This window comes from Lactuca sativa, chromosome 7 (assembly GCF_002870075.4).
Source record: "Lactuca sativa cultivar Salinas chromosome 7, Lsat_Salinas_v11, whole genome shotgun sequence".
Lineage (NCBI taxonomy): Eukaryota > Viridiplantae > Streptophyta > Magnoliopsida > Asterales > Asteraceae > Lactuca > Lactuca sativa.
This window is the reverse complement of record NC_056629.2, coordinates 149,156,590-149,228,678: the sequence shown is the minus strand read 5'-3', so window position 1 is coordinate 149,228,678 and position 72,089 is coordinate 149,156,590. Positions and strand designations below refer to the sequence as shown.

Here is a 72,089-nt window from a genome sequence, read left to right as displayed (position 1 = left end):
CATAACCATCGGGGAAACACAATATCTCCACCCATTGGCATATGGCCTTCTTTTGATTTTGCTCCAGAGTGTAGTATGCTCTTTCATTATCTTCGACTCCTTTTCTCTTCCTACAATAGAGCTTCAGATCTCTTCTGGCTGCTACATTGTTCTTCATCTTCCCTTTGACATCCATTATAGTGTAAAAAAAGTTTCAAATAAAATTTTCACAATATGTGTAACATCAAAATTATGTCTAATGAGATTTTTTTTCCAATATGGTAAATCCCAAAATATGCTTTTCTTTTTCCAACCATGAGCGCCACATATTATGTTTACATCATCAACATTTAGTTCAGCCACTTTTAACAAACATAATTGTTCAATCTTCCTTAAATTTTGTTCACCATTCTTACTTGGAGGAGGACCTTCTATCATTTCACGATTCTTCTTGAACTTATTTTTATCCTTTCTATATGGGTGATTCACCTGTAGAAATCTTCTATGGCAGTCAAACCATGACATCTTATTACCATTCTCTAGTCTGAATGCTTGTGTATGTTTCCCACAATGAGGACATGCTAGCTTACCTACTGTAGCCATCCGGACAACATTGCATATGCTAGAAAATCACTTATTGTCCATATCAAAGCTGCTCTTAGATGGAAATTTTGTTTTAAGGATATATCATATGTTACTACGCCTTCTTCCCATAATTGCTCCAACTCTGCAACAATTGGTTGCAAAAATACATCTATTTTATGCTTAGGGTTTGACGGTCCTGTCACAAGGGCAGTCAAAAACATGTAAGGCTCTTTCATGCATATAGAAGTTGGCAAGTTATAAGGTGTTATAATAATATGCTAAGATGAATATTGCTTTCCAAATGCTCCTTGTGGTGCAAACCCATCTGTACTTAGGCTTGATCTTACATTACGTACTTCTGCTGCAAATGAAGGATGACTTTTGTCAAAGTGCTTCTAAGCTTTTGAACCGGATGGATGACACATTACTCCAGCATCATGTCCATGATTCTCAGAGTGCCATCGCATGGAAGTGGCTGTGGCTTCTGAAGCATACAGTCTCTTCAACCTTGGAGTCAAAGGAAAGTAATGGATTTTCTTGAAGGATACGCGAGAACATCTGGCCAAATTTTTTGACCGTTGTACCTATCTGCATTGCAGAATTTGCACCGACAAAGATCTTTGTCTTGACTCCAATATATCATACATCCAGACCTGCATCAGTCAATCATCTCCATGAGCAAACCTAGTGCTTGTATTAACTTTTTGCTCTCGTATAAACTACCTACCATATTATTCTCCTCTGGTAACACATCATTTATCAACTGGAAGATAGTGTCATAACTATGCTCAGGTATGAGATACTCTGATTTTAAATTTAATAGTCTAGCTACAGCAGATAGTTGTGTCACTTTTTTTTACATCCAGGCCATAATTCTTTATCGGCTGCATCTAGCATATTAAAGAATTTTTTTTATCTAGTGCATTTGGCTCCTCTTCAGGATCAATATTATTTAAATCAGGAGCCATTGTATCTATGACCATTTCTCTATAAGAACATGCACCTTCTCTAAAATTTGTGTTTGAATCATCAACCCCTAAAAACGTATTGTCATCATCAATTGATGTTTCGCCATGTTTATCCCAAAACCAATATTCGTCAACAAAACCAAACTTGTACAAATGATGTTTAACAATATCAACTTATGTATATGGTATGTTACGACATTTTATGCATGGGCATTTGATTTATCTTCATCCATGAACCTATGTTGAGTGGTAGCAAAATCTATAAATATTTTCACTCCTTGTATGAAAACAAGCGATATACAACTACTATTATCTTTTCTTTCATACATCCATTTTCTACTTGAATTGTTCTTTGTCTTAAATTTGTAAAGTATAAATTTCAATAACACAATATTAATTTTATGTTCATTAATGTTGATTTGAATTCATATATGACATTTGAAGTAAATATATAGTTACCATAAAAACATCGCAAAGGTACCTTAACAACGACTTGTTTCACAAAGCTAATGACCAAATGCTGAACAAATCCTCAAAGTTTTCTAATTTGAATGGTTGAATAACTTTTATTATTGGATAAAGTCTTAGAAAATTAGTAGAATGGTTTAATTGAGATCGACACTTGCAGAACACATATTCAAACAAAGTGTGTATCGATTAAAGAACCTTCGACAACCCTTGATTTCAATGTGTTGGATGGATACTAGGTCATATTAGTGGGTCGATATTATTCAGTACCAGGTTAAAACCCATGTAGTATACGGGTAATTATAAATTTAAATAACATTCATAATAAATATAGATATAGATCTACTTATAATATAAATTCTATATATACAATATTTTCCTTTTAATAACGACTTGATTAAATTTTTTTTATTTCCATAGCAAAAATGGCGCCTTCACTTTAGAGATTGCAAATAGACCAAAGTGCCCTTGAAATCTATATCAAAACTAGGTCACAATGAACTTTTAGTTAGTAAAATGAAAAAGACAAAAATAACATACATATAAAAACTAACATATATATATATATATATATATATATATATATATATATATATATATATATATATATTTATATTAACATTTAACGAAGTTAAAAATATGTATTCCCATTACACCAAAATAAACATAAAATATGCATCACTAATTGTGTGAATCAAACAACAATCATATATGTAACTACTCCAAACTAATGTCAAACATCCTAGCAAACTTAACAAAACATCCATCCCACAAACAACCAACTACATTGATACATAAAAGCTGAATCATAACTGCTCACATAAGGATGCTTTGCACAGCTTCTATGTAAGCCATGGAATTTTATCTGCTTTGATCTCCTTGCCAAGTGGTTTTGAACCTTGTTACAGGTATGCCTTAGATTCCAACTTCTTCTAGTATTAACGTAGGCATTATTTAACACGATCAGAGCTTCTTGCTTCCTTTCAATACCTTCGGCCATCAACATCATTCCCAGAATGAAGATAGCATCCAACTGCCCATGATCAACTGCATCTTGAAGCAACTGTTTCCCTGCTAGTTCTTCCCCTACCGTAAAATACTTCGCCTGACATACAATAATTAATCATACAATTATAAAAATACAAATATAAAAAACTAATTGAATTCTTAATTATCCGATTGCTTAAAAGAAGAGTACCATTCCATCGTTGAAGAGTATGTGTGGGTTGTTCAACTTTTTGCATTTGCTTATGACTTCATATTGTTGAATACTTAATGGACGAAACCTTAATCGATTTGTGTCTATGATTTTATATATTGCGTCTGATGTTATAGAATCCCTAAAGAGTTTGCAACTATAATTCACAAATCAACAAAATTAATCTATTAAACACTAAATTAAATATGTATATAAGTATAATATAAGTAATGCACATCATAGTTACACTAACTGGCACTTAAAAGCATCGATTGGTGAATTTCCTCCAACCGTAGTTACTATTTTTTCGATCAAGTACGACAGCAAAGCAGTAATTCTTTTTCATTGTTGTCTTGTTTGCATTCTTTCTGATGAACATCTCGCTGCCATTATGTTGAAATGCATCTAGTGTAATTCAAATTATATAACAACAACGATTTTAGGGTTTATTGATCAACGTGCCAGAATTTTGATTGTTGGGAATGGAATGTAGATGATCAATTGCCGATAAACTTAAATGACGGGATAAGTCTGACTACAAATTATGGTGCCTAAGTGTTTAGACTATGAATTAACATAATTGCCCTTTAACATACAAAGGTTACTACGTAAATGGTTAGGGTATTTTTGTCAATACCTACTGGCATTTTTGTAAATAAATTGACATTTTAAATTTAAAAAGATGAAGCTAAATAAAATTATTGATTAAATTTAGAGGGACGAATTTAAATAAAATTACTGACATAAGTAGGATTTGAACCTGCTACTTCAGGTAGGAAGTAAGACGTGTGTGCGAGCTAAACTAAATTAACTTATGTTTCTTCTAATTAAAAAACCATAATATTATGCTCATTAATATTGCAACCCATATGTTATCCATGGACACCATAAGCCACTACTATGTTGACCAATGACCCATATGTCATCCATGGACACCATAAGCCACTACTATGTTGACCAATGAACCAAATGTCATCCATACGTCATCCATGGACACCATAAGCCACTACCATGTTGACCAATGGCCCATATGTCATACATGGACACCATACGCCACTACCATGTTGACCAATGGCCCATCTGTCATCCATATACACCATAAGCTACTACCATGGTGACTAATGACCCATATGTCATCCATATACACCATAAGCCACTACCATGTTGACCAATGTCCCAAATGTCATCCATATGTCATCCATGGACACCATAAGCCACTGCCATGTTGATCAATGGACCATATGTCATCCATATACACCATAAGCCGCTACCATGTTGACTAATGACCGATATGTCATCCATATACACCATAAGCCATTACCATGTTGACCAATGACCCAAATGTCATCCATGGACACCATAAGCCACTACCATGTTGACCAATGGCCCATATGTCATCCATATACACCATAAGACACTAACATGTTGACTAATAACCTAAATGTCATCCATGGACACCATAAGCCACTTCCATGTTGACTAATGGCCCATATGTCATCCATATATATCATAAGCCAATACCATGTTCACCAATGACCCATATGTCATCCATATACACCATAAGCCACTACCATGTTGACCAATGACCCATATGTCATCCATATACACCATTAGCCACTACAATGTTGACCAATGGCCCATATGTCATCGATGGACACCATAAGCCACTACCATGTTGACCAATGGCCCATATGTCATACATATACACCATAAGCCACTACCACGGTGACCAATGACCCATATGTCATCCATATACACCATAAGCCACTACTATGTTGACCAATGACCCAAGTGTCATCCATGAACACCATAAGCCACTACCATGTTCAACAATGGCCCATCTATCATCCATGGACACCATAAGCCACTACCATGTTGACCAATGACCCATATATCATCCATATACACCACAAGCCACTACTATGTTGACCAATGATCTATATGTCATTCATATACACCATAAGGCACTACCATGTTCACCAATGGCTCATATGTCATCCATATGTCATCCATGGACACCATAAGCCACTACCATGTTGACCAATGGCCCATATGTCATCCATATACACCATAAGCTACTACTATGATGACCAATGACCAATGACCAATATGTCATCCATATACACCATAAGCCACTACCATGTTGACCAATGACCCATATGTCATCCATATACACCATAAGCCACTACCATGTTGACCAATATCCCATATGTCATCCATGGACACCATAAAGCCACTACCATGTTGACCAATGGCCCATATGTCATCCATATACACGATAAGCCTCTACCATGTTGACTAATGTCCCATATGTCATCCATATACACCATAAGCCACTACCATGTTGACCAATGACCCATATGTCAGCCATAGACACCATAAGACACTACCATGTTGACCAATGACCCATATGTCATCCATGGACACCATAAGCCACTTCCATGTTTACCGGTTGACCAATGGCCCATATGTCATCCATGGACACCATAAGCCACTTCTACGTTGACTACAGTTTTTTGTTAATTTTTAAGCAAGAAAGATGTTGAACTCGAAAGCAAAAGGAGCATCCGGTGTGAAGCCAACTAAATTCATTGCACCACAGGTTATGAAACACAACAGGATATCAGCTGCAAAATCTGTAAACAGACAATTACAAGATGAAGAAATCGACTTCCCAATACCAACAACCACATCCAAAGCACCTATAACATCTACCATCAAAAGCCCTAAACCTATATCATTAACATAAACAATGACTACCACTTACTCGACATCACTTACAACTTCCACTTCGCCCTTAGAAAATACATCTAAAACTTTAGTAACTGGAACAATACAATCCTTAATACTTACATCAATAACCAAAACTTCAACACCTATATCATCTAAGCCGTCATCAACACCGACACCCCCTACCACATCATCAACACCTATATCTACTACCACAACCTCAAAACCTGCATCTACACTACCATCCTCTCTACAACTACAGTAACTACCACACCCTACTCAAGTAAAGGAACTACCACAGCCTCAACATATACATCTATCCCAACACCTACCCGAAAATATACCCCATCAACAACACCTATCCCAGAATCTACCCCATCACCAACACAACCAACCATGAATGAATATGTAGTGGAAAGTGTAGAAGGTGAAACAATTCTTCTGAAGATTGTGGACCAGATAGATGTTTAACAGTTCATGTTTGGAAAAATATGTGAGTTACCAATCAAATCTTAATTACAATTTTTTCTATGTATAACCTTTTGGTTTACACGGACATATCAATTCATAACTAAACACATCACATGATTACTTGCAGGCTAATGCCACCGGGTGCTTGTGCACACTTTATTAGTCAGTCATTTAAACAAAGGATAAATCCAAAAGGGTACGTTTGGGGACAAGTAAGCAAAGAAATGCGCAAATTATATTGGGAGAAGTTTCATGTAATTAGCTATATGTGATAAAATTTTGTTTGGTAAACATTTACACTTAAGTTATGTTTGTATTGTTAATGTGTAGAAAAAATGTTGTTGGGATGAAACAATAGACTCGCTAGTGACGCATGCTTGGGCAAGGAAAGAGGCACAAAGTTATGGCCAATATCTCTTCAGCATGCGGAGCCAAAAAAGAAACAAACATGTATTTAAACCTACTCATATTCCATAGGAATTCTGGGACTCCTGGCAATTAAAATGGAATACAAAAGAATATAAGCTAAAATATGAGCAGAACAAGAAGAATAGGCGTAAAGGTGTGGCTGATGGAGTAGCAAAACCAGCACATAACGTTGGATCCGCAAGTCATTTAAAGATAGCTTCTGATTTTGGTAATTTTTTTAATGGTACATCGTATCAATGTTTATATATGTTTATTTGTATATTTGATATTTTATATGGTATTTATGCAGAAGAGGAAATTAGTACATAATCCACCCCATGGTGAATTGTTCCTGTATACACACACGAAGAATCACGATGGAGTCACTTTCACAAATGAAAAAGATAGACAAATTCATGTAATATTCATTTCAGTGTTAAACTTTTATATTGTAGCTACTCCATAATATCATTCATAAATTTGATATCTTTTAACTTATAATATTTTTATTTTGTAGATGGCCTATACAGAAAAATGGGAAGAGTTGGAAGCTGAAGGTGTTGAATTTGAGGAAAGCTATTTTATGCTGTTGTTGGTGGTCATGATAAAAAAAAAGAAAGACTTTATGGATTAGGCTCTTTTGCAAAGGCGGTTCCCAATAGGAACGGTAAAACAGATGTATGTTACATTCCGGAAAAAATGATAAAATAGAAGAAACGAGGGAGCTTGTTGCTAAACAAAAACAGGAAAATGAAGAGCTAAAAGAAATGATGAACGCCCAACAAGAGGAAAGCAAAGCAAGGGTCGGGCATCTTGAAAAACAACTTCAAATGACATTGGATCTTATTAATGTCTTTACACAACAACAACAATAGTAGGTTGATATATGTTTATTTGCAGATTATGTATTTTAGAGTAACAACTTTCTTAATTTTTTCCATGTAATAAATAATTATTGTATTATTTTATGACATAATGGTTTTGATTTTTTTGTTTTTCATATATTACTACAAAATAATTTGGATATAATTTATAAATCAGTTATCTATCGGTCCATATGGAATATGGTATATAATATACACCACAAAAATTGCTAGGGATTCATGACCACAAAATTTTCTAGGAAGTCATCAAACGGAATTTACTAGGGATTCATGACCACGAAATTTGCTAGGGATTCAGCACGACGAAATTTGCTACGGAATCACCACCATAGAATTTACTAGGGAATGGCCACCATGGATTTTTCTAGGGAATGACCACCACGAAATTACTAGGGAATCACCACCACCGAATTTGCTAGGGATTCATCACCACATAATTTGCTAGGGAATCACCACCACGGAATTTGCTAGGGAGTCACCACCACGGAATTTGCTAGGGAATCGCCACCACAGAATTTGTGATGGAATAACTACCACGGATTGTGCGATGGAATCCTACTACGGAATAAACGACGGAATACCACCTACCACGAATTTCATTATGTTGTCACATTTGTGACGGAATTATCTTTTCTGTTGCAAACCCTCACTACGACGTTTTTAGGGACGAAAATAGGTCATTGCAAATTCCGTCGCTATTCGTCTTTTGCAACGGAATTGCAACTTTTCACGACGGATTCCTTCCGTAGCAAAAATGTGTTTTTCTTGTATTGTGATACGTAAAAGTGTTTCCCCTAAAAATAATGTCAACTCTCCCAAAATATGAAGGATTTAGGACACACATTTTTGCATGCCCTAAAATTAGTGTCCAAAAAGAAAAACACGGAGGGCACGTAATCAAAAAAGCATGTCGTACAAGCCTGTCATTTTATAATTTTTCACGAAAGAAAGAAGTGCGTTTTCCATCCTTTAATAACTAGCACGGGGGGGGGGGGGGGGATGAAATCCCCAAAAATTAAAAACCCCGCCGCCTTTTAATTAACATTAATTAACATTAAGAACCCTTGCCAAATTCAAAAACTCAATCAAGATCCCAACCTTTTCTTTTTATGACAACTTTTAATTAACATTAAGAATGTGATTGTTAAAAATATAATTTTAAATAATATAATAATGAATAGAGTATAATGAATTAAGAATAAATAATCTCAAAAAAACAGATTGTACGTTTCCTTCCTATATTTCTTTCTTCAATGCACGTATTTGACCATTTCTTGTAAATCTCTTATTTATACAAGTGATGCTTTCATTTAAAGGGAAAACTGAGGAAGGAGAGGGAAATCACAATTTTAGATTAATTGGTCGAATTTGGTAATGAAACTTAAAGAAAAGGAAGATGTTTGGGGAATTTGCATCCGGTTTTATCATCATTAAGTGTTAACACCGAAATAGTAAAAAAAGTTGCAAATTTAGTGAGATTTCATATGTGTTTGTCGATGAGATTGTTAGTTGAGGAGTCTGGTCTTCGTTTTGACCTCATGGCTGATCGCTATAGAGACAAAGCGTGGGCTCATGTTGCAGAGTGTCTACAAGGAAAGAATTCACATTAACTTTAGGTGTAACTTGTACTAAAAAGATAAACAAGTACTATTTGTGTTAAAACTATAGTCTAGAACTTTAACTTTGTTATAGAAGATGCGAGCAAATCTGAAAACTAAAACAAAATACAATAAATGCATATTAGGCTCAAATAGACATCAACATATAAGTGTTAACACCTAAACTTATAAGTGCTAACACCTAAACAGGTACAAATTTGCTATGTTAGCAAGATTTTATATATCTTTGTTTATGATCTTTACTAAATCGTTGATCAGTTAGAAGTCTATCATTATTGGTTCCCTTCACCAATGGATATATAGGTATATATTTATAGATTTGAGACATATATATATGTAACTACTAGATGTCGGTTTGACACTAAATATCATGTTGTTTTCAAACTTATGTAATAAACTTTAACAATGTGATAGTTAAGAAATATAATTGTACACAATATAATAATAGAGTTCTGAATGAACCAAGAATAAATAATCTCAAAGAACATATTGTAGCTATCCTTCCCATATTTCTCTATTCAATGTACATAGAGTTGAGTATGATCCATTTCATATAAATCTCTCATTCCGTACAAGTGATGCTTTCATTTAAAGGGGAAGCTGAACAGGAAGAGGGAAACAAATATTTTGGATAAATTGGACGAATTTGGTAATAAAACTAAATGAAAAGGAAGATGTTAGGGGAATTTGCGTACAATTGTATCATCAATAAGTGTTAACACCGAAATGAGCAAAACGTTGATAATTTAGCGAGATTTCATATGTTTATCGACGATATGTATATGTATTAAATCGTTAATTAGTTGGTAATCCGTAGGTGCTGATGGTTCCCTTTACCAACATATATATAACTAGGTGTGAGACCCGTGTAGTACACGGGTTGATTTAAAAAAAACATAAACATTATATTAAAATGTGAATAGAAAATATTTTTTAATGTACAACTTTAAACTAAGAAAGGAACAAACATATTTATTGCAATTTAATATCATATATATATATATATACATATATATATATATATACATATATATATATATATATATATATATATATATATGATATTTAATACTTTACATATATAAGTATATCACTTTAATTTTAAAAAATAAAACAAACCAAAAATTGACTATTGAATAATATTTATTTCAAAAATACCACAAAATGACAAGTGCCAAAACTTATGAGAGATTGACATGTGACAAAAAAATAACCTTTATTTATTAAGGAGGATTAGTTTTAATAGTGTTAAATGCGATTGATAAATGTTTTAAATGCGTTTTTAAAGATTTGATTTTCCCAACTTATTAACAATAGAAACAATTTTATTTTACGTATGATGTCAACCACCGGTCCAAATATGACAAATTTGCAAATTTTGAGTTGCCAGGCGTATAGAAAAAAAAAACCCACCGCTCCTGCCCATGTCCAGAAGAATAATGTGAGTCGGCACAAGTTAATAGATGTTGATGCATCCATTAGCCACCATGACATCCTTCAGTAAGAAGGATGGTTCCTGTTGAAAATTGTCAACGTAGCCACACCTACATATATAAACGATATCAGTACTACTTCCCACAAACATAACATATCTCTCTCTCTCTCTCTCTCTCTCTCTCTCTCTCTCTCCATACAAACAATAATGGCAAAGTCGAACTCTAATCTTTGTGCAGTTGTTCTTTTAATATCAATTCTAATAGTAGCAGCATCAGCAGGGAGTTTTTACGATGACATGGACATCAGTTTTGGGGGTGAACGTGCTAAAATTCTGAATGGAGGTCAGGATCTTTCACTTTCACTCGACCAATACTCTGGATCGGGTTTCCAGTCGAAGCACGAGTACCTGTTTGGAAGGTTCGACATGCAACTCAAACTAGTACCAGGCAATTCTGCTGGCACCGTCACCACATTCTACGTGAGTACCATCGATCGGTTCCAATCTTGAATTTCATATCTGAATTATATATATATTGTGATCACTCATTTGTATTAATCTTTTAAAGGCTGATAATAACCATGTCTTTGTATTAAATCACATTAGTTGTCATCACAAGGTGCGGGTCACGATGAGATCGACTTCGAGTTCTTGGGCAACTCCACGGGAAACCCTTACACAATTCACACCAATGTGTATTCACAAGGGAAAGGAAACAAAGAACAGCAGTTCCACCTTTGGTTTGACCCTACCGCAGCCTTCCACACCTATACCATCGTATGGAACAGTCTAAGAATTATGTAAGTCACGCATCCAACATAAACATTAATTGGTTCTCTTCCTTTCTCATGTTTTTCTGCTGTTCCTATATAAAGCTCTTTGTCTCTGCAGTTTCTTAATCGATAACATACCAGTAAGGGTGTTCAATAACAATGATGCTGCTGGAGTCCCATTTCCCAAGAGCCAACCCATGAGGGTTTATGCCAGCCTGTGGAACGCGGATGACTGGGCAACCCAAGGTGGGCGTGTGAAGACCGACTGGACTAATGCGCCTTTCACCGCGTTATACAGGAAATTCAATGCCAATGCCAAAAAAGTTGGTCCCAATTCAGTATCTACAAGCTCAATAAATGATAACCAGTCATGGAGTACCCAAGGACTTGATGCAGCTGGCCGAAATAGGATCCGATGGGTGCAAACCAAGCACATGATCTACAACTACTGCAACGACCACAAACGGTTTCCCAATGGTATTTCAGCGGAATGTAGGACCTCTAGATTCCTTTAAGCCTGCTTACTAACTTGATATCCATATTTTTTATTCTTTATTGATCGATTTCTGATCTTCATGATTATTTATTCTTTGATTCATTGTAAACATTCAAATTGAAATTACAAATAAATACACAAGTATAAGATTCCATGTACACTTTAAAAACGCATTGTCTAACAGCACACTACAATAATTGAAATATCTTTTTCGTTCATATCTAATTATATAGTTTAGTTGGTCAAAATCGAAAGTTATTAGTAAAAACATTATATTTTCTAAAATCCTTTTTTTTCGACACTACATACAAACTTCATTATGTGCAGAATTAACAACAAAAAATGATCCTAGTGGTCTATCATTGTTTTCCATAGGAAACATTGTATGTGGAAGAAATGACTAAAGTCTCGTACGCCTTAGTTAATTGTAACTTCATGTATGATACGTTATGCACTAGATCTTAAATTGTAATGTAGTGGGAGGCAGTAGCAGGTTTTTGTCAAATACAAGAAAAAAAATTAGGAAGGGATGAAGTGGTCGTTATGCTATTTGAAAAGCACTTATGTGGTTACCTTACCTTTCAGAAGAAAGAAACTAGTCTTAGAAGGCTTCAATGATGTAGATAAGAGAGGTTCTAGATATTTAGGGAAAACCATAACAGGGTTTTTGTATACCATTGCGGGTATAACCATCAGTTGGATATCCACACTTTGGAAAGAGTATTCATCTATTAACCATAGAAGCATAATGAATGGAAATTGAAAAAATTATTCTTAGAACTTATTTGGTTGAAAATTTTCATATATTTGGGCAAAAAAAAGACTGTGTCCTACTTTATTAAAACCACAATGCATTTCACCTTTCAAAGAATCTAATCATTCATGATAGAACAAAATATGTGTAGATGAAGTAACGGTTTATCAAACAATCAATAAGCCATTGGACTCGGAACCCGAAGAAGATCCTTGGTACTAAGAATCTAGTAGACATGTTTTCCAAGGCAATCATGCTACAGAAGTTGAATCTATGTAAAGCTTCAATTGGTTTCCAAATACTTGGAAAGATAGTAGGAAAGAAGGAAGGCCTATAGAGAGATGTGGTTAACAAAGATTAAGTTTAGGTGGCAGAAGATTGGTTGATTATTTTCCACCTGGGATATTGTGAGTTGAGGAGCCTGATCTTTCTTTCAACCACATTGTCGCTATGAAGACAAAGGAAAGGGCTCCTATTACGGAGTTGCTACAACGAAAGACTTCTCGGTAACTTTAGGTGTAAGTTGTACTAAAAAGATTAAAAAGTACTATCACTACTAAAGAAACAGCCCTTTAATGTCACGCGAACCATAACACACACTGATTTATGATACATAAAAGTCCCCATGATACTCCAACCACCCCATAAATTGGTTATTCCTAAACGAGTCATGAAGGGTATAACGAACATACGCTGTCTCCACATTGGATCAAGAACAGGGTCAGAAGGATCAAAAACTGCTAATTCATACTGGGCCATAGAACCGGCCCAACCAGCGACCAAAGCTGTATGCATTATATGAACAGAAAGCAAGCGTCCGAATCATTCAATACAACGGTATGGACACAATACGAAGGCAAACCCATGGAAATACCCCTTTATGAAAGAAAAATGACACTACGTAACTTTATTGCATTGGAAATATACTATGGCTATGTTATGGACCCCCTCTTTAGTGGATTATTTTAATGCAAGGGTTCAGCTCTCCCAAAATTTGAAGCATTTAGGAGACACATTTTTGCGTGCCCTAAAATTAATGTCACAAAAAAACATGGAGGGTACCTATAAAAAAAAGCATGTCGTATAAGCATGTCATTTTGTAAGTTTTCATGAAGAATGACACACATTTCCCATCCTTTAATAATTAGTAAGGGGGGGGGGGGGGGTTGAAATCCCGAAAATATTAAAAAACCTCGGCGCCTTGTTCTCTAATCATCTCCCATTCGTCATTTTGATGTCTATGATGCGTCTCCTCCTTCTTCTATACAATCATCTACCGAAGAAACCTAATGACATTTCGCGGTTGTGCATCTCTCTTTCATCTTTTTGCAGCTCTACAAAATGTTTAGGTTTATAGGGTTCATTAAATCTCGTCCTTTACACACATCATTTCTTATTCTCTCTTTCTTATTCATTAACACTCGTTCTCTCATGACTCCTCTGACTTGGCCGCCTAAAATCTTCCCTCCATTGTGCAGTTGTCTTTGCCAGAGTACATGTCGTTACTAGAGACTAGAGTGAACATTGATGTCGCCTAAGCCTCAGCAAGCCTCCAATGTACCCGATCTCTCTCTCTCTCTCTCTCTCTCTCTAACTTGGTAATAACTTATTCGCTTTATAAGTATATTATTTTTTGAATCTTTTTAGGTTTGAAATATTGATTATGATTGGAAATTGTTTTCATTTGTTACAAAATCCGATTGTTACTTTGTAATTAGTTTGACGATTTTTTTTGATGATTTAGTGTTAGCGTTCTTAATTTTCCTTTAGGTTTGTGCTTTCTAATACGAAAAAGACTATAGATAGTTTATTTTCATGGAATGTTTGCTTTTGCTTGCTAAATTTTCTGTAGGGGAGTTTGTAAATGTATGGTATTACTATGCATTTAGCAAATCGATTCTCCATTTTATTACCATCCTGAAATAGAAGATAAAACTATGTAGGTTGTTATACATGTTATTTGTATTAATAACAGTTGTGATAACTTAGAAGATGAATCCATGAAAGCTAAAATGGTGACTTTTATGTAACCCATTAAAGAAATAAGAAACCTTTTTTTTTTAATAATCTTGTTTTATTTAATTTGCAACCATTTGGATTCTTGGTAAATTAAATGAAAGTGGAAACGAATCTTGGAGCAATGAAGGAGAAACACACGTGACTGTCATTGATGGAATCTCTAGTCGAATCAAACATTTATTCATTTAGTATTATATCACTTGCTATTAGTTTTTGAGTATTGTTTTTTTTATAGAGAGGAGGCAACTGGCGTAACTGGATCTCTTGCAATAGGTGTAGCATACTTTGGTGTCATAGAATCGACCAAAAAATGGATTGAAGAAACACATGTGAATCTTAGAGGTCCCTGGGCTAATATGGAAAGATAAAGGACCAAAGGGACTATATAAAGGATCGGTTGGGTCTCATGTTTCAATTGTTGCGTTTGAGGTAGGTGAATTGGTCTGAATACAAGTCTTAATCGGAGATGGTGTATTGTTAGGGGAATTGATAAGATATGATGAAATAGTTTTTGTATTACATTTATTTAAACATTGGAATGATTATTATTATTTGACATACTATATATTTTTAAATGGATTGTCTTTTTTTTTTTTTTTTTTAATGATATGCTATTTTATATTTTGAGACAATAATTGTCATCTAATTTGGAAATTATTAAATACATTTAAAAAAATATTTTTGTAAAACCTTTAAAATTGTCTTTCTTTATGACACGAGCTTTAATGATACGCATTGTGTGTTGTAAATGCACGTCGTAAGGTTACGACACATAAATGCGTGCGGTCTTCTTTTATGATAGGCCCTTCACTGACACGCATTTGCGTGTCATATGTATCCTTCTATGACACGCAATTCTTGTCATTAAAGGATATTTTTCTATTAGTGTATTTATCTAAAAAATAAGGTCCAGAATTTTAACATTGTTACAGAAGATGCAAGCACAAATGAAAACTTAATAAAAATACAATAATTGCATATTAGGCTCAAATAGACTGCAACATATAAGTTTTAACACCAAAATGGGTAAAAATGTGCTAAATCAGGAAGATTTCATATATATTTGTCGATGATTTGTATTAAATCCTTAATGAACTGGAAGCCAACGTTGAATAGCTAATAATGCTTGTATGTATTTATACATTTGAGACATGCATAACTATTAGATGTCGGTTTGAAACTAAATATCATGTTGTTTTGAGACAAATCTAATGTTTTGTTACTATAGTTTCAATCTCTCGTGTAAATATGTGTTATGTTCACTGGTAGATACATGTTCATCCCATTCATGATACCATTTTTTTCTTGGTTTTTTTCAATAAATCCGTTAAATTTAAGAAAAAAACTATAACAAATATAAATATTCAGTTATCACCATTAAATGGTAATTTCTTATGTAGCCTCTTTAAAGAGGTTCCTCGTCCTCAAACGACATCTTCAATTTCACACCTATAGTAAATTGCAGTCACAACATTAATCCTATGATGAATTTACTTTCCCTTCCAAATTTCAAGAAATCAGTCAAGATCCCAACCTTTTCTTTTTATGATAACTTTTAATTAACATTAAGAATGTGATTGCTAAAAATATAATTGTACATAATATAATAATGGATAAAGTATAACGAATTAAGAATAAATAATCTTGAAAAACAAATTGTAGGTTTCCTTCCTATATTTCTTTATTTAATACAAGTAGAGTTGCATTTGATCCATTTCTTATAAATCTCTTATTCGTACAAGTGATGCTTTCATTTAAAGGGAAAACCGAGGAAGGAGAGGGAAATCACAATTTTAGATTAATTGATTGAATTTAGTAATGAAACTTAATGAAAAGAAGATCTTTGGGGGAATTTGCATCCGGTTTTATCATCATTAAGTGTTACCACCGAAATAGGTAAAAAAGTTGGAAATTTAGTGAGATTTCATATGTGTTTGTCGATGAGATTGTTACTTGAGGAGTCTGGTGTTCCTTTCCATTTCATGGTCGCTATAGAGACAAAGCATGGACTCCTGTTGCGGAGTGGCTACAAGGAAAGACTTCACAATAACTTTAGGTGTAAGTTGTACTAAAAAGATAAACAAGTACTATTTGTGTTAAAACTATAGTCTAGAATTTTAACGTTGTTATAGAACATGCGAGCAAATATGAAAACTAAAACGAAATACAATAATTGCATATTGGGCTCAAATAGACATCAACATATAAGTGTTAACACCTAAACAGGTACAAATTTGCTATATTAGCGGGATTTTATATATCTTTGTTTATGATCTTTACTAAATCGTTGATCAATTAGAAGTCTATCATTATTGGTTCCCTTCACTGATGGATATATAGGTATATATTTATAGATATAAGACATATGTAACTACTAGATTTCGGTTTGACACTAAATATCATGTTGTTTTCAGACTAATGTAATGGTTTGTTACGATAATTTCAATCCTCGTTTATATATCCATTATGTTCGCATGGTAGATAAATGTTCATCCCATTCATGATACCATTTTTTTCTTGATTTCTTTCAATGAATCCATTAAATTAAGAAAAAAAATCTATAACATATATAAATATTCAATTATCAACATTACAAGGTTATGACTAAGACAAATTGTTTTAACTGCTGTTATTTCCCTATAAACATGCATTTTAGATTGCAACACATTTGAGAACTCAAAAAAACAAATAATGGTAAATTTCTTAGTTACCCTCTTTAAGGAGTGTCCTCGTCCTCAAACGTCATCTTCGGTTTCACACGCTACAGTAAATTATAACATCTATGTACTTGTTCAAGCCTATCACAAATTTACTTTCCCTATTAAATTTCAAGAACTCAATCAAGATCCCAACCACTCCAAAGAAATCAATATTTGCCGACTTTTAATCAACTTTAAGATTGTGATAGTTAAGAAATATAATTGAACATGATATAATAATAATGTTCTGAATGAACCAAAAATAAATAATCTCAAACAACATATTGTAGCTATCCTTCCCATATTTTTCTATTCAATGTACATAGAGTTGAGTTTGATCCATTTCATATAAATCTCCATTCCGTACAAGTGATGTTTTCATTTAAAGGGGAAGCCGAGGAGGGAGAGGGAAACAAATCTTTTGGATAAATTGGACGAATTTGGTAATAAAACTAAATGAAAAGGAAGATGTTAGGGGAATTTGCGTACAGTTGTATCATCAATAAGTTTTAACACCGAAATGGGCAAAATATTGATAATTTAGCGAGATTTCATATATATTTGTCGACGATATGTATTAAATCGTTAATCAGTTGGTAGTCCGCCGTGCTGATGGTTCCCTTTACCTGACAGATATATAATTAGTTTTAGTTTTAATTAGTTTTATGGATTTTATTTTCCCTTATTAACAATTAAAACAATTTTATTTTAGGTATGATGTCAACCACCGGTCCAAATATGACAAATTTGCTACTTTTGATTTGCCAGACGTATAGAAAAAAAAACCCACCGCTCCTGCCCTTGTCCAGAAGAATAATGTGAGTTGGCACGCGTCAATAGATATTGGTGCATCCATTTGCCATTATGACATCCTTCAGTAACAAGGATGGTTCCAATTGAAAACTGTCAACGGAGCCACACCTCTCTATATAAACGATATCAGTACTACTTCTCACAAACATAACATCTCTCTCTCTCTCTCTCTCTCTCTCTCTCTCTCTCTCTCTCCATACAAACAATAATGGCAAAGTCGAACTCTAATCTTTGTGCAGTTGTTCTTTTAATATCAATTCTAATAGTAGCAGCATCAGCAGGGAGTTTTTACGATGAGATGGACATCAGTTTTGGGGGTGAACGTGCTAAAATTCTGAATGGAGGTCAGGATCTTTCACTTTCACTCGACCAATACTCTGGATCGGGTTTCCAGTCGAAGCACGAGTACCTGTTTGGAAGGTTCGACATGCAACTCAAACTAGTACCAGGCAATTCTGCTGGCACCGTCACCACATTCTACGTGAGCACCATCGATCGGTTCCAATCTTGAATTTCATATCTGAATTATATATATATTGTGATCACTCATTTGTATTAATCTTTTAAAGGCTGATAATAACCATGTCTTTGTATTAAATCACATTAGTTGTCATCACAAGGTGCGGGTCACGATGAGATCGACTTCGAGTTCTTGGGCAACTCCACGGGAAACCCTTACACAATTCACACCAATGTGTATTCACAAGGGAAAGGAAACAAAGAACAGCAGTTCCACCTTTGGTTTGACCCTACCGCAGCCTTCCACACCTATACCATCGTATGGAACAGTCTAAGAATTATGTAAGTCACGCATCCAACATAAACATTAATTGGTTCTCTTCCTTTCTCATGTTTTTCTGCTGTTCCTATATAAAGCTCTTTGTCTCTTCAGTTTCTTGATAGATAACATACCAGTAAGGGTGTTCAATAACAATGATGCTGCTGGAGTCCCATTTCCCAAGAGCCAACCCATGAGGGTTTATGCCAGCCTGTGGAACGCGGATGACTGGGCAACCCAAGGTGGGCGTGTGAAGACTGACTGGACTAATGCGCCTTTCACCGCGTTATACAGGAAATTCAATGCCAATGCCAAAAAAGTTGGTCCCAATTCAGTATCTACAAGCTCAATAAATGATCACCAGTCATGGAGTACCCAAGGACTTGATGCAGCTGGCCGAAATAGGATCCGATGGGTGCAAACCAAGCACATGATCTACAACTACTGCAACGACCGCAAACGGTTTCCCAATGGTATTTCAGTGGAATGCAAGACCTCTAGATTCCTTTAAGCCTGCTTACTAACTTGATATCCATATTTTTTATTCTTTATTGATCGATTTCTGATCTTCATGATTATTTATTCTTTGATTCATTGTAAACATTCAAATTGAAAATACAAATAAATACACAAGTATAAGATTCCATTTACACTTTAAAAACGCATTGTCTAACAGCACATTACAATAATTGAAATATCTTTTTCGTTCATATCTAATTATATAGTTTAGTTGGTCAAAATCGAAAGTCATTAGTAAAAACATTATAATATCTAAAATCCTTTTTTTTCGACACTACATACAAACTTCATTATGTGTAGAATTAACAACAAAAAATGATCCTAGTGGTCTATCATTGTTTTCGATAGGAAACATTGTATGTGGAAGAAATGGCTAAAGTCTCGTATGCCTTAGTTAACTGTAACTTCATTTATGATACGTTATGCACTAGATCTTAAATTGTAATGTAGTGGGAGGCAGTAGCAGGTTTATGTCAAATACAAGAAAAAAATTAGGAAGGGATGAAGTGGTCGTTATGCTATTTGAAAAGCACTTATGTGGTTACCTTACCTTTCAGAAGAAAGAAACTAGTCTTAGAAGGCTTCTGTGATGTAGATAAGAGATGTTCTAGATATTGAGGGAAAACCATAACAGTGATGTAGATAAGAGATGTTCTAGATATTTAGGGAAAACCATAACAGGGTTTTTGTATACCATTGCGGGTATAACCATCAGTTGGATATCCACACTTTGGAAAGAGTATTCATCTATTAACCATAGAAGCATAATGAATGGAAATTGAAAAAATTATCCTTAGAACTTATTTGCTTGAAAATATTCATATATTTGGGCAAAAAAAAGATTGTGTCCTACTTTATTAAAACCATAGTGCATTTCAACTTTCAAAGAATCTAATCATTCATGATAGAACAAAATATGTGTAGATGAAGTAACAGTTTATCAAACAATCAATAAGCCATTGGACTCGGAACCCGAAGAAGATCCTTGGTACTAAGAATCTAGTAGACATGTTTTCCAAGGCAATCATGTTACAGAAGTTGAATCTATGTAAAGCTTCAATTGGTTTCCAAATACTTGGAAAGATAGTTGGAAAGAAGGAAGGCCTATAGAGAGATGTGGTTAACAAAGATTAAGTTTAGGTGGCAGAAGATTGGTTGATTATTTTCCACCTGGGATATTGTGAGTTGAGGAGCCTGATCTTTCTTTCAACCACATTGTCGCTATGAAGACAAAGGAAAGGGCTCCTATTACGGAGTTGCTACAACGAAAGACTTCTCGGTAACTTTAGGTGTAAGTTGTACTAAAAAGATTAAAAAGTACTATCACTACTAAAAAACAGCCCTTTAATGGCATGCGAACCATGACACACACTGATTTATGATACATAAAACTCACCGTGATACTCCAACCACCCCATGAATTGGTTATTCCTAAACGAGTCATGAAGAATGTAACGAACATCTGCTGTCTCCACATTATTGGATCAAGAACAGGGTCAGAAGGATCAAAAACTGCTAATTCATACAGGGCCATAGAAACCGCCCAACCAGCAACCAAAGCTGTATGCATTATATGAACAGAAAGCAAGCGTCCAGGACCATTCAATACAACGGTATGAACACGATACGAAGGGAAACCCATGAAAATACCCCTTTATGAAAGAAAAAAGACACTACGTAACTTTATTGCATTGGAAATATACTATGGCTATGTTATGGACCCCCTCTTTAGTGGATTATTTCAACGCAAGGGTTCAGCTCTCCCAAAATTTGAAGCATTTAGGAGACACATTTTTGTGTGCCCTAAAATTAATGTCACAAAACAACATTGAGGGTACCTATCAAAAAAAGTATGTCGTATAAGCGTGTCATTTTGTAAGTTTTCATGAGGAATGACACACGTTTCCCATCCTTTTATAACTAGCGGGGGGGGGGGGGGGTTGAAATCCCGAAAATATTAAAAAACCTCGGCGCCTTGTTCTCTAATCATCTCCCATTCGTCATTTTGATGTCTATGATGCGTCTCCTCCTTCTTCTGTACAATCATCTACCGAAGAAAACCTAATGACATTTCGCGGTTGTGCATCTCCCTTTCATCTTTTTGCAGCTCTACAAAATGTTTAGGTTTATAGGGTTCATTAAATCTCGTCCTTTACACACCTCATTTCTTATTCTCACTTTCTTATTCATTAACACTCGTTCTCTCATTACTCCTCTGACTTGGCCGCCTAAAATCTTCCCTCCATTGTGCAGCTGTCTTTGCCGGAGTACAGGTCGTTACTGGAGACTAGAGTGAGTATTGATGTCGCCTAAGCCTCAACGAGTCTCCAATGTACCCGATCTCTCTCTCTCTCTCTCTCTCTATATATATATATATATATATATATATATATATATATATATATATATATATATCTTGGTAATAACTTATTCGCTTTATAAGTATATTATTTTTTAAAACTTTTTAGGTTTGAAATATTGATTATGATTGGAAATTGTTTTCATTTGTTACAAAATCCGATTGTTACTTTGTAATTAGTTTGACGATTTTTTTGATGATTTAGTGTTAGTGTTCTTAATTTTCCTTTAGGTTTGTGCTTTCTAATACGAAAAAGACTATAGATAGTTTATTTTCATGGAATGTTTGCTTTTGCTTGCTAAATCTTCTGTAGGGGAGTTTGTAAATGTATGGTATTACTATGCATTTAGCAAATCGATTCTCCATTTTATTACCATCCTGAAATAGAAGATAAAACTATCTAGGTTGTTATACATGTTATTTGTATTAATAACAGTTGTGATAACTTAGAAGATGAATCCATGAAAGCTAAAATGGTGACTTTTATGTAACCCATTAAAGAAATAGGAAACCTTTTTTTTTTAATAATCTTGTTTTATTTAATTTGCAACCATTTGGATTCTTGGTAAATTAAATGAAAGTGGAAACGAATCTTGGAGCAATGAAGGAGAAACACACGTGACTGTCATTGATGGAATCTCTAGTCGAATCAAACATTTATTCATTTAATATTATATCACTTGCTATTAGTTTTTGAGTATTGTTTTTTTTATAGAGAGGAGGCAACTGGCGTAACTGGATCTCTTGCAATAGGTGTAGCATACTTTGGTGTCATAGAATCGACCAAAAAATGGATTGAAGAAACACATGTGAATCTTAGAGGTCCCTGGGCTAATATGGAAAGATAAAGGACCAAAGGGACTATATAAAGGATCGGTTGGGTCTCATGTTTCAATTGTTGCGTTTGAGGTAGGTGAATTGGTCTGAATACAAGTCTTAATCGGAGATGGTGTATTGTTAGGGGAATTGATAAGATATGATGAAATAGTTTTTGTATTACATTTATTTAAACATTGGAATGATTATTATTATTTGACATACTATATATTTTTAAATGGATTGTCTTTTTTTTTTTTTTTTAATGATATGCTATTTTATATTTTGAGACAATAATTGTCATCTAATTTGGAAATTATTAAATACATTTAAAAAAATATTTTTGTAAAACCTTTAAAATTGTCTTTCTTTATGACACGAGCTTTAATGATACGCATTGTGTGTTGTAAATGCACGTCGTAAGGTTACGACACATAAATGCGTGCGGTCTTCTTTTATGATAGGCCCTTCACTGACACGCATTTGCGTGTCATATGTATCCTTCTATGACACGCAATTCTTGTCATTAAAGGATATTTTTCTATTAGTGTATTCATCTAAAAATTAAGGTCCAGAATTTTAACTTTGTTACAGAAGATGCAAGCACAAATGAAAACTTAATAAAAATACAATAATTGCATATTAGGCTCAAATAGACTGCAACATATAAGTTTTAACACCAAAATGGGTAAAAATGTGCTAAATCAGGAAGATTTCATATATATTTGTCGATGATTTGTATTAAATCCTTAATGAACTGGAAGCCAACGTTGAATAGCTAATATATGCTTGTATGTATTTATACATTTGAGACATGCATAACTATTAGATGTCGGTTTTAAACTAAATATCATGTTGTTTTGAGACTAATCTAATGTTTTGTTACTATAGTTTCAATCTCTCTTGTAAATATCTATTATGTTCACCGGTAGATACATGTTCATCCCATTCATGATACCATTTTTTTCTTGGTTTTTTTCAATAAATTCGTTAAATTTAAGAAAAAAACTATAACAAATATAAATATTCAGTTATCACCATTAAATGGTAATTTCTTATGTAGCCTCTTTAATGCGGTTCCTCGTCCTCAAACGACATCTTCAATTTCACACCTATAGTAAATTGCAGTCACAACATCAATCCTATGAGGAATTTACTTTCCCTTCCAAATTTCAAGAACTCAATCAAGATCCCAACCTTTTATTTTTATGATAACTTTTAATTAACATTAAGAATGTGATTGCTAAAAATATAATTGTACATAATATAATAATGGATAAAGTATAATGAATTAAGAATAAATAATCTTGAAAAACAAATTGTAGGTTTCCTTCCTATATTTCTTTCTTTAATACAAGTAGAGTTGCATTTGATCCATTTCTTATAAATCTGTTATTCGTACAAGTGATGCTTTCATTTAAAGGGAAAACCGAGGAAGGAGAGGGAAATCACAATTTTAGATTAATTGATTGAATTTAGTAATGAAACTTAATGAAAAGAAGATCTTTGGGGGAATTTGCATCCGGTTTTTTCATCATTAAGTGTTACCACCAAAATTGGTAAAAAAGTTGGAAATTTAGTGAGATTTCATATGTGTTTGTCGATGAGATTGTTACTTGAGGAGTCTGGTGTTCCTTTCCATTTCATGGTCGCTATAGAGACAAAGCATGGACTCCTGTTGCGGAGTGGCTACAAGGAAAGACTTCACAATAACCTTAGGTGTAAGTTGTACTAAAAAGATAAACAAGTACTATTTGTGTTAAAACTATAGTCTAGAATTTTAACTTTGTTATAGAACATGCGAGCAAATATGAAAACTAAAACGAAATACAATAATTGCATATTGGGCTCAAATAGACATCAACATATAAGTGTTAACACCTAAACAGGTACAAATTTGCTATATTAGCGAGATTTTATATATCTTTGTTTATAATCTTTACTAAATCGTTGATCAATTAGAAGTCTATCATTATTGGTTCTCTTCAATGATGGATATATAGGTATATATTTATAGATATAAGACATATGTAACTACTAGATTTCGGTTTGACACTAAATATCATGTTGTTTTCAGACTAATGTAATGTTTTGTTACGATAATTTCAATCCTCGTTTAGATATCCATTATGTTCGCATGGTGGATAAATGGATACATCCACCGATATTAGACATGACCGACTATCTTTGCTTCGTATGGAAAATGTACTGGTAAATGTTTCATGGAGTAAAAAATACCAGGGACAAAGATGGTCTCTAATTTACATAGTATTATTGGGATCTCGGTTTCAATCATTTCCATGTCTTTTGCTGTGATTGTTGTTGCTGTTAATGTGTTGAAGAAAATATTCAACTCTGTTAATGCTTCCCACACTTGTTTTGGCAACATCTCACGGAATGCAATTGGCATCAATCTTTGCATAAAAACATGACAATCGTGGCTTTTCATTCCGAATAGTCTACACCCTGTTAAAGCAACACACCTCCCCAAATTAGAAACATAACCATCGGGGAAACACAATTTCTCCACCCATTGGCATATGGCCTTCTTTTGATTTTGCTCCAGAGTGTAGTATGCTCTTTCATTATCTTCGACTCCTTTTCTCTTCCTACAATAGAGCTTCAGATCTCTTCTGGCTGCTACATTGTTCTTCATCTTCCCTTTGACATCCATTATAGTGTAAAAAAAGTTTCAAATAAAATTTTCACAATATGTGTAACATCAAAATTATGTCTAATGAGATTTTTTTTCCAATATGGTAAATCCCAAAATATGCTTTTCTTTTTCCAACCATGAGCGCCACATATTATGTTTACATCATCAACATTTAGTTCAGCCACTTTTAACAAACATAATTGTTCAATCTGCCTTAAATTTTGTTCACCATTCTTACTTGGAGGAGGACCTTCTATCATTTCACGATTCTTCTTGAACTTATTTTTATCCTTTCTATATGGGTGATTCACCTGTAGAAATCTTCTATGGCAGTCAAACCATGACATCTTATTACCATTCTCTAGTCTGAATGCTTGTGTATGTTTCCCACAATGAGGACATGCTAGCTTACCTACTGTAGCCATCCGGACAACATTGCATATGCTAGAAAATCACTTATTGTCCATATCAAAGCTGCTCTTAGATGGAAATTTTGTTTTAAGGATATATCATATGTTACTACGCCTTCTTCCCATAATTGCTCCAACTCTGCAACAATTGGTTGCAAAAATACATCTATTTTATGCTTAGGGTTTGACGGTCCTGTCACAAGGGCAGTCAAAAACATGTAAGGCTCTTTCATGCATATAGAAGTTGGCAAGTTATAAGGTGTTATAATAATATGCTAAGATGAATATTGCTTTCCAAATGCTCCTTGTGGTGCAAACCCATCTGTACTTAGGCTTGATCTTACATTACGTACTTCTGCTGCAAATGAAGGATGACTTTTGTCAAAGTGCTTCTAAGCTTTTGAACCGGATGGATGACACATTACTCCAGCATCATGTCCATGATTCTCAGAGTGCCATCGCATGGAAGTGGCTGTGGCTTCTGAAGCATACAGTCTCTTCAACCTTGGAGTCAAAGGAAAGTAATGGATTTTCTTGAAGGATACGCGAGAACATCTGGCCAAATTTTTTGACCGTTGTACCTATCTGCATTGCAGAATTTGCACCGACAAAGATCTTTGTCTTGACTCCAATATATCATACATCCAGACCTGCATCAGTCAATCATCTCCATGAGCAAACCTAGTGCTTGTATTAACTTTTTGCTCTCGTATAAACTACCTACCATATTATTCTCCTCTGGTAACACATCATTTATCAACTGGAAGATAGTGTCATAACTATGCTCAGGTATGAGATACTCTGATTTTAAATTTAATAGTCTAGCTACAGCAGATAGTTGTGTCACTTTTTTTTACATCCAGGCCATAATTCTTTATCGGCTGCATCTAGCATATTAAAGAATTTTTTTTATCTAGTGCATTTGGCTCCTCTTCAGGATCAATATTATTTAAATCAGGAGCCATTGTATCTATGACCATTTCTCTATAAGAACATGCACCTTCTCTAAAATTTGTGTTTGAATCATCAACCCCTAAAAACGTATTGTCATCATCAATTGATGTTTCGCCATGTTTATCCCAAAACCAATATTCGTCAACAAAACCAAACTTGTACAAATGATGTTTAACAATATCAACTTATGTATATGGTATGTTACGACATTTTATGCATGGGCATTTGATTTATCTTCATCCATGAACCTATGTTGAGTGGTAGCAAAATCTATAAATATTTTCACTCCTTGTATGAAGACAAGCGATATACAAATACTATTATCTTTTCTTTCATACATCCATTTTCTACTTGAATTGTTCTTTGTCTTAAATTTGTAAAGTATAAATTTCAATAACACAATATTAATTTTATGTTCATTAATGTTGATTTGAATTCATATATGACATTTGAAGTAAATATATAGTTACCATACAAACATCGCAAAGGTACCTTAACAACGACTTGTTTCACAAAGCTAATGACCAAATGCTGAACAAATCCTCAAAGTTTTCTAATTTGAATGGTTGAATAACTTTTATTATTGGATAAAGTCTTAGAAAATTAGTAGAATGGTTTAATTGAGATCGACACTTGCAGAACACATATTCAAACAAAGTGTGTATCGATTAAAGAACCTTCGACAACCCTTGATTTCAATGTGTTGGATGGATACTAGGTCATATTAGTGGGTCGATATTATTCAGTACCAGGTTAAAACCCATCTAGTATACGGGTAATTATAAATTTAAATAACATTCATAATAAATATAGATATAGATCTACTTATAATATAAATTCTATATATACAATATTTTCCTTTTAATAACGACTTGATTAAATTTTTTTTATTTCCATAGCAAAAATGGCGCCTTCACTTTAGAGATTGCAAATAGACCAAAGTGCCCTTGAAATCTATATCAAAACTAGGTCACAATGAACTTTTAGTTAGTAAAATGAAAAAGACAAAAATAACATACATATAAAAACTAACATATATATATATATATATATATATATATATATATATATATATATATATATATATATATTAACATTTAATAAAGTTAAAAATATGTATTCCCATTACACCAAAATAAACATAAAATATGCATCACTAATTGTGTGAATCAAACAACAATCATATATGTAACTACTCCAAACTAATGTCAAACATCCTAGCAAACTTAACAAAACATCCATCCCACAAACAACCAACTGCATTGATACATAAAAGCTGAATCATAACTGCTCACATAAGGATGCTTTGCACAGCTTCTATGTAAGCCATGGAATTTTATCTGCTTTGATCTCCTTGCCAAGTGGTTTTGAACCTTGTTACAGGTATGCCTTAGATTCCAACTTCTTCTAGTATTAACGTAGGCATTATTTAACACGATCAGAGCTTCTTGCTTCCTTTCAATACCTTCGGCCATCAACATCATTCCCAGAATGAAGATAGCATCCAACTGCCCATGATCAACTGCATCTTGAAGCAACTGTTTCCCTGCTAGTTCTTCCCCTACCGTAAAATACTTCGCCTGACATACAATAATTAATCATACAATTATAAAAATACAAATATAAAAAACTAATTGAATTCTTAATTATCCGATTGCTTAAAAGAAGAGTACCATTCCATCGTTGAAGAGTATGTGTGGGTTGTTCAACTTTTTGCATTTGCTTATGACTTCATATTGTTGAATACTTAATGGACGAAACCTTAATCGATTTGTGTCTATGATTTTATATATTGCGTCTGATGTTATAGAATCCCTAAAGAGTTTGCAACTATAATTCACAAATCAACAAAATTAATCTATTAAACACTAAATTAAATATGTATATAAGTATAATATAAGTAATGCACATCATAGTTACACTAACTGGCACTTAAAAGCATCGATTGGTGAATTTCCTCCAACCGTAGTTACTATTTTTTCGATCAAGTACGACAGCAAAGCAGTAATTCTTTTTCATTGTTGTCTTGTTTGCATTCTTTCTGATGAACATCTCGCTGCCATTATGTTGAAATGCGTCTAGTGTAATTCAAATTATATAACAACAACGATTTTAGGGTTTATTGATCAACGTGCCAGAATTTTGATTGTTGGGAATGGAATGTAGATGATCAATTGCCGATAAACTTAAATGACGGGATAAGTCTGACTACAAATTATGGTGCCTAAGTGTTTAGACTATGAATTGACATAATTGCCCTTTAACATACAAAGGTTACTACGTAAATGGTTAGGGTATTTTTGTCAATACCTACTGGCATTTTTGTAAATAAATTGACATTTTAAATTTAAAAAGATGAAGCTAAATAAAATTATTGATTAAATTTAGAGGGACGAATTTAAATAAAATTACTGACATAAGTAGGATTTGAACCTGCTACTTCAGGTAGGAAGTAAGACGTGTGTGCGAGCTAAACTAAATTAACTTATGTTTCTTCTAATTAAAAAACCATAATATTATGCTCATTAATATTGCAACCCATATGTTATCCATGGACACCATAAGCCACTACTATGTTGACCAATGACCCATATGTCATCCATGGACACCATAAGCCACTACTATGTTGACCAATGAACCAAATGTCATCCATACGTCATCCATGGACACCATAAGCCACTACCATGTTGACCAATGGCCCATATGTCATACATGGACACCATACGCCACTACCATGTTGACCAATGGCCCATCTGTCATCCATATACACCATAAGCTACTACCATGGTGACTAATGACCCATATGTCATCCATATACACCATAAGCCGCTACCATGTTGACCAATGACCGATATGTCATCCATATACACCATAAGCCACTACCATGTTGACCAATGACCCAAATGTCATCCATGGACACCATAAGCCACTACCATGTTGACCAATGGCCCATATGTCATCCATATACACCATAAGACACTAACATGTTGACTAATAACCTAAATGTCATCCATGGACACCATAAGCCACTGCCATGTTGACTAATGGCCCATATGTCATCCATATATATCATAAGCCAATACCATGTTCACCAATGACCCATATGTCATCCATATACACCATAAGCCACTACCATGTTGACCAATGACCCATATGTCATCCATATACACCATTAGCCACTACAATGTTGACCAATGGCCCATATGTCATCGATGGACACCATAAGCCACTACCATGTTGACCAATGGCCCATATGTCATACATATACACCATAAGCCACTACCACGGTGACCAATGACCCATATGTCATCCATATACACCATAAGCCACTACTATGTTGACCAATGACCCAAGTGTCATCCATGAACACCATAAGCCACTACCATGTTCACCAATGGCCCATCTGTCATCCATGGACACCATAAGCCACTACCATGTTGACCAATGACCCATATATCATCCATATACACCACAAGCCACTACTATGTTGACCAATGATCTATATGTCATTCATATACACCATAAGGCACTACCATGTTGACCAATGGCTCATATGTCATCCATATGTCATCCATGGACACCATAAGCCACTACCATGTTGACCAATGGCCCATATGTCATCCATATACACCATAAGCTACTACTATGATGACCAATGACCAATGACCAATATGTCATCCATATACACCATAAGCCACTACCATGTTGACCAATGACCCATATGTCATCCATATACACCATAAGCCACTACCATGTTGACCAATATCCCATATGTCATCCATGGACACCATAAAGCCACTACCATGTTGACCAATGGCCCATATGTCATCCATATACACGATAAGCCTCTACCATGTTGACTAATGTCCCATATGTCATCCATATACACCATAAGCCACTACCATGTTGACCAATGACCCATATGTCAGCCATAGACACCATAAGACACTACCATGTTGACCAATGACCCATATGTCATCCATGGACACCATAAGCCACTTCCATGTTTACCGGTTGACCAATGGCCCATATGTCATCCATGGACACCATAAGCCACTTCTACGTTGACTACAGTTTTTTGTTAATTTTTAAGCAAGAAAGATGTTGAACTCGAAAGCAAAAGGAGCATCCGGTGTGAAGCCAACTAAATTCATTGCACCATAGGTTATGAAACACAACAGGATATCAGCTGCAAAATCTGTAAACAGACAATTACAAGATGAAGAAATCGACTTCCCAATACCAACAACCACATCCAAAGCACCTATAACATCTACCATCAAAAGCCCTAAACCTATATCATTAACATAAACAATGACTACCACTTACTCGACATCACTTACAACTTCCACTTCGCCCTTAGAAAATACATCTAAAACTTTAGTAACTGGAACAATACAATCCTTAATACTTACATCAATAACCAAAACTTCAACACCTATATCATCTAAGCCGTCATCAACACCGACACCCCCTACCACATCATCAACACCTATATCTACTACCACAACCTCAAAACCTGCATCTACACTACCATCCTCTCTACAACTACAGTAACTACCACACCCTACTTAAGTAAAGGAACTACCACAGCCTCAACATATACATCTATCCCAACACCTACCCGAAAATATACCCCATCAACAACACCTATCCCAGAATCTACCCCATCACCAACACAACCAACCATGAATGAATATGTAGTGGAAAGTGTAGAAGGTGAAACAATTCTTCTGAAGATTGTGGACCAGATAGATGTTTAACAGTTCATGTTTGGAAAAAAATGTGAGTTACCAATCAAATCTTAATTACAATTTTTTCTATGTATAACCTTTTGGTTTACATGGACATATCAATTCATAACTAAACACATCACATGATTACTTGCAGGCTAATGCCACCGGGTGCTTGTGCACACTTTATTAGTTAGTCATTTAAACAAAGGGTAAATCCAAAAGGGTACGTTTGGGGACAAGTAAGCAAAGAAATGCGCAAATTATATTGGGAGGAGTTTCATGTAATTAGCTATATGTGATAAAATTTTGTTTGGTAAACATTTACACTTAAGTTATGTTTGTATTGTTAATGTGTAGAAAAAATGTTGTTGGGATGAAACAATAGACTCGCTAGTGACGCATGCTTGGGCAAGGAAAGAGGCACAAAGTTATGGCCAATATCTCTTCAGCATGCGGAGCCCAAAAAGAAACAAACATGGCTTTAAACCTACTCATATTCCATAGGAATTTTGGAACTCCTGGCAATTAAAATGGAATACAAAAGAATATAAGCTAAAATATGAGCAGAACAAGAAAAATAGGCGTAAAGGTGTGGCTGATGGAGTAGCAAAACCAGCACATAACGTTGGATCCGCAAGTCATTTAAAGATAGCTTCTGATTTTGGTAATTTTTTTTAATGGTACATCGTATCAATGTTTATATATGTTTATTTGTATATTTGATATTTTATATGGTATTTATGCAGAAGAGGAAATTAGTACATAATCCACCCCATAGTGAATTGTTCCTGTATACACACACGAAGAATCACGATGGAGTCACTTTCACAAATGAAAAAGATAGACAAATTCATGTAATATTCATTTCAGTGTTAAACTTTTATATTGTAGCTACTCCATAATATCATTCATAAATTTGATATCTTTTAACTTATAATATTTTTATTTTGTAGATGGCCTATACAGAAAAATGGGAAGAGTTGGAAGCTGAAGGTGTTGAATTTGAGGAAAGCTATTTTATGCTGTTGTTGGTGGTCATGATAAAAAAAAGAAAGACTTTATGGATTAGGCTCTTTTGCAAAGGCGGTTCCCAATAGGAACGGTAAAACAGATGTATGTTACATTCCGGAAAAAATGATAAAATAGTAGAAACTAGGGAGCTTGTTGCTAAACAAAAACAGGAAAATGAAGAGCTAAAAGAAATGATGAACGCCCAACAAGAGGAAAGCAAAGCAAGGGTCGGGCATCTTGAAAAACAACTTCAAATGACATTGGATCTTATTAATGTCTTTACACAACAACAACAATAGTAGGTTGATATATGTTTATTTGCAGATTATGTATTTTAGAGTAACAACTTTCTTAATTTTTTCCATGTAATAAATAATTATTGTATTATTTTATGACATAATGGTTTTGATTTTTTTGTTTTTCATATATTACTACAAAATAATTTGGATATAATTTATAAATCAGTTATCTATCGGTCCATATGGAATATGGTATATAATATACACCACAAAAATTGCTAGGGATTCATGACCACAAAATTTTCTAGGAAGTCATCAAACGGAATTTACTAGGGATTCATGACCACGAAATTTGCTAGGGATTCAGCACGACGAAATTTGCTACGGAATCACCACCATAGAATTTACTAGGGAATGGCCACCATGGATTTTTCTAGGGAATGACCACCACGAAATTACTAGGGAATCACCACCACCGAATTTGCTAGGGATTCATCACCACATAATTTGCTAGGGAATCACCACCACGGAATTTGCTAGGGAGTCACCACCACGGAATTTGCTAGGGAATCGCCACCACAGAATTTGTGATGGAATAACTACCACGGATTGTGCGATGGAATCCTACTACGGAATAAACGACGGAATACCACCTACCACGAATTTCATTATGTTGTCACATTTGTGACGGAATTATCTTTTCTGTTGCAAACCCTCACTACGACGTTTTTAGGGACGAAAATAGGTCATTGCAAATTCCGTCGCTATTCGTCTTTTGCAACGGAATTGCAACTTTTCACGACGGATTCCTTCCGTAGCAAAAATGTGTTTTTCTTGTATTGTGATACGTAAAAGTGTTTCCCCTAAAAATAATGTCAACTCTCCCAAAATATGAAGGATTTAGGACACACATTTTTGCATGCCCTAAAATTAGTGTCCAAAAAGAAAAACACGGAGGGCACGTAATCAAAAAAGCATGTCGTACAAGCCTGTCATTTTATAATTTTTCACGAAAGAAAGAAGTGTGTTTTCCATCCTTTAATAACTAGCACGGGGGGGGGGGGGGGGGGGGGGATGAAATCCCCAAAAATTAAAAACCCCGCCGCCTTTTAATTAACATTAATTAACATTAAGAACCCTTGCCAAATTCAAAAACTCAATCAAGATCCCAACCTTTTCTTTTTATGACAACTTTTAATTAACATTAAGAATGTGATTGTTAAAAATATAATTTTAAATAATATAATAATGAATAGAGTATAATGAATTAAGAATAAATAATCTCGAAAAAACAGATTGTACGTTTCCTTCCTATATTTCTTTCTTCAATGCACGTATTTGACCATTTCTTGTAAATCTCTTATTTATACAAGTGATGCTTTCATTTAAAGGGAAAACTGAGGAAGGAGAGGGAAATCACAATTTTAGATTAATTGGTCGAATTTGGTAATGAAACTTAAAGAAAAGGAAGATGTTTGGGGAATTTGCATCCGGTTTTATCATCATTAAGTGTTAACACCGAAATAGTAAAAAAAGTTGCAAATTTAGTGAGATTTCATATGTGTTTGTCGATGAGATTGTTAGTTGAGGAGTCTGGTCTTCGTTTTGACCTCATGGCTGATCGCTATAGAGACAAAGCGTGGGCTCATGTTGCAGAGTGTCTACAAGGAAAGAATTCACATTAACTTTAGCTGTAACTTGTACTAAAAAGATAAACAAGTACTATTTGTGTTAAAACTATAGTCTAGAACTTTAACTTTGTTATAGAAGATGCGAGCAAATCTGAAAACTAAAACAAAATACAATAAATGCATATTAGGCTCAAATAGACATCAACATATAAGTGTTAACACCTAAACTTATAAGTGCTAACACCTAAACAGGTACAAATTTGCTATGTTAGCAAGATTTTATATATCTTTGTTTATGATCTTTACTAAATCGTTGATCAGTTAGAAGTCTATCATTATTGGTTCCCTTCACCAATGGATATATAGGTATATATTTATAGATTTGAGACATATATATGTAACTACTAGATGTCGGTTTGACACTAAATATCATGTTGTTTTCAAACTAATGTAATCAACTTTAACAATGTGATAGTTAAGAAATATAATTGTACACAATATAATAATAGAGTTCTGAATGAACCAAGAATAAATAATCTCAAAGAACATATTGTAGCTATCCTTCCCATATTTCTCTATTCAATGTACATAGAGTTGAGTATGATCCATTTCATATAAATCTCTCATTCCGTACAAGTGATGCTTTCATTTAAAGGGGAAGCTGAACAGGAAGAGGGAAACAAATATTTTGGATAAATTGGACGAATTTGGTAATAAAACTAAATGAAAAGGAAGATGTTAGGGGAATTTGCGTTCAATTGTATCATCAATAAGTGTTAACACCGAAATGAGCAAAACGTTGATAATTTAGCGAGATTTCATATGTTTATCGACGATATGTATATGTATTAAATCGTTAATTAGTTGGTAATCCGTAGGTGCTGATGGTTCCCTTTACCAACATATATATAACTAGGTGTGAGACCCGTGTAGTACACGGGTTGATTTAAAAAAAACATAAACATTATATTAAAATGTAAATAGAAAATATTTTTTAATGTACAACTTTAAACTAAGAAAGGAATAAACATATTTATTGCAATTTAATATCATATATATATATATATATATATATATATATATATATATATATATATATATATATATATGATATTTAATACTTTACATATATAAGTATATTACTTTAATTTAAAAAAATAAAACAAACCAAAAATTGACTATTGAATAATATTTATTTCAAAAATACCACAAAATGACAAGTGCCAAAATTTATGAGAGATTGACATGTGGCAAAAAAAAACCTTTATTTATTAAGGAGGATTAGTTTTAATAGTGTTAAATGCGATTGATAAATGTTTTAAATGCGTTTTTAAAGATTTGATTTTCCCAACTTATTAACAATAGAAACAATTTTATTTTACGTATGATGTCAACCACCGGTCCAAATATGACAAATTTGCAAATTTTGAGTTGCCAGGCGTATAGAAAAAAAAAACCCACCGCTCCTGCCCATGTCCAGAAGAATAATGTGAGTTGGCACGCGTTAATAGATGTTGATGCATCCATTAGCCACCATGACATCCTTCAGTAAGAAGGGTGGTTCCTGTTGAAAATTGTCAACGTAGCCACACCTACATATATAAACGATATCAGTACTACTTCCCACAAACATAACATCTCTCTCTCTCTCTCTCTCTCTCTCTCTCTCTCTCTCTCCATACAAACAATAATGGCAAAGTCGAACTCTAATCTTTGTGCAGTTGTTCTTTTAATATCAATTCTAATAGTAGCAGCATCAGCAGGGAGTTTTTACGATGACATGGACATCAGTTTTGGGGGTGAACGTGCTAAAATTCTGAATGGAGGTCAGGATCTTTCACTTTCACTCGACCAATACTCTGGATCGGGTTTCCAGTCGAAGCACGAGTACCTGTTTGGAAGGTTCGACATGCAACTCAAACTAGTACCAGGCAATTCTGCTGGCACCGTCACCACATTCTACGTGAGTACCATCGATCGGTTCCAATCTTGAATTTCATATCTGAATTATATATATATTGTGATCACTCATTTGTATTAATCTTTTAAAGGCTGATAATAACCATGTCTTTGTATTAAATCACATTAGTTGTCATCACAAGGTGCGGGTCACGATGAGATCGACTTCGAGTTCTTGGGCAACTCCACGGGAAACCCTTACACAATTCACACCAATGTGTATTCACAAGGGAAAGGAAACAAAGAACAGCAGTTCCACCTTTGGTTTGACCCTACCGCAGCCTTCCACACCTATACCATCGTATGGAACAGTCTAAGAATTATGTAAGTCACGCATCCAACATAAACATTAATTGGTTCTCTTCCTTTCTCATGTTTTTCTGCTGTTCCTATATAAAGTTCTTTGTCTCTGCAGTTTCTTGATAGATAACATACCAGTAAGGGTGTTCACTAACAATGATGCTGCTGGAGTCCCATTTCCCAAGAGCCAACCCATGAGGGTTTATGCCAGCCTGTGGAACGCGGATGACTGGGCAACCCAAGGTGGGCGTGTGAAGACCGACTGGACTAATGCGCCTTTCACCGCGTTATACAGGAAATTCAATGCCAATGCCAAAAAAGTTGGTCCCAATTCAGTATCTACAAGCTCAATAAATGATAACCAGTCATGGAGTACCCAAGGACTTGATGCAGCTGGCCGAAATAGGATCCGATGGGTGCAAACCAAGCACATGATCTACAACTACTGCAACGACCGCAAACGGTTTCCCAATGGTATTTCAGCGGAATGCAAGACCTCTAGATTCCTTTAAGCCTGCTTCCTTTAAGCCTGCTTACTAACTTGACATCCATGTACACTTTAAAAACGCATTGTCTAACAGCACACTACAATAATTGAAATATCTTTTTCATTCATATCTAATTATATAGTTTAGTTGGTCAAAATCGAAAGTTATTAGTAAAAACATTATAATTTCTAAAATCCTTTTTTTTCGACACTACATACAAACTTCATTATGTGCAGAATTAACAACAAAAAATGATCCTAGTGGTCTATCATTGTTTTCGATAGGAAACATTGTATGTGGAAGAAATGACTAAAGTCTCGTACGCCTTAGTTAATTGTAACTTCATGTATGATACGTTATGCACTAGATCTTAAATTGTAATGTAGTGGGAGGCAGTAGCAGGTTTTTGTAAAATACAAGAAAAAAAAATTAGGAAGGGATGAAGTGGTCGTTATGCTATTTGAAAAGCACTTATGTGGTTACCTTACCTTTCAGAAGAAAGAAACTAGTCTTAGAAGGCTTCAATGATGTAGATAAGAGAGGTTCTAGATATTTAGGGAAAACCATAACAGGGTTTTTGTATACCATTGCGGGTATAACCATCAGTTGGATATCCACACTTTGGAAAGAGTATTCATCTATTAACCATAGAAGCATAATGAATGGAAATTGAAAAAATTATTCTTAGAACTTATTTGGTTGAAAATTTTCATATATTTGGGCAAAAAAAAGACTGTGTCCTACTTTATTAAAAGCACAGTGCATTTCACCTTTCAAAGAATCTAATCATTCATGATAGAACAAAATATGTGTAGATGAAGTAACGGTTTATCAAACAATCAATAAGCCATTGGACTCGGAACCCGAAGAAGATCCTTGGTACTAAGAATCTAGTAGACATGTTTTCCAAGGCAATCATGCTACAGAAGTTGAATCTATGTAAAGCTTCAATTGGTTTCCAAATACTTGGAAAGATAGTAGGAAAGAAGGAAGGCCTATAGAGAGATGTGGTTAACAAAGATTAAGTTTAGGTGGCAGAAGATTGGTTGATTATTTTCCACCTGGGATATTGTGAGTTGAGGAGCCTGATCTTTCTTTCAACCACATTGTCGCTATGAAGACAAAGGAAAGGGCTCCTATTACGGAGTTGCTACAACGAAAGACTTCTCGGTAACTTTAGGTGTAAGTTGTACTAAAAAGATTAAAAAGTACTATCACTACTAAAGAAACAGCCCTTTAATGTCACGCGAACCATAACACACACTGATTTATGATACATAAAAGTCCCCATGATACTCCAACCACCCCATAAATTGGTTATTCCTAAACGAGTCATGAAGGGTATAACGAACATACGCTGTCTCCACATTGGATCAAGAACAGGGTCAGAAGGATCAAAAACTGCTAATTCATACTGGGCCATAGAACCGGCCCAACCAGCGACCAAAGCTGTATGCATTATATGAACAGAAAGCAAGCGTCCGAATCATTCAATACAACGGTATGGACACAATACGAAGGCAAACCCATGGAAATACCCCTTTATGAAAGAAAAATGACACTACGTAACTTTATTGCATTGGAAATATACTATGGCTATGTTATGGACCCCCTCTTTAGTGGATTATTTTAATGCAAGGGTTCAGCTCTCCCAAAATTTGAAGCATTTAGGAGACACATTTTTGCGTGCCCTAAAATTAATGTCACAAAAAAACATGGAGGGTACCTATAAAAAAAAAGCATGTCGTATAAGCATGTCATTTTGTAAGTTTTCATGAAGAATGACACACATTTCCCATCCTTTAATAATTAGTAGGGGGGGGGGGGGGGTTGAAATCCCGAAAATATTAAAAAACCTCGGCGCCTTGTTCTCTAATCATCTCCCATTCGTCATTTTGATGTCTATGATGCGTCTCCTCCTTCTTCTATACAATCATCTACCGAAGAAACCTAATGACATTTCGCGGTTGTGCATCTCTCTTTCATCTTTTTGCAGCTCTACAAAATGTTTAGGTTTATAGGGTTCATTAAATCTCGTCCTTTACACACATCATTTCTTATTCTCTCTTTCTTATTCATTAACACTCGTTCTCTCATGACTCCTCTGACTTGGCCGCCTAAAATCTTCCCTCCATTGTGCAGTTGTCTTTGCCGGAGTACATGTCGTTACTAGAGACTAGAGTGAACATTGATGTCGCCTAAGCCTCAGCAAGCCTCCAATGTACCCGATCTCTCTCTCTCTCTCTCTCTCTCTAACTTGGTAATAACTTATTCGCTTTATAAGTATATTATTTTTTGAATCTTTTTAGGTTTGAAATATTGATTATGATTGGAAATTGTTTTCATTTGTTACAAAATCCGATTGTTACTTTGTAATTAGTTTGACGATTTTTTTTGATGATTTAGTGTTAGCGTTCTTAATTTTCCTTTAGGTTTGTGCTTTCTAATACAAAAAAGACTATAGATAGTTTATTTTCATGGAATGTTTGCTTTTGCTTGCTAAATTTTCTGTAGGGGAGTTTGTAAATGTATGGTATTACTATGCATTTAGCAAATCGATTCTCCATTTTATTACCATCCTGAAATAGAAGATAAAACTATGTAGGTTGTTATACATGTTATTTGTATTAATAACAGTTGTGATAACTTAGAAGATGAATCCATGAAAGCTAAAATGGTGACTTTTATGTAACCCATTAAAGAAATAAGAAACCTTTTTTTTTTTTTTTTAATAATCTTGTTTTATTTAATTTGCAACCATTTGGATTCTTGGTAAATTAAATGAAAGTGGAAAAGAATCCTGGAGCAATGAAGGAGAAACACACGTGTGACTGTCATTGATGGAATCTCTAGTCGAATCAAACATTTATTCATTTAATATTATATCACTTGCTATTAGTTTTTGAGTATTGTTTTTTTTATAGAGAGGAGGCAACTGGCGTAACTGGATCTCTTGCAATAGGTGTAGCATACTTTGGTGTCATAGAATCGACCAAAAAATGGATTGAAGAAACACATGTGAATCTTAGAGGTCCCTGGGCTAATATGGAAAGATAAAGGACCAAAGGGACTATATAAAGGATCGGTTGGGTCTCATGTTTCAATTGTTGCGTTTGAGGTAGGTGAATTGGTCTGAATACAAGTCTTAATCGGAGATGGTGTATTGTTAGGGGAATTGATAAGATATGATGAAATAGTTTTTGTATTACATTTATTTAAACATTGGAATGATTATTATTATTTGACATACAATATATTTTTAAATGGATTGTCTTTCTTTATGACACGAGCTTTAATGATACGCATTGTGTGTTGTAAATGCACGTCGTAAGGTTACGACACATAAATGCGTGTGGTCTTCTTTTATGATAGGCCCATCCCTGACACGCATTTGCGTGTCATATGTATCCTTCTATGACACACAATTCTTGTCATTAAAGGATATTTTTCTATTAGTGTATTTATCTAAAAAATAAGGTCCAGAATTTTAACATTGTTATAGAAGATGCAAGCACAAATGAAAACTTAATAAAAATACAATAATTGCATATTAGGCTCAAATAGACTGCAACATATAAGTTTTAACACCAAAATGGGTAAAAATGTGCTAAATCAGGAAGATTTCATATATATTTGTCGATGATTTGTATTAAATCCTTAATGAACTGGAAGCCAACGTTGAATAGCTAATAATGCTTGTATGTATTTATACATTTGAGACATGCATAACTATTAGATGTCGGTTTGAAACTAAATATCATGTTGTTTTGAGACTAATCTAATGTTTTGTTACTATAGTTTCAATCTCTCGTGTAAATATGTGTTATGTTCACTGGTAGATACATGTTCATCCCATTCATGATACCATTTTTTTCTTGGTTTTTTTCAATAAATCCGTTAAATTTAAGAAAATAACTATAACAAATATAAATATTCAGTTATCACCATTAAATGGTAATTTCTTATGTAGCCTCTTTAAAGAGGTTCCTCGTCCTCAAACGAAATCTTCAATTTCACACCTATAGTAAATTGCAGTCACAACATCAATCCTATGATGAATTTACTTTCCCTTCCAAATTTCAAGAAATCAGTCAAGATCCCAACCTTTTCTTTTTATGATAACTTTTAATTAACATTAAGAATGTGATTGCTAAAAATATAATTGTACATAATATAATAATGGATAAAGTATAACGAATTAAGAATAAATAATCTTGAAAAACAAATTGTAGGTTTCCTTCCTATATTTCTTTATTTAATACAAGTAGAGTTGCATTTGATCCATTTCTTATAAATCTCTTATTCTTACAAGTGATGCTTTCATTTAAAGGGAAAACCGAGGAAGGAGAGGGAAATCACAATTTTAGATTAATTGATTGAATTTAGTAATGAAACTTAATGAAAAGAAGATCTTTGGGGGAATTTGCATCCGGTTTTATCATCATTAAGTGTTACCACCGAAATAGGTAAAAAAGTTGGAAATTTAGTGAGATTTCATATGTGTTTGTCGATGAGATTGTTACTTGAGGAGTCTGGTGTTCCTTTCCATTTCATGGTCGCTATAGAGACAAAGCATGGACTCCTGTTGCGGAGTGGCTACAAGGAAAGACTTCACAATAACTTTAGGTGTAAGTTGTACTAAAAAGATAAACAAGTACTATTTGTGTTAAAACTATAGTCTAGAATTTTAACTTTGTTATAGAACATGCGAGCAAATATGAAAACTAAAACGAAATACAATAATTGCATATTGGGCTCAAATAGACATCAACATATAAGTGTTAACACCTAAACAGGTACAAATTTGCTATATTAGCAGGATTTTATATATCTTTGTTTATGATCTTTACTAAATCGTTGATCAATTAGAAGTCTATCATTATTGGTTCCCTTCACTGATGGATATATAGGTATATATTTATAGATATAAGACATATGTAACTACTAGATTTCGGTTTGACACTAAATATCATGTTGTTTTCAGACTAATGTAATGGTTTGTTACGATAATTTCAATCCTCGTTTATATATCCATTATGTTCGCATGGTAGATAAATGTTCATCGCATTCATGATACCATTTTTTCTTGATTTCTTTCAATGAATCCGTTAAATTAAGAAAAAAAATCTATAACATATATAAATATTCAATTATCAACATTACAAGGTTATGACTAAGACAAATTGTTTTAACTGCTGTTATTTCCCTATAAACATGCATTTTAGATTGCAACACATTTGAGAACTCAAAAAAACAAATAATGGTAAATTTCTTAGTTACCCTCTTTAAGGAGTGTCCTCGTCCTCAAACGTCATCTTCGGTTTCACACGCTACAGTAAATTATAACATCTATGTACTTGTTCAAGCCTATCACAAATTTACCTTCCTTATTAAATTTCAAGAACTCAATCAAGATCCCAACCACTTCAAAGAAATCAATATTTTCCGACTTTTAATTAACTTTAAGAATGTGATAGTTAAGAAATATAATTGTACATGATATAATAATAATGTTCTGAATGAACCAAAAATAAATAATCTCAAACAACATATTGTAGCTATCCTTCCCATATTTTTCTATTCAATGTACATAGAGTTGAGTTTGATCCATTTCATATAAATCTCCATTCCGTACAAGTGATGTTTTCATTTAAAGGGGAAGCCGAGGAGGGAGAGGGAAACAAATCTTTTGGATAAATTGGACGAATTTGGTAATAAAACTAAATGAAAAGGAAGATGTTAGGGGAATTTGCGTACAGTTGTATTATCAATAAGTTTTAACACCGAAATGGGCAAAACGTTGATAATTTAGCGAGATTTCATATATATTTGTCGACGATATGTATTAAATCGTTAATCAGTTGGTAGTCCGCCGGTGCTGATGGTTCCCTTATTAACAATTAAAACAATTTTATATTAGGTATGATGTCAACCACCGGTCCAAATATGACAAATTTGCTACTTTTGATTTGCCAGACGTATAGAAAAAAAAAACCCACCGCTCCTGCCCTTGTCCAGAAGAATAATGTGAGTTGGCACGCGTCAATAGATATTGGTGCATCCATTAGCCATCATGACATCCTTCAGTAACAAGGATGGTTCCTATTGAAAACTGTCAACGTAGCCACACCTCTCTATATAAACGATATCAGTACTACTTCTCACAAACATAACATCTCTCTCTCTCTCTCTCTCTCTCTCTCTCTCTCTCTCTCTCTCTCTCCCCATACAAACAATAATGGCAAAGTCGAACTCTAATCTTTGTGCAGTTGTTCTTTTAATATCAATTCTAATAGTAGCAGCATCAGCAGGGAGTTTTTACGATGACATGGACATCAGTTTTGGGGGTGAACGTGCTAAAATTCTGAATGGAGGTCAGGATCTTTCACTTTCACTCGACCAATACTCTGGATCGGGTTTCCAGTCGAAGCACGAGTACCTGTTTGGAAGGTTCGACATGCAACTCAAACTAGTACCAGGCAATTCTGCTGGCACCGTCACCACATTCTACGTGAGTACCATCGATCGGTTCCAATCTTGAATTTCATATCTGAATTATATATATATATATATATTGTGATCACTCATTTGTATTAATCTTTTAAAGGCTGATAATAACCATGTCTTTGTATTAAATCACATTAGTTGTCATCACAAGGTGCGGGTCACGATGAGATCGACTTCGAGTTCTTGGGCAACTCCACGGGAAACCCTTACACAATTCACACCAATGTGTATTCACAAGGGAAAGGAAACAAAGAACAGCAGTTCCACCTTTGGTTTGACCCTACTGCAGCCTTCCACACCTATACCATCGTATGGAACAGTCTAAGAATTATGTAAGTCACGCATCCAACATAAACATTAATTGGTTCTCTTCCTTTCTCATGTTTTTCTGCTGTTCCTATATAAAGCTCTTTGTCTCTGCAGTTTCTTGATAGATAACATACCAGTAAGGGTGTTCAATAACAATGATGCTGCTGGAGTCCCATTTCCCAAGAGCCAACCCATGAGGGTTTATGCCAGCCTATGGAACGCGGATGACTGGGCAACCCAAGGTGGGCGTGTGAAGACTGACTGGACTAATGCGCCTTTCACCGCGTTATACAGGAAATTCAATGCCAATGCCAAAAAAGTTGGTCCCAATTCAGTATCTACAAGCTCAATAAATGATAACCAGTCATGGAGTACCCAAGGACTTGATGCAGCTGGCCGAAATAGGATCCGATGGGTGCAAACCAAGCACATGATCTACAACTACTGCAACGACCGCAAACGGTTTCCCAATGGTATTTCAGCGGAATGCAAGACCTCTAGATTCCTTTAAGCCTGCTTACTAACTTGATATCCATATTTTTTATTCTTTATTGATCGATTTCTGATCTTCATGATTATTTATTCTTTGATTCATTGTAAACATTCAAATTGAAAATACAAATAAATACACAAGTATAAGATTCCATGTACACTTTAAAAACGCATTGTCTAACAGCACACTACAATAATTGAAATATCTTTTTCGTTCATATCTAATTATATAGTTTAGTTGGTCAAAATCGAAAGTCATTAGTAAAAACATTATAATTTCTAAAATCCTTTTTTTTTCGACACTACATACAAACTTCATTATGTGTAGAATTAACAACAAAAAATGATCCTAGAGGTCTATCATTGTTTTCGATAGGAAACATTGTATGTGGAAGAAATGGCTAAAGTCTCGTATGCCTTAGTTAATTGTAACTTCATGTATATATGATACGTTATGCACTAGATCTTAAATTGTAATGTAATGGGAGGCAGTAGCAGGTTTATGTCAAATACAAGAAAAAAATTAGGAAGGGATGAAGTGGTCGTTATGCTATTTGAAAAGCACTTATGTGGTTACCTTACCTTTCAGAAGAAACAAACTAGTCTTAGAAGGCTTCAGTGATGTAGATAAGAGATGTTCTAGATATTTAGGGAAAACCATAACAGGGTTTTTGTATACCATTGCGGGTGTAACCATCAGTTGGATATCCACACTTTGGAAAGAGTATTCATCTATTAACCATAGAAGCATAATGAATGGAAATTGAAAAAATTATCCTTAGAACTTATTTGGTTGAAAATTTTCATATATTTGGGCAAAAAAAGACTGTGTCCTACTTTATTAAAACCATAGTGCATTTCACCTTTCAAAGAATCTAATCATTCATGATAGAACAAAGTATGTGTAGATGAAGTAACGGTTTATCAAACAATCAATTAGCCATTGGACTCGGAACCCAAAGAAGATCCTTGGTAGTAAGAATCTAGTAGACATGTTTTCCAAGGCAATCATGATACAAAAGTTGAATCTATGTAAAGCGTCAATTGGTTTCTAGATACTTGGAAAGATAGTTGGAAAGAAGGAAGGCCTATAGAGAGATGTGGTTAACAAAGATTAAGTTTAGGTGGCAGAAGATTGGTTGATTATTTTCCACCTGGGATATTGTGAGTTGAGGAGCCTGATCTTTCTTTCAACCACATTGTCGCTATGAAGACAAAGGAAAGGGCTCCTATTACTGAGTTGCTACAACGAAAGACTTCTCGGTAACTTTAGGTGTAAGTTGTACTAAAAAGATTAAAAAGTACTATCACTACTAAAAAACAGCACTTTAATGGCATGCGAACCATGGCACACAATGATTTATGATACATAAAACTCCCCGTGATACTCCAACCACCCGATGAATTGGTTATTCCTAAACGAGTCATGAAGGGTGTAACGAACATATGCTGTCTCCACATTGGATCAAGAACAGGGTCAGAAGGATCAAAAACTGCTAATTCATACAGGGCCATAGAACCGGCCCAACCAGCAACCAAAGCTGTTTGCATTATATGAAAAGAAAGCAAGCGTCCGGGATCATTCAATACAACGGTATGAACACGATACGAAGGCAAACCCATGAAAATACCCCTTGATGAAAGAAAAAAGACACTACATTTATTGCATTGGAAATATACTATGGCTATGTTATGGACCCCCTCTTTAGTGGATTATTTCAACGCAAGGGTTCAGCTCTCCCAAAATTTGAAGCATTTAGGAGACAAATTTTTGCGTGCCCTAAAATTAATGTCACAAAACAACATTGAGGGTACCTATCAAAAAAAGTATGTCGTATAAGCATGTCATTTTGTAAGTTTTCATGAGGAATGACACACGTTTCCCATCCTTTAATAACTAGCGGGGGGGGGGGGGGGGGGGGGGGTGGGTTGAAAACCCGAAAATATTAAAAAACCTCGGCGCCTTGTTCTCTAATCACCTCCCATTCGTCATTTTGATGTCTATGATGCGTCTCCTCCTTCTTCTGTACAAACATCATCCGAAGAAAACCCAATGACATTTCGCGGTTGTGCATATCCCTTTCTTCTTTTTGCAGCTTTACAAAATGTTTAGGTTTATAGGGTTCATTAAATCTCGTCCTTTACACACATCATTTCTTATTCTCTCTTTCTTATTCATTAACACTCGTTCTCTCATGACTCCTGTGACTTGGCCGCCTAAAATCTTTCCTCCATTGTGCAGCAGTCTTTGCCGGAGTACAGGTCGTTACTGGAGACTAGAGTGAACATTGATGTCGCCTAAGCCTCAGCGAGCCTCCAATGTACCGGATCTCTCTCTCTCTCTCTCTCTCTAACTTGGTAATAACTTATTCGTTTTATAAGTATATTATTTTTTTAAACTTTTTAGGTTTGAAATATTGATTATGATTGGAAATTGTTTTCATTTGTTACAAAATCCAATTGTTACTTTGTAATTAGATTGACGATTTTTTTTGATGATTTAGTGTTAGCGTTCTTAATTTTCCTTTTGGTTTGTGCTTTCTAATACGAAAAAGATTATAGATAGTTTATTTTCATGGAATGTTTGCTTTTGCTTACTAAATTTTCTGTAGGGGAGTTTGTAAATGTATGGGATTACTATGCATTTAGCAAATCGATTCTCCATTTTATTACCATCCTGAAATAGAAGATAAAACTATGTAGGTTGTTATACATGTTATTTGTATTAATAAAAGTTGTGATAACTTAGAAGATGAATCCATGAAAGCTAAAATGGTGACTTTTATGTAACCCATTAAAGAAATAAGAAACCTTTTTTTTAATAATCTTGTTTTATTTAATTTGCAACCATTTGGACTCTTGGTAAATTAAATGAAAGTGGAAAAGAATCTTTGAGCAATGAAGGAGAAACACACGTGGCTGTCATTGATGGAATCTCTAGTCGAATCAAACATTTATTCATTTAGTATTATATCACTTGCTATTAGTTTTTGAGTATTGTTTTTTTATAGAGAGGAGGCAACTGGGGTAACTGGATCTCTTGCAATAGGTGTAGCATACTTTGGTGTCATCGAATCGACCAAAAAATGGATTGAAGAAACACATGTGAATCTTAGAGGTCCCTAGGCTAATATGGAAAGATAAAGGACCAAAGGGACTATATAAAGGATCGGTTGGGTCTCATGTTTCAATTGTTGCGTTTGAGGTAGGTGAATTGGTCTGAATACAAGTCTTAATCGGAGATGGTGTATTGTTAGGGGAATTGATAAGATATGATGAAATAGTTTTTGTATTACATTTATTTAAACATGGGAATGATTATTATTATTTGACATACTATATCTTTTTAAATGGATTGTCTTTTTTTTTTTTTTTTAATGATATGCTATTTTATATTTTGAGACAATAATTGTCATCTAATTTGGAAATTATTAAATCCATTTAAAAAAATATTTTTTTAAAACCTTTAAAATTGTCTTTCTTTATGACACGAGCTTTAATGATACGCACTGTGTGTCGTAAATGCACGTCGTAAGGTTACGACACATAAATGCGTGCGATCTTCCTTTATGATAGGCCCTTCATTGACACGCATTTGCGTGTCATATGTATCCTTCTATGACACGCAATTCTTGTCATTAAAGGATATTTTTCTATTAGTGTATTTATCTAAAAATTAAGGTCCAGAATTTTAACTTTGTTACAGAAGATGCAAGCACAAATGAAAACTTAATAAAAATACAATAATTGCATATTAGGCTCAAATAGACTGCAACATATAAGTTTTAACACCAAAATGGGTAAAAATGTGCTAAATCAGGAAGATTTCATATATATTTGTCGATGATTTGTATTAAATCCTTAATGAACTGGAAGCCAACGTTGAATAGCTAATAATGCTGGTATGTATTTATACATTTGAGACATGCATAACTATTAGATGTCGGTTTGAAACTAAATATCATGTTGTTTTGAGACTAATCTAATGTTTTGTTACTATAGTTTCAATCTCTCGTGTAAATATGTGTTATGTTCATTGGTAGATACATGTTCATCCCATTCATGATACCATTTTTTTCTTGGTTTTTTTCAATAAATCCGTTAAATTTAAGAAAATAACTATAACAAATATAAATATTCAGTTATCACCATTAAATGGTAATTTCTTATGTAGCCTCTTTAAAGAGGTTCCTCGTCCTCAAACGACATCTTCAATTTCACACCTATAGTAAATTGCAGTCACAACATCAATCCTATGATGAATTTACTTTCCCTTCCAAATTTCAAGAAATCAGTCAAGATCCCAACCTTTTCTTTTTATGATAACTTTTAATTAACATTAAGAATGTGATTGCTAAAAATATAATTGTACATAATATAATAATGGATAAAGTATAACGAATTAAGAATAAATAATCTTGAAAAACAAATTGTAGGTTTCCTTCCTATATTTCTTTATTTAATACAAGTAGAGTTGCATTTGATCCATTTCTTATAAATCTCTTATTCGTACATGTGATGCTTTCATTTAAAGGGAAAACCGAGGAAGGAGAGGGAACTCACAATTTTAGATTAATTGATTGAATTTAGTAATGAAACTTAATGAAAAGAAGATCTTTGGGGGAATTTGCATCCGGTTTTATCATCATTAAGTGTTACCACCGAAATAGGTAAAAAAGTTGGTAATGTAGTGAGATTTCATATGTGTTTGTCGATGAGATTGTTACTTGAGGAGTCTGGTGTTCCTTTCCATTTCATGGTCGCTATAGAGACAAAGCATGGACTCCTGTTGCGGAGTGGCTACAAGGAAAGACTTCACAATAACTTTAGGTGTAAGTTGTACTAAAAAGATAAACAAGTACTATTTGTGTTAAAACTATAGTCTAGAATTTTAACTTTGTTATAGAACATGCGAGCAAATATGAAAACTAAAACGAAATACAATAATTGCATATTGGGCTCAAATAGACATCAACATATAAGTGTTAACACCTAAACAGGTACAAATTTGCTATATTAGCAGGATTTTATATATCTTTGTTTATGATCTTTACTAAATCGTTGATCAATTAGAAGTCTATCATTATTGGTTCCCTTCACTGATGGATATATAGGTATATATTTATAGATATAAGACATATGTAACTACTAGATTTCGGTTTGACACTAAATATCATGTTGTTTTCAGACTAATGTAATGGTTTGTTACGATAATTTCAATCCTCGTTTATATATCCATTATGTTCGCATGGTAGATAAATGTTCATCGCATTCATGATACCATTTTTTCTTGATTTCTTTCAATGAATCCGTTAAATTAAGAAAAAAAATCTATAACATATATAAATATTCAATTATCAACATTACAAGGTTATGACTAAGACAAATTGTTTTAACTGCTGTTATTTCCCTATAAACATGCATTTTAGATTGCAACACATTTGAGAACTCAAAAAAACAAATAATGGTAAATTTCTTAGTTACCCTCTTTAAGGAGTGTCCTCGTCCTCAAACGTCATCTTCGGTTTCACACGCTACAGTAAATTATAACATCTATGTACTTGTTCAAGCCTATCACAAATTTACCTTCCTTATTAAATTTCAAGAACTCAATCAAGATCCCAACCACTTCAAAGAAATCAATATTTTCCGACTTTTAATTAACTTTAAGAATGTGATAGTTAAGAAATATAATTGTACATGATATAATAATAATGTTCTGAATGAACCAAAAATAAATAATCTCAAACAACATATTGTAGCTATCCTTCCCATATTTTTCTATTCAATGTACATAGAGTTGAGTTTGATCCATTTCATATAAATCTCCATTCCGTACAAGTGATGTTTTCATTTAAAGGGGAAGCCGAGGAGGGAGAGGGAAACAAATCTTTTGGATAAATTGGACGAATTTGGTAATAAAACTAAATGAAAAGGAAGATGTTAGGGGAATTTGCGTACAGTTGTATTATCAATAAGTTTTAACACCGAAATGGGCAAAACGTTGATAATTTAGCGAGATTTCATATATATTTGTCGACGATATGTATTAAATCGTTAATCAGTTGGTAGTCCGCCGGTGCTGATGGTTCCCTTATTAACAATTAAAACAATTTTATATTAGGTATGATGTCAACCACCGGTCCAAATATGACAAATTTGCTACTTTTGATTTGCCAGACGTATAGAAAAAAAAAACCCACCGCTCCTGCCCTTGTCCAGAAGAATAATGTGAGTTGGCACGCGTCAATAGATATTGGTGCATCCATTAGCCATCATGACATCCTTCAGTAACAAGGATGGTTCCTATTGAAAACTGTCAACGTAGCCACACCTCTCTATATAAACGATATCAGTACTACTTCTCACAAACATAACATCTCTCTCTCTCTCTCTCTCTCTCTCTCTCTCTCTCTCTCTCTCTCTCTCCCCATACAAACAATAATGGCAAAGTCGAACTCTAATCTTTGTGCAGTTGTTCTTTTAATATCAATTCTAATAGTAGCAGCATCAGCAGGGAGTTTTTACGATGACATGGACATCAGTTTTGGGGGTGAACGTGCTAAAATTCTGAATGGAGGTCAGGATCTTTCACTTTCACTCGACCAATACTCTGGATCGGGTTTCCAGTCGAAGCACGAGTACCTGTTTGGAAGGTTCGACATGCAACTCAAACTAGTACCAGGCAATTCTGCTGGCACCGTCACCACATTCTACGTGAGTACCATCGATCGGTTCCAATCTTGAATTTCATATCTGAATTATATATATATATATATATATATATATATATTGTGATCACTCATTTGTATTAATCTTTTAAAGGCTGATAATAACCATGTCTTTGTATTAAATCACATTAGTTGTCATCACAAGGTGCGGGTCACGATGAGATCGACTTCGAGTTCTTGGGCAACTCCACGGGAAACCCTTACACAATTCACACCAATGTGTATTCACAAGGGAAAGGAAACAAAGAACAGCAGTTCCACCTTTGGTTTGACCCTACTGCAGCCTTCCACACCTATACCATCGTATGGAACAGTCTAAGAATTATGTAAGTCACGCATCCAACATAAACATTAATTGGTTCTCTTCCTTTCTCATGTTTTTCTGCTGTTCCTATATAAAGCTCTTTGTCTCTGCAGTTTCTTGATAGATAACATACCAGTAAGGGTGTTCAATAACAATGATGCTGCTGGAGTCCCATTTCCCAAGAGCCAACCCATGAGGGTTTATGCCAGCCTATGGAACGCGGATGACTGGGCAACCCAAGGTGGGCGTGTGAAGACTGACTGGACTAATGCGCCTTTCACCGCGTTATACAGGAAATTCAATGCCAATGCCAAAAAAGTTGGTCCCAATTCAGTATCTACAAGCTCAATAAATGATAACCAGTCATGGAGTACCCAAGGACTTGATGCAGCTGGCCGAAATAGGATCCGATGGGTGCAAACCAAGCACATGATCTACAACTACTGCAACGACCGCAAACGGTTTCCCAATGGTATTTCAGCGGAATGCAAGACCTCTAGATTCCTTTAAGCCTGCTTACTAACTTGATATCCATATTTTTTATTCTTTATTGATCGATTTCTGATCTTCATGATTATTTATTCTTTGATTCATTGTAAACATTCAAATTGAAAATACAAATAAATACACAAGTATAAGATTCCATGTACACTTTAAAAACGCATTGTCTAACAGCACACTACAATAATTGAAATATCTTTTTCGTTCATATCTAATTATATAGTTTAGTTGGTCAAAATCGAAAGTCATTAGTAAAAACATTATAATTTCTAAAATCCTTTTTTTTTCGACACTACATACAAACTTCATTATGTGTAGAATTAACAACAAAAAATGATCCTAGAGGTCTATCATTGTTTTCGATAGGAAACATTGTATGTGGAAGAAATGGCTAAAGTCTCGTATGCCTTAGTTAATTGTAACTTCATGTATATATGATACGTTATGCACTAGATCTTAAATTGTAATGTAGTGGGAGGCAGTAGCAGGTTTATGTCAAATACAAGAAAAAAATTAGGAAGGGATGAAGTGGTCGTTATGCTATTTGAAAAGCACTTATGTGGTTACCTTACCTTTCAGAAGAAACAAACTAGTCTTAGAAGGCTTCAGTGATGTAGATAAGAGATGTTCTAGATATTTAGGGAAAACCATAACAGGGTTTTTGTATACCATTGCGGGTGTAACCATCAGTTGGATATCCACACTTTGGAAAGAGTATTCATCTATTAACCATAGAAGCATAATGAATGGAAATTGAAAAAATTATCCTTAGAACTTATTTGGTTGAAAATTTTCATATATTTGGGCAAAAAAAGACTGTGTCCTACTTTATTAAAACCATAGTGCATTTCACCTTTCAAAGAATCTAATCATTCATGATAGAACAAAGTATGTGTAGATGAAGTAACGGTTTATCAAACAATCAATTAGCCATTGGACTCGGAACCCAAAGAAGATCCTTGGTAGTAAGAATCTAGTAGACATGTTTTCCAAGGCAATCATGATACAAAAGTTGAATCTATGTAAAGCGTCAATTGGTTTCTAGATACTTGGAAAGATAGTTGGAAAGAAGGAAGGCCTATAGAGAGATGTGGTTAACAAAGATTAAGTTTAGGTGGCAGAAGATTGGTTGATTATTTTCCACCTGGGATATTGTGAGTTGAGGAGCCTGATCTTTCTTTCAACCACATTGTCGCTATGAAGACAAAGGAAAGGGCTCCTATTACTGAGTTGCTACAACGAAAGACTTCTCGGTAACTTTAGGTGTAAGTTGTACTAAAAAGATTAAAAAGTACTATCACTACTAAAAAACAGCACTTTAATGGCATGCGAACCATGGCACACAATGATTTATGATACATAAAACTCCCCGTGATACTCCAACCACCCGATGAATTGGTTATTCCTAAACGAGTCATGAAGGGTGTAACGAACATATGCTGTCTCCACATTGGATCAAGAACAGGGTCAGAAGGATCAAAAACTGCTAATTCATACAGGGCCATAGAACCGGCCCAACCAGCAACCAAAGCTGTATGCATTATATGAAAAGAAAGCAAGCGTCCGGGATCATTCAATACAACGGTATGAACACGATACGAAGGCAAACCCATGAAAATACCCCTTGATGAAAGAAAAAAGACACTACATTTATTGCATTGGAAATATACTGTGGCTATGTTATGGACCCCCTCTTTAGTGGATTATTTCAACGCAAGGGTTCAGCTCTCCCAAAATTTGAAGCATTTAGGAGACAAATTTTTGCATGCCCTAAAATTAATGTCACAAAACAACATTGAGGGTACCTATCAAAAAAAGTATGTCGTATAAGCATGTCATTTTGTAAGTTTTCATGAGGAATGACACACGTTTCCCATCCTTTAATAACTAGCGGGGGGGGGGGGGGGGGGGGGGGGTTGAAAACCCGAAAATATTAAAAAACCTCGGCGCCTTGTTCTCTAATCACCTCCCATTCGTCATTTTGATGTCTATGATGCGTCTCCTCCTTCTTCTGTACAAACATCATCCGAAGAAAACCCAATGACATTTCGCGGTTGTGCATATCCCTTTCTTCTTTTTGCAGCTCTACAAAATGTTTAGGTTTATAGGGTTCATTAAATCTCGTCCTTTACACACATCATTTCTTATTCTCTCTTTCTTATTCATTAACACTCGTTCTCTCATGACTCCTGTGACTTGGCCGCCTAAAATCTTTCCTCCATTGTGCAGCTGTCTTTGCCGGAGTACAGGTCGTTACTGGAGACTAGAGTGAACATTGATGTCGCCTAAGCCTCAGCGAGCCTCCAATGTACCGGATCTCTCTCTCTCTCTCTCTCTCTCTCTCTCTAACTTGGTAATAACTTATTCGTTTTATAAGTATATTATTTTTTTAAACTTTTTAGGTTTGAAATATTGATTATGATTGGAAATTGTTTTCATTTGTTACAAAATCCAATTGTTACTTTGTAATTAGATTGACGATTTTTTTTGATGATTTAGTGTTAGCATTCTTAATTTTCCTTTTGGTTTGTGCTTTCTAATACGAAAAAGATTATAGATAGTTTATTTTCATGGAATGTTTGCTTTTGCTTACTAAATTTTCTGTAGGGGAGTTTGTAAATGTATGGGATTACTATGCATTTAGCAAATCGATTCTCCATTTTATTACCATCCTGAAATAGAAGATAAAACTATGTAGGTTGTTATACATGTTATTTGTATTAATAAAAGTTGTGATAACTTAGAAGATGAATCCATGAAAGCTAAAATGGTGACTTTTATGTAACCCATTAAAGAAATAAGAAACCTTTTTTTTAATAATCTTGTTTTATTTAATTTGCAACCATTTGGACTCTTGGTAAATTAAATGAAAGTGGAAAAGAATCTTTGAGCAATGAAGGAGAAACACACGTGACTGTCATTGATGGAATCTCTAGTCGAATCAAACATTTATTCATTTAGTATTATATCACTTGCTATTAATTTTTGAGTATTGTTTTTTTATAGAGAGGAGGCAACTGGGGTAACTGGATCTCTTGCAATAGGTGTAGCATACTTTGGTGTCATCGAATCGACCAAAAAATGGATTGAAGAAACACATGTGAATCTTAGAGGTCCCTAGGCTAATATGGAAAGATAAAGGACCAAAGGGACTATATAAAGGATCGGTTGGGTCTCATGTTTCAATTGTTGCGTTTGAGGTAGGTGAATTGGTCTGAATACAAGTCTTAATCGGAGATGGTGTATTGTTAGGGGAATTGATAAGATATGATGAAATAGTTTTTGTATTACATTTATTTAAACATGGGAATGATTATTATTATTTGACATACTATATCTTTTTAAATGGATTGTCTTTTTTTTTTTTTTTAATGATATGCTATTTTATATTTTGAGACAATAATTGTCATCTAATTTGGAAATTATTAAATCCATTTAAAAAAATATTTTTTTAAAACCTTTAAAATTGTCTTTCTTTATGACACGAGCTTTAATGATACGCACTGTGTGTCGTAAATGCACGTCGTAAGGTTACGACACATAAATGCGTGCGATCTTCCTTTATGATAGGCCCTTCATTGACACGCATTTGCGTGTCATATGTATCCTTCTATGACACGCAATTCTTGTCATTAAAGGATATTTTTCTATTAGTGTATTTATCTAAAAATTAAGGTCCAGAATTTTAACTTTGTTACAGAAGATGCAAGCACAAATGAAAACTTAATAAAAATACAATAATTGCATATTAGGCTCAAATAGACTGCAACATATAAGTTTTAACACCAAAATGGGTAAAAATGTGCTAAATCAGGAAGATTTCAGATATATTTGTCGATGATTTGTATTAAATCCTTAATGAACTGGAAGCCAACGTTGAATAGCTAATAATGCTGGTATGTATTTATACATTTGAGACATGCATAACTATTAGATGTCGGTTTGAAACTAAATATCATGTTGTTTTGAGACTAATCTAATGTTTTGTTACTATAGTTTCAATCTCTCGTGTAAATATGTGTTATGTTCATTGGTAGATACATGTTCATCCCATTCATGATACCATTTTTTTCTTGGTTTTTTTCAATAAATCCGTTAAATTTAAGAAAAAAACTATAACAAATATAAATATTCAGTTATCACCATTAAATGGTAATTTCTTATGTAGCCTCTTTAAAGAGGTTCCTCGTCCTCAAACGACATCTTCAATTTCACACCTATAGTAAATTGCAGTCACAACATCAATCCTATGATGAATTTACTTTCCCTTCCAAATTTCAAGAAATCAGTCAAGATCCCAACCTTTTCTTTTTATGATAACTTTTAATTAACATTAAGAATGTGATTGCTAAAAATATAATTGTACATAATATAATAATGGATAAAGTATAACGAATTAAGAATAAATAATCTTGAAAAACAAATTGTAGGTTTCCTTCCTATATTTCTTTATTTAATACAAGTAGAGTTGCATTTGATCCATTTCTTATAAATCTCTTATTCGTACAAGTGATGCTTTCATTTAAAGGGAAAACCGAGGAAGGAGAGGGAACTCACAATTTTAGATTAATTGATTGAATTTAGTAATGAAACTTAATGAAAAGAAGATCTTTGGGGGAATTTGCATCCGGTTTTATCATCATTAAGTGTTACCACCGAAATAGGTAAAAAAGTTGGTAATGTAGTGAGATTTCATATGTGTTTGTCGATGAGATTGTTACTTGAGGAGTCTGGTGTTCCTTTCCATTTCATGGTCGCTATAGAGACAAAGCATGGACTCCTGTTGCGGAGTGGCTTCAAGGAAAGACTTCATAATAACTTTAGGTGTAAGTTGTACTAAAAAGATAAACAAGTACTATTTGTGTTAAAACTATAGTCTAGAATTTAACTTTGTTATAGAACATACGAGCAAATATGAAAACTAAAACGGAATACAATAATTGCATATTGGGCTCAAATAGACATCAACATATAAGTGTTAACACCTAAACAGGTACAAATTTGCTATATTAGCGGGATTTTATATATCTTTGTTTATGATCTTTACTAAATCGTTGATCAATTAGAAGTCTATCATTATTGGTTCCCTTCACAAATGGATATATAGGTATATATTTATATATATGAGACATATGTAACTACTATATTTTGGTTTGACACTAAATATCATGTTGTTTTCAGACTAATGTAATGTTTTGTTACGATAATTTCAATCCTCGTGTAGATATCCATTATGTTCGCATGGTAGATAAATGTTCATCCCATTGATGATACCATTTTTTTCTTGATTTCTTTCAATGAATCCGTTAAATTAAGAAAAAAAAAATCTATAACATATATAAATATTCAATTATCAACATTACAAGGTTATGACTAAGACAAATTGTTTTAACTGCTATTATTCCCTATAAACATGCATTTTAGATTGCAACACATTTGAGAAATCAAAAAAACAAATAATGGTAAATTTCTTAGTTACCCTCTTTAAGGAGTGTCCTCGTCCTCAAACGTCATCTTCGGTTTCACACCTACAGTAAATTATAACATCTATGTACTTGTTCAAGCCTATCACAAATTTACTTTCCCTATTAAATTTCAAGAACTCAATCAAGATCCCAACCACTCCGAAGAAATCAATATATGCCGACTTTTAATCAACTTTAAGAATGTGATAGTTAAGAAATATAATTGTACATGATATAATAATAATGTTCTGAATGAACCAAAAATAAATAATCTCAAACAACATATTGTAGCTATCCTTCCCATATTTTTCTATTCAATGTACATAGAGTTGAGTTTGATCCATTTCATATAAATCTCCATTCCGTACAAGTGATGTTTTCATTTAAAGGGGAAGCCGAGGAGGGAGAGGGAAACCAATCTTTTGGATAAATTGGACGAATTTGGTAATAAAACTAAATGAAAAGGAAGATGTTAGGGGAATTTGCATACAGTTGTATCATCAATAAGTTTTAACACCGAAATGGGCAAAACGTTGATAATTTAGCGAGATTTCATATATATTTGTCGACGATATGTATTAAATCGTTAATCAGTTGGTGATCCGCCGGTGCTGATGGTTCCCTTTACCGACAGATATATAATTAGTTTTAGTTTTAATTAGTTTTAAGGATTTTATTTTCCCTTATTAACAATTAAAACAAATTTATATTAGGTATGATGTCAACCACCGGTCCAAATATGACAAATTTGCTACTTTTGATTTGCCAGACGTATAGAAAAAAAAACCCACCGCTCCTGCCCTTGTCCAGAAGAATAATGTTAGTTGGCACGCGTCAATAGATATTGGTGCATCCATTAGCCATCATGACATCCTTCAGTAACAAGGATGGTTCCTATTGAAAACTGTCAACGCAGCCACACCTCTCTATATAAACGATATCAGTACTACTTCTCACAAACATAACATCTCTCTCTCTCTCTCTCTCTCTCTCTCTCTCTCTCTCTCTCTCTCTCCATACAAACAATAATGGCAAAGTCGAACTCTAATCTTTGTGCAGTTGTTCTTTTAATATCAATTCTAATAGTAGCAGTATCAGCAGGGAGTTTTTACGATGAGATGGACATCACTTTTGGGGGTGAACGTGCTAAAATTCTGAATGGAGGTCAGGATCTTTCACTTTCACTCGACCAATACTCTGGATCGGGTTTCCAGTCGAAGCACGAGTACCTGTTTGGAAGGTTCGACATGCAACTCAAACTAGTACCAGGCAATTCTGCTGGCACCGTCACCACATTCTACGTGAGTACCATCGATCGGTTCCAATCTTGAATTTCATATCTGAATTATATATATATTGTGATCACTCATTTGTATTAATCTTTTAAAGGCTGATAATAACCATGTCTTTGTATTAAATCACATTAGTTGTCATCACAAGGTGCGGGTCACGATGAGATCGACTTCGAGTTCTTGGGCAACTCCACGGGAAACCCTTACACAATTCACACCAATGTGTATTCACAAGGGAAAGGAAACAAAGAACAGCAGTTCCACCTTTGGTTTGACCCTACCGCAGCCTTCCACACCTATACCATCGTATGGAACAGTCTAAGAATTATGTAAGTCACGCATCCAACATAAACATTAATTGGTTCTCTTCCTTTCTCATGTTTTTCTGCTGTTCCTATATAAAGCTCTTTGTCTCTTCAGTTTCTTGATAGATAACATACCAGTAAGGGTGTTCAATAACAATGATGCTGCTGGAGTCCCATTTCCCAAGAGCCAACCCATGAGGGTTTATGCCAGCCTGTGGAACGCGGATGACTGGGCAACCCAAGGTGGGCGTGTGAAGACTGACTGGACTAATGCGCCTTTCACCGCGTTATACAGGAAATTCAATGCCAATGCCAAAAAAGTTGGTCCCAATTCAGTATCTACAAGCTCAATAAATGATGACCAGTCATGGAGTACCCAAGGACTTGATGCAGCTGGCCGAAATAGGATCCGATGGGTGCAAACCAAGCACATGATCTACAACTACTGCAACGACCGCAAACGGTTTCCCAATGGTATTTCAGTGGAATGCAAGACCTCTAGATTCCTTTAAGCCTGCTTACTAACTTGATATCCATATTTTTTATTCTTTATTGATCGATTTCTGATCTTCATGATTATTTATTCTTTGATTCATTGTAAACATTCAAATTGAAAATACAAATAAATACACAATTATAAGATTCCATTTACACTTTAAAAACGCATTGTCTAACAGCACATTACAATAATTGAAATATCTTTTTCGTTCATATCTAATTATATAGTTTAGTTGGTCAAAATCGAAAGTCATTAGTAAAAACATTATAATTTCTAAAATCCTTTTTTTTTCGACACTACATACAAACTTCATTATGTGTAGAATTAACAACAAAAAATGATCCTAGAGGTCTATCATTGTTTTCGATAGGAAACATTGTATGTGGAAGAAATGGCTAAAGTCTCGTATGCTATTTGAAAAATCACGTATGTGGTTACCTTACCTTTCAGAAGAAAGAAACTAGTCTTAGAAGGCTTCTGTGATGTAGATAAGAGATGTTCTAGATATTTAGGGAAAACCATAACAGTGATGTAGATAAGAGATGTTCTAGATATTTAGGGAAAACCATAACAGGGTTTTTGTATACCATTCCGGGTATAACCATCAGTTGGATATCCACACTTTGGAAAGAGTATTCATCTATTAACCATAGAAGCATAATGAATGGAAATTGAAAAAATTATCCTTAGAACTTATTTGGTTGAAAATATTCATATATTTGGGCAAAAAAAAGACTGTGTCCTACTTTATTAAAACCACAGTGCATTTCACCTTTCAAAGAATCTAATCATTCATGATAGAACAAAATATGTGTAGATGAAGTAACAGTTTATCAAACAATCAATAAGCCATTGGACTCGGAACCCGAAGAAGATCCTTGGTACTAAGAATCTAGTAGACATGTTTTCCAAGGCAATCATGCTACAGAAGTTGAATCTATGTAAAGCTTCAATTGGTTTCCAAATACTTGGAAAGATAGTTGGAAAGAAGGAAGGCCTATAGAGAGATGTGGTTAACAAAGATTAAGTTTAGGTGGCAGAAGATTGGTTGATTATTTTCCACCTGGGATATTGTGAGTTGAGGAGCCTGATCTTTCTTTCAACCACATTGTCGCTATGAAGACAAAGGAAAGGGCTCCTATTACGGAGTTGCTACAACGAAAGACTTCTCGGTAACTTTAGGTGTAAGTTGTACTAAAAAGATTAAAAAGTACTATCACTACTAAAAAACAGCCCTTTAATGGCATGCGAACCATGACACACACTGATTTATAATACATAAAACTCACCGTGATACTCCAACCACCCCATGAATTGGTTATTCCTAAACGAGTCATGAAGAATGTAACGAACATCTGCTGTCTCCACATTATTGGATCAAGAACAGGGTCAGAAGGATCAAAAACTGCTAATTCATACAGGGCCATAGAAACCGCCCAACCAGCACCCAAAACTGTATGCATTATATGAACAGAAAGCAAGCGTCCGGGACCATTCAATACAACGGTATGAACACGATACGAAGGGAAACCCATGAAAATACCCCTTTATGAAAGAAAAAAGACACTACGTAACTTTATTGCATTGGAAATATACTCTGGCTATGTTATGGACCCCCTCTTTAGTGGATTATTTCAACGCAAGGGTTCAGCTCTCCCAAAATTTGAAGCATTTAGGAGATACATTTTTGTGTGCCCTAAAATTAATGTCACAAAACAACATTGAGGGTACCTATCAAAAAAAGTATGTCGTATAAGCGTGTCATTTTGTAAGTTTTCATGAGGAATGACACACGTTTCCCATCCTTTTATAACTAGCGGGGGGGGGGGGGGGGGGGGGGGGGGGGGGTTGAAATCCCGAAAATATTAAAAAACCTCGGCGCCTTGTTCTCTAATCATCTCCCATTCGTCATTTTGATGTCTATGATGCGTCTCCTCCTTCTTCTGTACAATCATCTACCGAAGAAAACCTAATGACATTTCGCGGTTGTGCATCTCCCTTTCATCTTTTTGCAGCTCTACAAAATGTTTAGGTTTATAGGGTTCATTAAATCTCGTCCTTTACACACATCATTTCTTATTCTCAATTTCTTATTCATTAACACTCGTTCTCTCATTACTCCTCTGACTTGGCCGCCTAAAATCTTCCCTCCGTTGTGCAGCTGTCTTTGCCGGAGTACAGGTCGTTACTGGAGACTAGAGTGAGTATTGATGTCGCCTAAGCCTCAGCGAGTCTCCAATGTACCCGATCTCTCTCTCTCTCTCTCTCTCTCTCTCTCTCTCTAACTTGGTAATAACTTATTCGCTTTATAAGTATATTATTTTTTAAAACTTTTTAGGTTTGAAATATTGATTATGATTGGAAATTGTTTTCATTTGTTACAAAATCTGATTGTTACTTTGTAATTAGTTTGACGATTTAGTGTTAGTGTTCTTAATTTTCCTTTAGGTTTGTGCTTTCTAATACGAAAAAGACTATAGATAGTTTATTTTCATGGAATGTTTGCTTTTGCTTGCTAAATTTTCTGTAGGGGAGTTTGTAAATGTATGGTATTACTATGCATTTAGCAAATCGATTCTCCATTTTATTACCATCCTGAAATAGAAGATAAACTATGTAGGTTGTTATACATGTTATTTGTATTAATAACAGTTGTGATAACTTAGAAGATGAATCCATGAAAGCTAAAATGGTGACTTTTATGTAACCCATTAAAGAAATAAGAAACCTTTTTTTTTTAATAATCTTGTTTTATTTAATTTGCAACCATTTGGATTCTTGGTAAATTAAATGAAAGTGGAAAAGAATCTTGGAGCAATGAAGGAGAAACACACGTGACTGTCATTGATGGAATCTCTAGTCGAATCAAACATTTATTCATTTAATATTATATCACTTGCTATTAGTTTTTGAGTATTGTTTTTTTATAGAGAGGAGGCAACTGGCGTAACTGGATCTCTTGCAATAGGTGTAGCATACTTTGGTGTCATAGAATCGACCAAAAAATGGATTGAAGAAACACATGTGAATCTTAGAGGTCCCTAGGCTAATATGGAAAGATAAAGGACCAAAGGGACTATATAAAGGATCGGTTGGGTCTCATGTTTCAATTGTTGCGTTTGAGGTAGGTGAATTGGTCTGAATACAAGTCTTAATCGGAGATGGTGTATTGTTAGGGGAATTGATAAGATATGATGAAATAGTTTTTGTATTACATTTATTTAAACATTGGAATGATTATTATTATTTGACATACTATATATTTTTAAATGGATTGTCTTTTTTTTTTTTTTTTTTAATGATATGCTATTTTATATTTTGAGACAATAATTCTCATCTAATTTGGAAATTATTAAATACATTTAAAAAAATATTTTTGTAAAACCTTTAAAATTGTCTTTCTTTATGACACGAGCTTTAATGATACGTATTGTGTGATGTAAATGCACGTCGTAAGGTTACGACACATAAATGCGTGCGGTCTTCTTTTATGATAGGCCCTTCACTGACACGCATGCGTGTCATATGTATCCTTCTATGACACGCAATTCTTGTCATTAAAGGATATTTTTCTATTAGTGTATTTATCTAAAAATTAAGGTCCAGAATTTTAACTTTGTTACAGAAGATGCAAGCACAAATGAAAACTTAATAAAAATACAATAATTGCATATTAGGCTCAAATAGACTGCAACATATAAGTTTTAACAGCAAAATGGGTAAAAATGTGCTAAATCAGGAAGATTTCATATATATTTGTCGATGATTTGTATTAAATCCTTAATGAACTGGAAGCCAACGTTGAATAGCTAATATATGCTTGTATGTATTTATACATTTGAGACATGCATAACTATTAGATGTCGGTTTGAAACTAAATATCATGTTGTTTTGAGACTAATCTAATGTTTTGTTACTATAGTTTCAATCTCTCTTGTAAATATCTATTATGTTCACTGGTAGATACATGTTCATCCCATTCATGATACCATTTTTTTCTTGGTTTTTTTCAATAAATCCGTTAAATTTAAGAAAAAAAACTATAACAAATATAAATATTCAGTTATCACCATTAAATGGTAATTTCTTATGTAGCCTCTTTAAAGCGGTTCCTCGTCCTCAAACGACATCTTCAATTTCACACCTATAGTAAATTGCAGTCACAACATCAATCCTGTGAGGAATTTACTTTCCCTTCCAAATTTCAAGAACTCAATCAAGATCCCAACCTTTTATTTTTATGATAACTTTTAATTAACATTAAAGAATGTGATTGCTAAAAATATAATTGTACATAATATAATAATGGATAAAGTATTATGAATTAAGAATAAATAATCTTGAAAAACAAATTGTAGGTTTCCTTCCTATATTTCTTTCTTTAATACAAGTAGAGTTGCATTTGATCCATTTCTTATAAATCTCTTATTCGTACAAGTGATGCTTTCATTTAAAGGGAAAACCGAGGAAGGAGAGGGAAATCATAATTTTAGATTAATTGATTGAATTTAGTAATGAAACTTAACGAAAAGAAGATCTTTGGGGGAATTTGCATCCGGTTTTATCATCATTAAGTGTTACCACCAAAATAGGTTAAAAAGTTGGAAATTTAGTGAGATTTCATATGTGTTTGTCGATGAGATTGTTACTTGAGGAGTCTGGTGTTCCTTTCCATTTCATGGTCGCTATAGAGACAAAGCATGGACTCCTGTTGCGGGGTGGCTACAAGGAAAGACTTCACAATAACCTTAGGTGTAAGTTGTACTAAAAAGATAAACAAGTACTATTTGTGTTAAAACTATAGTCTAGAATTTTAACTTTGTTATAGAACATGCGAGCAAATATGAAAACTAAAACGAAATACAATAATTGCATATTGGGCTCAAATAGACATCAACATATAAGTGTTAACACCTAAACAGGTACAAATTTGCTATATTAGCGGGATTTTATATATCTTTGTTTATGATCTTTACTAAATCGTTGATCAATTAGAAGTCTATCATTATTGGTTCCCTTCACTGATGGATATATAGGTATATATTTATAGATATAAGACATATGTAACTACTAGATTTCGGTTTGACACTAAATATCATGTTGTTTTCAGACTAATGTAATGGTTTGTTACGATAATTTCAATCCTCGTTTATATATCCATTATGTTCGCATGGTAGATAAATGGATACATCCACCGATATTAGACATGACCGACTATCTTTGCTTCGTATGGAAAATGTACTGGTAAATGTTTCATGGAGTAAAAAATACCAGGGACAAAGATGGTCTCTAATTTACATAGTATTATTGGGATCTCGGTTTCAATCATTTCCATGTCTTTTGCTGTGATTGTTGTTGCTGTTAATGTTCTGAAGAAAATACTCAACTCTGTTAATGCTTCCCACACTTGTTTTGGCAACATCTCACGGAATGCAATTGGCATCAATCTTTGCATAAAAACATGACAATCGTGGCTTTTCATTCCGAATAGTCTACACCCTGTTAAAGCAACACACCTCCCCAAATTAGAAACATAACCATCGGGGAAACACAATTTCTCCACCCATTGGCATATGGCCTTCTTTTGATTTTGCTCCAGAGTGTAGTATGCTCTTTCATTATCTTCGACTCCTTTTCTCTTCCTACAATAGAGCTTCAGATCTCTTCTGGCTGCTACATTGTTCTTCATCTTCCCTTTGACATCCATTACAGTGTAAAAAAAGTTTCAAATAAAATTTTCACAATATGCGTAACATCAAAATTATGTCTAATGAGATTTTTTTTCCAATATGGTAAATCCCAAAATATGCTTTTCTTTTTCCAACCATGAGCGCCACATATTATGTTTACATCATCAACATTTAGTTCAGCCACTTTTACCAAACATAATTGTTCAATCTTCCTTAAATTTTGTTCACCATTCTTACTTGGAGGAGGACCTTCTATCATTTCACGATTCTTCTTGAACTTATTTTTATCCTTTCTATATGGGTGATTCACCTGTAGAAATCTTCTATGGCAGTCAAACCATGACATCTTATTACCATTCTCTAGTCTGAATGCTTGTGTATGTTTCCCACAATGAGGACATGCTAGCTTACCTACTGTAGCCATCCGGACAACATTGCATATGCTAGAAAATCACTTATTGTCCATATCAAAGCTGCTCTTAGATGGAAATTTTGTTTTAAGGATATATCATATGTTACTACGCCTTCTTCCCATAATTGCTCCAACTCTGCAACAATTGGTTGCAAAAATACATCTATTTTATGCTTAGGGTTTGACGGTCCTGTCACAAGGGCAGTCAAAAACATGTAAGGCTCTTTCATGCATATAGAAGTTGGCAAGTTATAAGGTGTTATAATAATATGCTAAGATGAATATTGCTTTCCAAATGCTCCTTGTGGTGCAAACCCATCTGTACTTAGGCTTGATTTTACATTACGTACTTCTGCTGCAAATGAAGGATGACTTTTGTCAAAGTGCTTCTAAGCTTTTGAACCGGATGGATGACACATTACTCCAGCATCATGTCCATGATTCTCAGAGTGCCATCGCATGGAAGTGGCTGTGGCTTCTGAAGCATACAGTCTCTTCAACCTTGGAGTCAAAGGAAAGTAATGGATTTTCTTGAAGGATACGCGAGAACATCTGGCCAAATTTTTTGACCGTTTGTACCTATCCGCATTGCAGAATTTGCACCGACAAAGATCTTTGTCTTGACTCCAATATATCATACATCCAGACCTGCATCAGTCAATCATCTCCATGAGCAAACCTAGTGCTTGTATTAACTTTTTGCTCTCGTATAAACTACCTACCATATTATTCTCCTCTGGTAACACATCATTTATCAACTGGAAGATAGTGTCATAACTATGCTCAGGTATGAGATACTCTGATTTTAAATTCAATAGTCTAGCTACAGCAGATAGTTGTGTCACTTTTTTTTTACATCCAGGCCATAATTCTTTATCGGCTGCATCTAGCATATTAAAGAATTTTTTTTATCTAGTGCATTTGGCTCCTCTTCAGGATCAATATTATTTAAATCAGTAGCCATTGTATCTATGACCATTTCTCTATAAGAACATGCACCTTCTCTAAAATTTGTGTTTGAATCATCAACCCCTAAAAACGTATTGTCATCATCAATTGATGTTTCGCCATGTTTATCCCAAAACCAATATTCGTCAACAAAACCAAACTTGTACAAATGATGTTTAACAATATCAACTTATGTATATGGTATGTTACGACATTTTATGCATGGGCATTTAATTTATCTTCATCCATGAACCTATGTTGAGTGGTAGCAAAATCTATAAATATTTTCACTCCTTGTATGAAAACAAGCGATATACAACTACTATTATCTTTTCTTTCATACATCCATTTTCTACTTGAATTGTTCTTTGTCTTAAATTTGTAAAGTATAAATTTCAATAACACAATATTAATTTTATGTTCATTAATGTTGATTTGAATTCATATATGACATTTGAAGTAAATATATAGTTACCATACAAACATCGCAAAGGTACCTTAACAACGACTTGTTTCACAAAGCTAATGACCAAATGCTGAACAAATCCTCAACGTTTTCTAATTTGAATGGTTGAATAACTTTTATTATTGGATAAAGTCTTAGAAAATTAGTAGAATGGTTTAATTGAGATCGACACTTGCAGAACACATATTCAAACAAAGTGTTTATCGATTAAAGAACCTTCGACAACCCTTGATTTCAATGTGTTGGATGGATACTAGGTCGTATTAGTGGGTCGATATTATTCAGTACCAGGTTAAAACCCATGTAGTATACGGGTAATTATAAATTTAAATAACATTCATAATAAATATAGATATAGATCTACTTATAATATAAATTCTATATATACAATTTTTTCCTTTTAATAACGACTTGATTAATTTTTTTTTTTTATTTCCATAGAAAAAATGGCGCCTTCACTTTAGAGATTGCAAATAGACCAAAGTGCCCTTGAAATCTATATCAAAACTAGGTCACAATGAACTTTTAGTTAGTAAAATGAAAAAGACAAAAATAACATACATATAAAAACTAACATATATATATATATATATATATATATATATATATATATATATATTAACATTTAATAAAGTTAAAAATATGTATTCCCATTACACCAAAATAAACATAAAATATGCATCACTAATTGTGTGAATCAAACAACAATCATATATGTAACTACTCCAAACTAATGTCAAACATCCTAGCAAACTTAACAAAACATCCATCCCACAAACAACCAACTGCATTGATACATAAAAGCTGAATCATAACTGCTCACATAAGGATGCTTTGCACAGCTTCTATGTAAGCCATGGAATTTTATTTGCTTTGATCTCCTTGCCAAGTGGTTTTGAACCTTGTTACAGGTATGCCTTAGATTCCAACTTCTTCTAGTATTAACGTAGGCATTATTTAACACGATCAGAGCTTCTTGCTTCCTTTCAATACCTTCGGCCATCAACATCATTCCCAGAATGAAGATAGCATCCAACTGCCCATGATCAACTGCATCTTGAAGCAACTGTTTCCCTGCTAGTTCTTCCCCTACCGTAAAATACTTCGCCTGACATACAATAATTAATCATACAATTATAAAAATACAAATATAAAAAACTAATTGAATTCTTAATTATCTGATTGCTTAAAAGAAGAGTACCATTCCATCGTTGAAGAGTATGTGTGGGTTGTTCAACTTTTTGCATTTGCTTATGACTTCATATTGTTGAATACTTAATGGACGAAACCTTAATCGATTTGTGTCTATGATTTTATATATTGCGTCTGATGTTATAGAATCCCTAAAGAGTTTGCAACTACAATTCACAAATCAACAAAATTAATCTATTAAACACTAAATTAAATATGTATATAAGTATAATATAAGTAATGCACATCATACTTACACTAACTGGCACTTAAAAGCATCGATTGGTGAATTTCCTCCAACCGTAGTTACTATTTTTTCGATCAAGTACGACAGCAAAGCAGTAATTCTTTTTCATTGTTGTCTTGTTTGCATTCTTTCTGATGAACATCTCGCTGCCATTATGTTGAAATGCGTCTAGTGTAATTCAAATTATATAACAACAACGATTTTAGGGTTTATTGATCAACGTGCCAGAATTTTGATTGTTGGGAATGGAATGTAGATGATCAATTGCCGATAAACTTAAATGACGGGATAAGTCTGACTACAAATTATGGCGCCTAAGTGTTTAGACTATGAATTGACATAATTGCCCTTTAACATACAAAGGTTACTACGTAAATGGTTAGGGTATTTTTGTCAATACCTACTGGCATTTTTGTAAATAAATTGACATTTTAAATTTAAAAAGATGAAGCTAAATAAAATTATTGATTAAATTTAGAGGGACGAATTTAAATAAAATTACTGACATAAGTAGGATTTGAACCTGCTACTTCAGGTAGGAAGTAAGACGTGTGTGCGAGCTAAACTAAATTAACTTCTGTTTCTTCTAATTAAAAAACCATAATATTATGCTCATTAATATTGCAACCCATATGTTATCCATGGACACCATAAGCCACTACTATGTTGACCAATGACCCATATGTCATCCATGGACACCATAAGCCACTACTATGTTGACCAATGAACCAAATGTCATCCATACGTCATCCATGGACACCATAAGCCACTACCATGTTGACCAATGGCCCATATGTCATACATGGACACCATACGCCACTACCATGTTGACCAATGGCCCATCTGTCATCCATATACACCATAAGCTACTACCATGGTGACTAATGACCCATATGTCATCCATATACACCATAAGCCACTACCATGTTGACCAATGTCCCAAATGTCATCCATATGTCATCCATGGACACCATAAGCCACTGCCATGTTGATCAATGGACCATATGTCATCCATATACACCATAAGCCGCTACCATGTTGACCAATGACCGATATGTCATCCATATACACCATAAGCCACTACCATGTTGACCAATGACCCAAATGTCATCCATGGACACCATAAGCCACTACCATGTTGACCAATGGCCCATATGTCATCCATATACACCATAAGGCACTAACATGTTGACCAATAACCTAAATGTCATCCATGGACACCATAAGCCACTACCATGTTGACTAATGGCCCATATGTCATCCATATATATCATAAGCCAATACCATGTTCACCAATGACCCATATGTCATCCATATACACCATAAGCCACTACCATGTTGACCAATGACCCATATGTCATCCATATACACCATTAGCCACTACAATGTTGACCAATGTCCCATATGTCATCGATGGACACCATAAGCCACTACCATGTTGACCAATGGCCCATATGTCATACATATACACCATAAGCCACTACCACGGTGACCAATGACCCATATGTCATCCATATACACCATAAGCCACTACTATGTTGACCAATGACCCAAGTGTCATCCATGAACACCATAAGACACTACCATGTTCACCAATGGCCCATCTATCATCCATGGACACCATAAGCCACTACCATGTTGACCAATGACCCATATATCATCCATATACACCACAAGCCACTACTATGTTGACCAATGATCTATATGTCATTCATATACACCATAAGGCACTACCATGTTGACCAATGGCTCATATGTCATCCATATGTCATCCATGGACACCATAAGCCACTACCATGTTGACCAATGGCCCATATGTCATCCATATACACCACAAGCTACTACTATGATGACCAATGACCAATGACCAATATGTCATCCATATACACCATAAGCCACTACCATGTTGACCAACGACCCATATGTCATCCATATACACCATAAGCCACTACCATGTTGACCAATATCCCATATGTCATCCATGGACACCATAAAGCCACTACCATGTTGACCAATGGCCCATATGTCATCCATATACACGATAAGCCTCTACCATGTTGACTAATGTCCCATATGTCATCCATATACACCATAAGCCACTACCATGTTGACCAATGACCCATATGTCATCCATATGTCAGCCATAGACACCATAAGACACTACCATGTTGACTAATGACCCATATGTGATCCATGGACACCATAAGCCACTTCCATGTTTACCGGTTGACCAATGGCCCATATGTCATCCATGGACACCATAAGCCACTTCTACGTTGACTACAGTTTTTTGTTAATTTTTAAGCAAGAAAGATGTTGAACTCGAAAGTAAAAGGAGCATCCGGTGTGAAGCCAACTAAATTCATTGCACCACAGGTTATGAAACACAACAGGATATCAGCTGCAAAATCTGTAAACAGACAATTACAAGATGAAGAAATCGACTTCCCAATACCAACAACCACATCCAAAGCACCTATAACATCTACCATCAAAAGCCCTAAACCTATATCATTAACATAAACAATGACTACCACTTACTCGACATCACTTACAACTTCCACTTCGCCCTTAGAAAATACATCTAAAACATTAGTAACTGGAACAATACAATCCTTAATACTTACATCAATAACCAAAACTTCAACACCTATATCATCTAAGCCGTCATCAACACCAACACCCCCTACCACATCATCAACACCTATATCTACTACCACAACCTCAAAACCTGCATCTACACTACCATCCTCTCTACAACTACAGTAACTACCACACCCTACTTAAGTAAAGGAACTACCACAGCCTCAACATATACATCTATCCCAACACCTACCCGAAAATATACCCCATCAACAACACCTATCCCATAATCTACCCCATCACCAACACAACCAACCATGAATGAATATGTAGTGGAAAGTGTAGAAGGTGAAACAATTCTTCTGAAGATTGTGGACCAGATAGATGTTTAACAGTTCATGTTTGGAAAAAAATGTGAGTTACCAATCAAATATTAATTACAATTTTTTCTATGTATAACCTTTTGGTTTACACGGACATATCAATTCATAACTAAACACATCACATGATTACTTGCAGGCTAATGCCACCGGGTGCTTGTGCACACTTTATTAGTCAGTCATTTAAACAAAGGGTAAATCCAAAAGGGTACGTTTGGGGACAAGTAAGCAAAGAAATGCGCAAATTATATTGGGAGGAGTTTCATGTAATTAGCTATATGTGATAAAATTTTGTTTGGTAAACATTTACACTTAAGTTATGTTTGTATTGTTAATGTGTAGAAAAAATGTTGTTGGGATGAAACAATAGACTCGCTAGTGACGCATGCTTGGGCAAGGAAAGAGGCACAAAGTTATGGCCAATATCTCTTCAGCATGCGGAGCCCAAAAAGAAACAAACATGTATTTAAACCTACTCATATTCCATAGGAATTATGGAACTCCTGGCAATTAAAATGGAATACAAAAGAATATAAGCTAAAATATGAGCAGAACAAGAAGAATAGGCGTAAAGGTGTGGCTGATGGAGTAGCAAAACCAGCACATAACGTT

At 34.3% G+C, this 72,089-nt stretch overlaps 6 protein-coding genes across 6 annotated transcripts; all 6 read left to right on the top strand.

Annotated features, from left to right (window-relative positions):
* Window positions 1-10,952: 10,952 nt before the first annotated feature.
* LOC128127345 (xyloglucan endotransglucosylase protein 1-like) lies at window positions 10,953-12,033 on the top strand. Its single transcript, XM_052765811.1, has 4 exons — window positions 10,953-11,225; window positions 11,352-11,545; window positions 11,637-11,856; window positions 11,887-12,033. The coding sequence occupies exons 1-4, from the start codon at window positions 10,953-10,955 to the stop codon at window positions 12,031-12,033; spliced, it is 834 nt and encodes a 277-aa protein (XP_052621771.1).
* A 6,468-nt stretch (window positions 12,034-18,501) lies between these two features.
* On the top strand, window positions 18,502-19,697 carry LOC128127452 (xyloglucan endotransglucosylase protein 1-like). Its single transcript, XM_052765923.1, has 3 exons — window positions 18,502-18,780; window positions 18,907-19,100; window positions 19,192-19,697. Exons 1-3 carry the CDS (start codon window positions 18,508-18,510, stop codon window positions 19,586-19,588), a joined length of 864 nt encoding a protein of 287 aa, XP_052621883.1. The 5' UTR covers window positions 18,502-18,507; the 3' UTR covers window positions 19,589-19,697.
* Window positions 19,698-36,098: 16,401 nt separating this feature from the next.
* LOC128127344 (xyloglucan endotransglucosylase protein 1-like) lies at window positions 36,099-37,179 on the top strand. The gene is made up of 4 exons (XM_052765810.1): window positions 36,099-36,371; window positions 36,498-36,691; window positions 36,783-37,002; window positions 37,033-37,179. The coding sequence occupies exons 1-4, from the start codon at window positions 36,099-36,101 to the stop codon at window positions 37,177-37,179; spliced, it is 834 nt and encodes a 277-aa protein (XP_052621770.1).
* Window positions 37,180-43,387: 6,208 nt separating this feature from the next.
* On the top strand, window positions 43,388-44,482 carry LOC128127451 (xyloglucan endotransglucosylase protein 1-like). Its single transcript, XM_052765922.1, has 3 exons — window positions 43,388-43,666; window positions 43,801-43,994; window positions 44,086-44,482. Exons 1-3 carry the CDS (start codon window positions 43,394-43,396, stop codon window positions 44,480-44,482), a joined length of 864 nt encoding a protein of 287 aa, XP_052621882.1. The 5' UTR covers window positions 43,388-43,393.
* Window positions 44,483-50,901: 6,419 nt separating this feature from the next.
* Window positions 50,902-52,008, top strand: LOC128127450 (xyloglucan endotransglucosylase protein 1-like). The gene is made up of 3 exons (XM_052765921.1): window positions 50,902-51,180; window positions 51,327-51,520; window positions 51,612-52,008. Exons 1-3 carry the CDS (start codon window positions 50,908-50,910, stop codon window positions 52,006-52,008), a joined length of 864 nt encoding a protein of 287 aa, XP_052621881.1. The 5' UTR covers window positions 50,902-50,907.
* A 6,478-nt stretch (window positions 52,009-58,486) lies between these two features.
* Window positions 58,487-59,573, top strand: LOC128127449 (xyloglucan endotransglucosylase protein 1-like). Its single transcript, XM_052765920.1, has 3 exons — window positions 58,487-58,765; window positions 58,892-59,085; window positions 59,177-59,573. The coding sequence occupies exons 1-3, from the start codon at window positions 58,493-58,495 to the stop codon at window positions 59,571-59,573; spliced, it is 864 nt and encodes a 287-aa protein (XP_052621880.1). The 5' UTR covers window positions 58,487-58,492.
* Window positions 59,574-72,089: the final 12,516 nt, after the last annotated feature.

What these genes read in the sequence shown, in the direction of transcription:
- LOC128127451 (XM_052765922.1), top strand. Translation starts at nt 43,394, where the DNA reads ATGGCAAAGTCGAACTCTAATCTTTGTGCAGTTGTTCTTTTAATATCA. An exon ending in GCACCGTCACCACATTCTAC is followed by an intron (nt 43,667 to 43,800) that starts GTGAGTACCATC and finishes AAATCACATTAG; the next exon opens with TTGTCATCACAAGGTGCGGG. An exon ending in TGGAACAGTCTAAGAATTAT is followed by an intron (nt 43,995 to 44,085) that starts GTAAGTCACGCA and finishes TTGTCTCTGCAG; the next exon opens with TTTCTTGATAGATAACATAC.
- LOC128127450 (XM_052765921.1), top strand. Translation starts at nt 50,908, where the DNA reads ATGGCAAAGTCGAACTCTAATCTTTGTGCAGTTGTTCTTTTAATATCA. An exon ending in GCACCGTCACCACATTCTAC is followed by an intron (nt 51,181 to 51,326) that starts GTGAGTACCATC and finishes AAATCACATTAG; the next exon opens with TTGTCATCACAAGGTGCGGG. An exon ending in TGGAACAGTCTAAGAATTAT is followed by an intron (nt 51,521 to 51,611) that starts GTAAGTCACGCA and finishes TTGTCTCTGCAG; the next exon opens with TTTCTTGATAGATAACATAC.
- LOC128127345 (XM_052765811.1), top strand. Translation starts at nt 10,953, where the DNA reads ATGGCAAAGTCGAACTCTAATCTTTGTGCAGTTGTTCTTTTAATATCA. An exon ending in GCACCGTCACCACATTCTAC is followed by an intron (nt 11,226 to 11,351) that starts GTGAGTACCATC and finishes AAATCACATTAG; the next exon opens with TTGTCATCACAAGGTGCGGG. An exon ending in TGGAACAGTCTAAGAATTAT is followed by an intron (nt 11,546 to 11,636) that starts GTAAGTCACGCA and finishes TTGTCTCTGCAG; the next exon opens with TTTCTTAATCGATAACATAC.
- LOC128127452 (XM_052765923.1), top strand. Translation starts at nt 18,508, where the DNA reads ATGGCAAAGTCGAACTCTAATCTTTGTGCAGTTGTTCTTTTAATATCA. An exon ending in GCACCGTCACCACATTCTAC is followed by an intron (nt 18,781 to 18,906) that starts GTGAGCACCATC and finishes AAATCACATTAG; the next exon opens with TTGTCATCACAAGGTGCGGG. An exon ending in TGGAACAGTCTAAGAATTAT is followed by an intron (nt 19,101 to 19,191) that starts GTAAGTCACGCA and finishes TTGTCTCTTCAG; the next exon opens with TTTCTTGATAGATAACATAC.
- LOC128127449 (XM_052765920.1), top strand. Translation starts at nt 58,493, where the DNA reads ATGGCAAAGTCGAACTCTAATCTTTGTGCAGTTGTTCTTTTAATATCA. An exon ending in GCACCGTCACCACATTCTAC is followed by an intron (nt 58,766 to 58,891) that starts GTGAGTACCATC and finishes AAATCACATTAG; the next exon opens with TTGTCATCACAAGGTGCGGG. An exon ending in TGGAACAGTCTAAGAATTAT is followed by an intron (nt 59,086 to 59,176) that starts GTAAGTCACGCA and finishes TTGTCTCTTCAG; the next exon opens with TTTCTTGATAGATAACATAC.
- LOC128127344 (XM_052765810.1), top strand. Translation starts at nt 36,099, where the DNA reads ATGGCAAAGTCGAACTCTAATCTTTGTGCAGTTGTTCTTTTAATATCA. An exon ending in GCACCGTCACCACATTCTAC is followed by an intron (nt 36,372 to 36,497) that starts GTGAGTACCATC and finishes AAATCACATTAG; the next exon opens with TTGTCATCACAAGGTGCGGG. An exon ending in AAAAAGTTGGTCCCAATTCA is followed by an intron (nt 37,003 to 37,032) that starts GTATCTACAAGC and finishes AATGATAACCAG; the next exon opens with TCATGGAGTACCCAAGGACT.